The sequence below is a fragment of the Mytilus californianus genome, unplaced genomic scaffold, assembly GCF_021869535.1.
Source record: "Mytilus californianus isolate M0D057914Y unplaced genomic scaffold, xbMytCali1.0.p SCAF_8, whole genome shotgun sequence".
Taxonomy (NCBI): domain Eukaryota; kingdom Metazoa; phylum Mollusca; class Bivalvia; order Mytilida; family Mytilidae; genus Mytilus; species Mytilus californianus.
The window spans coordinates 76,441,050-76,513,138 of NW_026262734.1; the positions used below are offsets into that span (position 1 = coordinate 76,441,050).

The 72,089-nt window shown below is 32.9% G+C and overlaps 1 protein-coding gene across 1 annotated transcript; it reads left to right on the forward strand.

The window, feature by feature from the left end:
• Window positions 1–18,772: 18,772 nt before the first annotated feature.
• LOC127712633 (uncharacterized) lies at window positions 18,773–44,864 on the forward strand. Its single transcript, XM_052219194.1, has 4 exons — window positions 18,773–18,811; window positions 19,027–19,279; window positions 32,257–32,484; window positions 44,563–44,864. The coding sequence occupies exons 2-4, from the start codon at window positions 19,060–19,062 to the stop codon at window positions 44,787–44,789; spliced, it is 675 nt and encodes a 224-aa protein (XP_052075154.1). The 5' UTR covers window positions 18,773–18,811; window positions 19,027–19,059; the 3' UTR covers window positions 44,790–44,864.
• Window positions 44,865–72,089: the final 27,225 nt, after the last annotated feature.

Here is a 72,089-nt window from a genome sequence, read left to right on the forward strand (position 1 = left end):
AAGGATCCAGTGAAGTTCATCTGTTTGTTTTCTTGATTTCTTGATCAGATACGTAAGATTTTTCCTTTCAGGCAACATACATACGGTTTGTGTCTCTGATTGGCACATAACAAGGTGTTTAATAATCCTTCTTCTCATTTCTTTGGTTGCAGTGGCGGTCATTGCTATAAAAACTGTTTTGTCAGGAACAATGGAATGGAGGTGTGCAAGGTTTCCATATTCTGGTCTGAAATCATCACCCCTGAAAAAATATATACAAAAACCATAAATATTTGTTATGCAAAAATAGATACTCATAATACAATGTTCAACAGTGCTTAATCATGTTAACCAAATATGTCAGTAATGGACAGTATTAACTATGAAATAATGTTCGGTGGACATTATTTCATGGGGGACATTATTAAATCCTACACATTCCCCCTTATCATTCTTATTAAATTGTTTTATTGTTACATTGTACCAAAAAACAAATGATTAAAAGTATATGTTATATTTATACATACAACATAACATGTATCGTTTGAAATTTTTACAGACTGTGTGGTACAGGTTTTGCTCATTTGCAAAAGGCCATCCAGTCTCTTGTGGAGAGTTGTCTCATAGGCAATCATACATCTTCCACATATTATTTTTTAATGCATGATCTTAGTCAAGGCTTAGATCAGCTGACAATGTTGTATAGTATAGACACACTAATAGTATTATTTTAATCAATACCGTGATAACTTACCATTCTATGATGCAGCGAGCCTCATCAACAACAACAACAAAGAGGTTGTCGTGAAATATTTCAGTGGTAAAGCAACGTCTCCAAAACCCTGGTGTCAAGGCAGCTATTGGGGAAGAAAATACCAACTGATATATGTCCTATCGTATCATATCAGCAATGTTCTTGTCACTTTGGCATTCTCCAACTAAAGTTGTTGAAATTCCCATCTTATTGAGCTTCGAAACCTGATCTTTCATCAAAAACTGAAGCGGCGAAATAACAAGCACTGTACCAGGAGTATCTCTCACAAGTCCATGAATCTCTGGTAAATGGTAGTATATTTTGCTTTTCCCATATCCTGTTGGTAGGACAACGAATATATCTTTACCCTCCATGATGTATTTTACCGACTCAAGCTGTTTTTCTTTAAAATTAAAGGCATATTTCATCTCTATTGTTTTCAAAGCATTAACGACATCCATTTTGATTTCATAGATTTGCGCAGACTCATAATCTGATCGTCGCCGATTGGCTCTCTCTCACAGAGAGCCAGCGACGCGACCAATGATCATTAAGAGCTAGTTCAAGCCCTCGTGTGGAAGAAAATCGGACACGGAGAGGGATTGAATTATTCGAGTTAATTACTTTCAGGCTGGTGAAAAGGGATTTAATTACCTACGATTTTGCAGTAAAAGAGAAAAGGGAATGCTACCACAATCACTGAAGCTGAGTACAGCGAAGAGAAGTTGTCGGTACACTTGGACCTTTTCTAAACTGCTGTTAGAACGATACAATATGAACGAGAATGGTGAGAGATTCTTGGTCCTATAAAGAAAATACCGGAAATATATATTTATAATAACATTTTAGCTTTAAAATATATAATATAAGAAAAAGCGATATCTGGTTCATATGAAGCATTTGAATTCACTGTCTAGTTAACCCGGTAACGTTCACACTAGCATTTTTCTTTAATCGATCTAATTTGAATCGATCTAAATAAAACCAGTTAGCGTTCACATTATCTTTAATCATAACTATCTCTATCGGTCTAATCTGAACCAGTGCGTTCACACTACAATTAAAAATGCAATTGATCTGACCTTATTACTCGTAAAACTGTAAACATTGTGTATAAATAGAACTAATTTATCAAATTGATGTGTTGATACACTGATACAAACACTTGAAAAAAAAATTGAAAAGTTTTTGTTTCTCTAGAATCACAAGTTCGAATTTTGATACTGGTGTTACAACACGACGAAATACTAGCTGCGGTTCCTGAAAAGAAGAAATCAACTAAAAAAAGAAGACACAGATTTCGCAAATTTATGCTACGGCGAAGACAACATGTTTTCAGTTTGTTTTTACGTGCATGTACACAAAGGTCTGTTAACTGTAAAATATGGGTTAAACAACGAACCACATATTGATATAGTTGTGCTGCTATACATGCGCATACATTATTTTCGATTCAATCGAACTAGTTTAAACCGATCTCTGCGTTCACATTTAAAGTAAGATCGGTTCACTTTAGATCGATTCAAACTAAACTACCTCTTTTGGTGTTTTAGTTTAGACCGATTGAAGATCGATTCAACGCGTTCACATTTGCCTTTAAATCGATCTAAAGTGAACCGATCTAGTTTAAATCGATCTAAATGTCCTAGTGTGAACGGGGTCTTAGTCTATCTCGAGGAGTTGGCGTTCGAATTATACTGCGTATATGTAAATAATGTGAATTTCTGTACACTATATATCTAAAATATAAAGAAAGAAGATGTGGTGTGATTGCCAACGAACCAACTATTCACAAGAGACCAAATGACACAGAAATTAACAACTATATGTCACCGTACGGCCTTCAACAATGAGCAAAGCCCATACCGCAAACTGTTTAAATCGCGGCATGCGATTTGTAATGCTTATCGGTGATTCAATGTTATTTGTTTTATACCAAACACCTGCTTTTAACATGCATAGTATAATTGTTTTATTTGCTGATGCTGATATACATGTGCGTGTCACTTTTACCGTTCTTAAATAATGTGTAACTCTTTTAATTTTATAAAATTAATATTCATCTGTGAAATTGAAGTTGTTTTTGCATTTTTCATTTTGATATCGTTTTTGAAAAACATGTCTTTTGATGTCTAACATTTTATAAATCTTCAGCATAAACTGTGATCCATTATTATCTGTTTTTCAAAATAGTATTCATATATTATTGTTAAAATTGAAACATTCATACTTGTTTTTGTGCTTTATTACAAAAGTCTAGTATCTGAATTTGCAAAATACTTGTCTAAAATTAAAAAAAAATCAATGTGCATAACTTATTTCATCGACACAAAGTTGTCTCATGCCAATACAATATCTATATATTTTCCTCGGGCGCCTTTTCTTTTCCCCGGGCGCTTTTTTTTTTCTTCCCCGGACGATTTTTCTTTTCCCTAGGCGCTGTTTCTTCACCCGGGCGCTCCTGGGCGCTTTTTAGTAGGACCCGAAGGCCCACTAATTGCAATACAAACAAAAAATAACTTGATTACATTGTTTACACAAGTTCCCATTTCGCCGTTGTTTAATTCTTTTGTACCTGAAAATTTGTACTAAGGCGAAATGAGATTAATTTTATATAATGATTTTGACAGTTAAGGCGAAATGAGAATAAGCCATCGTCACACCGTCCATACATTTTTTGGGAGCAGGGTTTATAAATTAATTTTTTAATTTTAAATGTATTGAAAAAATGTTTTAGAAGTTAAATGGAAAAGAGTTGTTTTCTTGGAAATTTGGGAAAAAATTAATTCAACTTTCAGTTTCCATAAAAAAGGTCCCTTTTCCTGTATGTTACTGAAAGCATTTGTTTTCCACTAAAACAGAATAAAAAGTGTGCCAAAGAAAAAAATATCCAATCTTTTGCCTCCATGCATTTTCACCCCCACCCTCCTTCTGCACACTCAATAAAAGATAAATGGTTAGTGCCTTAAAATTTTGCTAATGAGGTGAGCTGAATGCTACATAAATATGATTTAATCTTACAAAATTTATGGTACAATATCTCAACAGATTAATATAGATAGACTTATTCGTTCAAATGGCTTATCGCCTATACAACTCCATACAATTTAGTCTACAGGATGGTGCCCTTCCGATTTAGTGCAAATACAACAGTATCCGCATTGCACTTCTTAACTTACCTTGTTTATCAAGTAATGATTCCGTTTATTTATATATATTAGACAACATCAAGGATAGTATTTTAACCGGTTGTTTTCTTTTCAGAGAAAATTCATCTTAACACCGATTTTGAAAATACACTTCTCATTCAAAATATAATAATTGTCTATTCATACGTAAAATTAATTTGGGTTTAAAAAAAAATTTACAAGTCTCAGTGAAAACATTTGTTCAGAATACAATTTCTCCTTATATCACTTTTGAAAATGAAGACAATCAAATTAAGATTTTTTTGATTACTTAAATTCGTAATTGACAATCGTTTTGTGGGATATGTATTCCGTTAATAAAAGTCTACGATATTGCATTCATATACTAAGTATCTTTGATTTTAAAAACAGACATTTTTCAATATGTTTTTCTCTGCAAAATACCATTTTACTTTTGAAAGGACTGACCACCAAATTAGCTTCACGAAGATATGAATAATATCAATATTCCAAGTAAAGATCATGACCTGATTCAGTGAAAAGATCACCGAGAATACGAAACTGTTACGAAATCTTGTTGTCCGTATTCATTGACAGCCGTTTTACGACAGTCATTGTCTAGCAGTGACATCACAAAGTACAACCTCAATTATTCCTAACGCGACAAAGGTTTTCAAAAATACAAATTTCTCTGTAAACTTTATACTGATTGTAAACTAAACGACCAATTTAAAAGGCCGAAAATATAATTTTCAATAGTGAAATACACGAGAGTACAGAAAAAGACAAACATTCAACGCTGGATTTATAACCCTGAGGAGGCACAATTTATTTTGTTTTAGTTCATCGGTTTCGTGTAAACATTATTTATTTGAAAACTCTTCAGAAAATTCATAAGGAGCAAGACAAAAGATTCTGCTGAAAAAAAGATCCATACAAGATGATCATATTTACATTGAACTCTTGGCCATTTTGAAAGAGCATTTCATGAATTGTCAGTTACTAGTAAATATTTTATCTATTTAACCACAATATATTACATGTCAATATTTATGAACAATTATAACTCGCTTAGTCAGTGGAGACGAGTCGACCAGTATCTTCGTCGATTGGGCTGCCAGGTACAACATGAACTGATCTGAATCCTAAAAATATGGTCATCCAACGGTATTTTTAATTCTTATATATGTAAAGAAAAAAATACTCGGGTGCTGTATGGATTTCATTACCTCCAGAACCTAAATTCGATAAAAATGTTTATTTTAATATGAGTTATCAAATTTTAAATTGCTAATAGCTTGAGCATGTTTTCCAGTAACTTTATCTTCATTTATAATATTTCATAGTTTTGTTATAATCATGAATAAAAGGAGGTGTGAGCAGTGGTGTAAGAATGGACTGGAAAGGGGGGGACATCTGAAAGTGACAAGCAAAAGAAAAAAGTTTTTATATAGTCCAAGTATAGGAGCTAGTCAATGTCCTCTTCCACTAAGTTTTCAATTTTTTTGTTGTCGCAAACAGTGGATGGGAGGGAGGAGCCGGACAGAAACAAGAAATGCATAACAGACATCTAGAGTTGTTCAGAGGAATGGTCCTGTTTTAACGTATTACTGGTAAATAATTAAGTCAGAAATTTTATTACCACAAATTACTTAAAACCTTTACTCAATTCTTCCAAAAATACAAAGATTTGGTTTGCAAGTTTGGCTGTAATTTTTACGGTGATGTTGTTTATATTTAGATATGATTCGGATAACTTCTTCAATCCTTTAAATAAACTTATTCTAAAAGGTTACCAATTCAAGACTGTAATTAAATCTTTGAATATTGTTATATTGGTATACATATTGGTTTTGTTATCAGTAAATTAAAACCAAACTAATAAATATTATTAGGACCACAAACATAACGCATGTTAAGGAATAGTATGCGATGATTTAATTATCATAGATTCTTCTTCAATAATCAACCATTAAACAGGCATGATTTTTATATATTATGTATTAAATGAAGAGTATGAACTTGTAAATATTATCAGCATGTCTTGTCCATTGTTATTTTTAATAACCTAGTATAAAGTAAAAGCAAACGACCTTACAATGCATAAATATTGGCATAAAAATTATCAATTACGTTCACCGCAACCCAAACTATATCATGTACATGAATTATACTAGTAAACATAATTTAACAATTATTTGGATAATGGATGTTTATATAAAAGATTAGCTCAGTTTTAGTCATAAGATAGGGTTTCCCCTTTTTGTACCTCTAGATCATGTTAGCCTCATTTTCAACTTAGTTTGGGATATACGTCATCTATTTTGCTGCTTTCAGGTCAATAGCAGTGCACTTATGTCGTCAGATATTTTCATTACGTTTTGATTGGATTTTCATATTCTAAATTTTTGATTGGATATTTATACTTATAAATTGGTATTTGTACATTATTCTGTGTGATCTAAGACTTTACGAATTCATGGTGTCCTGTTTCTTTAACATACTTTTTGCCCGGCACGACCTTGTGGAACCAAAATGGCTACAAGGAGGAAATCGGCAAGTCATGTACAAACAGAAACATTAAACGACCAAAATCCTTCTAATTGGACTGCGTCTCAACTAAAGGCTACCCTCGGTAAAATCGGGATTAAGATTACGGGACATTAATCAAACAGTAGTTTGAGAAGATTGTACTTGGACAATCAATCTAATGAAAATAGTTCCGCAGGGATTGATAATTCCGAGAAATCAGCTGAAAGGAATTCTGTTTTAGATGGAAGCTATTCTTTAATCGTAAGTGCTGCAACCGGATTTGATTCTATTGACATGAATAATTCTTATAGCGATGTTAATCCGCGGTTGAATATTCACTCAATTCCAACCGTTCAACAGGAGATCACTACGCCTTCTACCTCATCTGCGCACGCAACCATTCAGCTTCCTCCCACTGCTTCATGTGCGCACGCAACGACACAGAATGTAAACAATCAAAATGTAAACATTGAAAACCTCCTCATGAACACTATTCAACTTTGCCAACAGTCAATGCAACATGTGAATAAACAAGGTGATCAGATACAGCCACGTTTTACTTTATCAACAGCTTTTGGAAATGGTTCAACTTCACCCGGCATTGCGTCGTCATTTACTTCGACTATTCCTGTTATTCTGCAAATTCTTCAACTCCAGGAAAATTCGGATACCCAGCTTCCTCGTTTTCAGCTGTACACATGGTTTCCCCCGAATTAAGGAATGATATTATTGCAGGTAAAGATGTGAATCTTAATATGTTATTAATTCCAAACTATGAAAACACTACTTTTAGAAAGAATAAGGAATCAGATGTAAGACTCCAGAGAAATCTATTAATGGACGAATTTGTAATTGCCTTTGGGCGTTACAAACGTATTATGGGTACAGCTTTCCCTAAAAGAAACGAGGAGCTAGATTTATACCTGGCACACATTATTGAATCGGCAAACATCTGGCCAGACTGTTTTTATGAATATCACAAAATATTCTCAGCAAAATGTGCTGTTATGCTAATTCAGCCCAACATCAAAATAGATTGTTCAAAAGGGGACTCAGATTTACGTAATATGGTATATGCAGGTTTCTAAGATCAACACATGTAGGAAGTGTCACTCAACAACTCACTCCACCGTTATGTGTAGTGTACAGCAGCAAAATTTTCAGCCACAAAGAAATTCTACTTCATACAGAAACACACCTGATTCTCTTGGCCGTGATGTTATATTTGTAGATGGTTTACTTGTTTGCAACAATTTCAATGGGTTTAAAGGTTGCTCTAAACCTTATTGTAAATACGTACATGCTTGTAAAACTTGTAAAAGTAAAACTCATGGCAAAGTTGCTTGTCAAAAATACAAAGAAGGTCAGCAACACGATGATCAAAACTTAGTTAAAGCAAACAGTAAATTAGTTCCGAAAAAATGACTACCTTCTGATTATAGAGCTTCTTCACCTATAAATTGTGACCAGTTAGAATTTGAGCTAAGAAATCACCCTGACAAAAACTTTGTTAGCTTACTGTGTAATAGTGTAAGATATGGTTTTGATATGTTAGTTTCTGACATTATTATTTCTACATATGAATGTAAAAATGCTTTGTCAGTCAGGAAAGATCCAGATTCAGTAACTGCTCTAATTCAAGATGAATTGGTTAAAGGCTTCATTCAGGGACCTTTTTTACACCCCCCTTTTTCTGTTTATAGGGTTAGTCCAATCGGTATAGCGGTACATAAATATTCTTTTAAGAAAAGACTTATATTGGATCTTTCCTCGCCTCACAACAGCTGTGATCATGATAGTGTGAATGATTTGATAGACAAAGATTTATGTTCACTTAGTTACATTAAAGTTGATGATGCAATCAATGCAATTCAAGAATATGGTTTAAATAGTATCTGTTGTAAGGTAGATGTCTGCGATGCGTTCAAACAGTTGGCTATTTTACCTACCCAATGGCATTTATTTTGTTTTAAATGGGACAATTTTTATTATAATTATGTAAGACTTCCTTTTGGTTGTCGATCTAGTCCCAAATTATTTGATATGTTGTCAAAAAGTATATGTTGGATATAGCCAAAAATAATTATAACATCAATGTAATTTTTCACCTCTTAGATGATTTTTTAACAGTTGATAGGCCTACTGAGTGTGGAGAAAGAACAATGGCTTTACTTTCTTTAATTTTTAACAAACTGAGTATTCCTCTATCGAATAAAAAGACTGTTGGTCCTACTTGTGTGTTAGAATATTTAGGCATTGTATTAGACACTGTAAACATGCAAGCTAGATTGCCTCAAGACAAAGTGATAAGAATTACAGATTTTATAACTTTAATTTTAAGTAAAAAGTCCTGTACTAGGAAAGAACTTGAACAGTTGCTTGGACATTCAAATTTTGCAACTAGAGTTATTCTTCCAGGACGCTCTTTTGTTAGTTATTTGTACAAGTTAATGTCATCTGTCAAAGAGAGTTTTTATCATGTTCATTTAAACAAAGAGTGCAAAGCTGATTTATACATGTGGTTATCTTTTTAAAAAAATTGGAATGGCATCAATTTCTTTTGTGAAAAGACTTTAACTAAAGCAGCAGATATGATGCTTTATACAGATGCGTCCTCTTCGATAGGATTTGGTGGATATTACCAGCATAAATGGTTTTGTGACCGTTGGCCTGAAAATTTACCATGCAAATCTGACTTTGCTGCTTCTATGGCCTTTTTGGAACTTTATCCTATTGTTGTTGCAGCTGTTCTATGGGGTAAGGAGTGGTGTGGTAAAAGGATTCTTTTTTACTGTGACAATTTAGCAACAGTCCACATTATTGCTAAAGGTCGATCGAAAGAAACAAACATTATGAAATTAATGCGTAAACTTACAATGTGTGCTGCAACTTATAACTTTGCTGTCTATAGTGAACATTTACCAGGAAAATCTAATGTAATTGCTGATGCATTGTCTCGTTTTCAGATGAACAAGTTCAGACTTTTAGCACATTTAGCAGAAGTAACGGCCACTCCTTGCCCACAGCTTTCAGACATTCTCTGGACAGCTCAGTAGACACGTTATGGAAATATTCAGTAGCTGATAGTACAAGATCGCATTATACTACAGGTTTTGATCTATATAAGAAGTTCTCCTTATTGCAGGGATCATTCTGGACTTCAAATGAAATGCCGCCTGTTTCAGAAACTTTGTTAATGCAATTTGTTGCTTTTTGCGATGAACATAAAAGTTTAAAATATATCACAATTAAACTGTATTTATGTGGTATAAGATATTATTACCTGCAATATTCAGGATTTAGTCCTTTATAACAATATGGCATTATGTTTACAAACAATTTTAAATGGTTTTAAAAAGAAGCAGTAAGGTTGTGTTAAAAGGCCTAGATTGCCAATTACTATGTCTTTGTTGTACAAAATGGTTATGCTATTGAGAAGCAATTTTTTCAGTCATTTTAACAATATAATGTTAGAGGCAGCTTGTGTTGTAGCTTTTTTTGCTTTTTTGCGTTGTGGAGAGTTCACTATACTTAGCAATTTTGATTCGGAAACACATTTGTGTGTTGGTGATTTAGAAATTTTTGAAAATCACATTTTGTAACATTTGAAAAAATCTAAAACAGATCCTTTCAGACAGGGTGTTACTATACCCTTATACAAAAGTGGACATATTATTTGTCCTTGCTTTGCTGTTAAAAATTATTTGTCTCTTCGGAGAAAAATGTAAAGTATTACATCTGATGCTCTGTTTGTCTCTGATGATGGCAATCCTTTAAGTAGACAATTTTTCATCAAACATGTCAAAATTATTTTAGACAATTTAGGTCTTCAAAGCAAAAATTATAATGGATATTCTTTCAGAATTGGAGCAGCAACAACCGCACAGGAAGTAAGATTAGAAGACCACTTGATTAATCAATTTCCTTGTCTTAAACTGTTGTACTGGCAATAAAAGGAGAAATTAACTTGGGGCTACAGCTGCTATGCATCTGTATTTAGACTTTTCGATAAAATTGTATAATTTTATCATCAAATTTTATCTTATCCCCCAAGTTTTCTGTATATTAATTTTCATTTATATGTTAAAAGGGGGATAACTCTTAATGTTTATTATGTGTATGCAGCTGTTAGTCCCCAGTTTTTCCAATGTAATATTTCTATTTTCATATTATATATTAGTTTTAATAAATAGTTTAATTAGCACTGGATCTTTATTTAGTCTGAGGATACAATTATTCCACACTGAAAAACAACACATAGATACTTGGTCACTTATCACGATACTGGATATCAAAGGAGATGCAAGGTATACATCAGTGAGATAGTTTTGTCTTGGAAACATAAGACATTATTAAGGTCAAATACAGTCTTCAACAATAAAGTTATTTCGCTCTCTGTCAACTTTAAGGATGAATATAAATATATATTAGAATGTAAAAGAATGGAAAAACTTAAATTCTCATTAAAAAACAAACTTGATCTTACTCTAGGACCACAAACATAACGCATGTTAAGGAATAGTATACGATGATTTAATTATCATAGTTTCTTCTTCTTCAATAATCAACCATTAAACAGACATGATTTTTATATATTATGTATTAAATGAAGAGTATGAACTTTAAAATATTATCAGTATGTCTTGTCCATTGTTATTTTTAATAATCTAGTATAAAGTAAAAGCAAACGACCTTACAATGCATAAGTATTGGCATAAATATTATCAATTACGTTCACCGCAACCCAAACTATATCATGTACATGAATTATACTAGTAAACATAATTATAATATAATATTACATTAAAAACATGTATTATAAACTGACAAACATGTGAATATAGCTACATGTCTCAAAATAGTTTGATAAAGAATCACAAGTTAACACATCTAATGCTGATGATAAAAGGAAGTGACCACAACGCACTTACACGTGAACTCGTGCTGACCCCGCAAGATCATTGACCACTGATAAGAAAGATATAATCCAATCATGCACTGGTCATAAGCATATAAGTGAAATTTCTCTGCACGTGAAAACATGTTATCTAATTTCAACAATTTATCGTTTGGTTAAGTAGGACACTCTGACCATTTGACCAGATTAGAGACATCATAAATTTACAGTATAAATAGCTCACTCTTTATTTTAAGTCTTAGTAATAAACAATTAAAACAGAACTATCTTCTCTGCTGTCTTAAATTATTTTATTCAGCTTAATTTTCAATTAGCAAATAAAATTGGTTATACATATGCACGGTTTTACAATCTGTCGATACCTGTAATTTGGCATTGCACAAGTCATGTTGTCTCTGACTGTTAATGACGTCTTTGCACTAAATCCATTGGATGTTGGATATGTACTGATTGATATCTTAGTCTTAGATACACGATTTTTTTATTAGTTGTTATTTGGCTTTAAACTAGCTGTCAGTAACTGCGAGTACCCTCAGATCTGTACTGAGTGTCTTTTTTGTTGTTGGGATGTATAAATACCCTGCCAGGCGTCCGGTCTGTGTTTAGCTGCTTTGTATCGATCTAATGAGTTAAGCCCTTTTCAACTGATTTTTATAGTTTGTTCATATGTTGTGCTGCTACACCGCTGTCACAGGTTAGGGGAGGGTTGGGCCGCTGCAAAAATGTTCAGTTCCGCCACATTCTATATGTGCCTGTCCCAAGTTAGGAGCCTGTAGTTCATTGGTTGTCGTTGGTTCATGTATGTCATATTTGTTTTTCGTAAATTGGTTTGTTATAAATTAGGCCGTTAGTTTTTTCAATTAAATTGTTTCATATTTTTCATGTCAGAGCCTTTTATAGTTGACTGTACTGTTTGGGGTTTTCTCAGTGTTGAAGGCCGTACGATTGAATATAATTGAGGATAGGAATGCCCTTTACCGTAAGGCGTCAAACGGTAATTTTCGGCTACCGTTAGCGTCAAATTGGTTGAAATTTTATCGTGATTCGTCAAAATATCCTTATCGTGATTCGTCAAAGGTCTCAAATAACTATCCGTTACCGTATTTTTGGAATAAAACTAACGTGTTTCGTCAAAATCAGCCGATTTTTTTTATTAACGTCACAAAGAAAATGTACATTTTATCTCATGCACCAAAAATTACCATTTACGTCATTTGGAAAGATTTTTTTGCCGTTATTCGTCATGAAGGTATCCCTGTCCTATAGACATTTGTCCCCCATGCTAATTTTTCGGGAGGAAGAACTGGAATGATCCAGTTTTTCCCCTCGGAAAAAATAGGCATGATCCCACTTTTCCCCCTCAGCGTGATGGGGGAGACCAGGATCAGGCCTATTGTCACCCTAATACATGTAACACGAAAAGCTCATTTTCCCCCTTGTAGTAACGTCGGTGGCGTTAGTTGGGAATTTATTATCCATTAAAGAAAGGATGGTAACCTTCTTTTAAATAGTTTAGTTTAGCGTTACCAAACAATCATCGTGGACACAAACAGACCAGTGAACATATTGACAGACTGGTGGACCCATAGACAGACTAGTAGACACACACAAATGGTGGATGTGTAGACAGGCTGCATGTTGACATGTTAACAGAATGGTGGATCCATAGACTGACAGACTTGTAGACATGTCTACAGATTAGTGGACACATAGCTGGACCGGTGGGTGAATATGTTGACTGACTGGTGGACACGTAGATAGACTGGTGAACATGTCGACATATGGAATGACTGGTTGACACGTACAGACAGTTGAACATGAAGATAGACTTGAAGGCATGTCGACAGACTGGTGAGTATATACACGATCGGGTTGACATATGCACAGATTGAAGACAAACTAATAGACATTTAGACAGACGAGTGGCCGTGCAGAAAGTACTCAGATTTGTGGCAATGTTTCAAAATTACCCCGGGGGAAAAATGAGATCATGCCAGTTCCCCCCCCCCCCCCCCCCGGTCCTCGGGGGAGGGCGCATGGGGGAAAATGGCTATATAACACTCCCATTACGACCCTCATAATTGCTTACATCAACTTATTTGGAACTGTGGTGATCTGTGGTGGATAGTTATCTCATTGGCAATCATATCACATTTTCTTATTTTTATATTGTCAGACACATACAATTTATATAAAATTGATTTTTTACAGAAGTATTGTCAGTGGTTATTTTGGAGGTCATAGTGTACGTCAGCCCTTTTGATTTAAAACATTGAAATTTTGTTTATGAAACCTTCCCCAAAAAAATTGACTCGCGACTCTCGCCAGAAATTTTACAATAATATGATTTTAGATAATAACACCCTCTTTTCTCTGACCCTGGATCCACATTTGATTGTAAGGCTATTATATTTTCATATCAATATAATATATATATTCTAGATTTCGTTTTGATTCGCTCTATTTGTTTGAAGTTGTATGTGTAACCTACAAATACATGAAATAGGTGATCTGTATCCCAAAAGTTAAATTACTTTCTGCACAAAATGGATAAAACGAGAAAAAGCTGACAAAAAATCCTTAGATTCTTTTTTTAATTCAGTAATGAACATAGTGACGGCGTGCACAAAGTTGAAGGCAACTGTGAAAGGCGCATTTAAAAGTAGTTTTATACAACCGTGTTTAAAATATCTTTTAAATAGGAAGTTTTTTTTATGATAAAATGATGAATGCTAGCCATTAAAATCCATATTACTAATAAGGTATTCAAAATTAAATCTATAAAGTATGAAACGAACAAAGAGAAAACGGCAAAAATATGTGAAACTTGTAACATTAAATAAGCATAAAATAGAGTTTTTGACCTAAAATTTATACAAATTCAACATATTTTCCCGCATTTTGGTATAATAGAATTGTTCGGATTCGGACTACATGTATGACATCATACGAAATTCACCGCAAAAAAAAATAAAAAACGGCCATGGTGGATGAGTTTGGAATGTAGTTCGTTATGTGTAAGAAGTAGTAATTTGGAAGGATTAATATTCGAAAATGGAAGAATCGGTAAGAAAAAATACTTAATTGCTAATTTTTTATTTCAAAATAACTTTATGTTCCAAATGTGCATAACAAGAGGTTTAAGAAAATCTGCAAAATATGAATGATTCGATAGTCCAGGCTGAACACCTGAATTTTTTTATGACCAGCTATTATGCTACAATTTAAAGAAATGACGTTTTAACGGTATTTTCTGAATAGGGTCCACGACAAAGTTATTATTTCCATTACACTGCTCTACGCATATATTTATTTATATTTCCAGAATGTGCATATGCTGCACTTTGTCGTTTATGTTTAAAGCTATGTGATAAACTAAGTGTCCAGTGTTTTTGTTTCGCGTTTGTTTTCTGGGGAAAAATGCCGACGTCGTAAATGATTGAAGTAATTGGAAGACGTTACGTTTGTGGACTCAGCTTTATGCACGCCGTCAGTTGATTTTCGTATTAAACATTTTAAAGAACATTTTACTCCTAACAACAACCATAATAGCCCTACTTCTCGTATCAAACATAAGCTAAAAGAACTCGCCAAGGAATTTGTTTTTGTCCCGGCTGATAAGGCTGCCAATAATATCATTATTGTTTGACGTAAATTTTACATTGAGGTTCTGCAAAAGGAAATCACGAATTCACCATCATTCAAACTGACTCCATTTTCGAAAATGACATCTGTAACAAACATAAACTTTAAGCTACCTCTTTACAAGCAGAACCAACTACAATGAAAGTTCCAACTATGTACTGGCTTCCGAAGATGCATAAAACACCTTACTAATATAAATTATTTCGTCTTCAAGCCATTGTTCCACTACTTAACTGTCTATTCTACTTACTAGTACACTTGGTACAATCAAAAACCTGGTAATAAATTGTTCAAAATAAGGCCTTTGAAAATAGTGGCATTAATTTCTTTTGGAGTGTCAAATTAAAATTCGTTGGAAGTACTTGATAAATTGCATGCTTATATTAGTGATTTCGAATCTGTTCAAAGTTTTGATTTTTCTACCCTATATACCACTTTGCCTCATAATCTCATTAAAAAATCACACATTTAATTAAATGGGCATTTAAAAAGTCAGAATGCGAATATATATGTTCAAACTCTTTTAGGTCATTTTTTAGTAACAACAAACAAAAGAACTATGTCAATTGGACCTGCTTTGATGCGATAACTGTACTTGAATTTTTACTAGAAAACATTTTTGTTCTCTACGGAGATTCCGTATATCATTAAGTCATCGGAATTCCAATGGGGACTAACTGTGCACCACTTATTGCGGACCTGTTTCTGTATTTTTATGAGTTACAATTTATGACTAAAATAAGCAAAGACCCATTGAAAAAAACATCTGATACAAAAATTTAATAGCACTTTTAGATATTTGGTTGATATTTTGTCTCTCAATAATGACGACTTCAGTATGTACACTAAAGAGATTTATCCTGGTGAATTGACTTTAGATAAAGCTAATACTAACAATGAACACTGCCCTGTCCTGGATCTTTATATCTATATCTTTAACGGGAAGCTTAATACCAAAATTTACGATAAAACATATGATTTTTAATTTCCTATTGTTCCCTTGTCACCATCTTATAGTGTTTATATATCTCAACTTGTTCGATTCGCTCGTGTATGTAACAACGTATTTGATTTTAACGAAAGAAATATCTGTATTACTGAAAAATTAGTGCACCAGGGTTTTCGATATCACAAACTAGTCAAAACATTTACTAAATTTTATCATCGGTACAAGGACATCATTCGTAAATATAAATCAACATGCAGACATCTTATACGTTCAGGTATTTCACATCCAATCGTTTATGGTAATATTCTATACAAAGCACAAAAATGTCGTCATTCGCCTCAAAAGCTAACCAAACCTTTAAACAGACTTATTCATAAGGGATATAGTTACGATACTGTCGTCAGGTCATTAAAGATGGCATATTTTGGAATTAATATTGATTCACTCATAGGGTCTTTGCATCGGAAATAAACACATTTATGGTATGATACTAAACCCCTAATGGGAGGGATTGTGCTTGCTTTTCATATGATGAAGACATAATCTTTCAATCAGTTTAATTGAGGTCTGGAGCTGGCATGTCAGTAACTGCCAGTAGTCCTTTGTTAATTTATGTATCATTGTCATTTTGCTTAGTTTCTTCTGTTACCTATTCTGACATCGGACTCGGACTTCTTTAAAACTGAGTTTCACTATGCGTATTGCTGTGTGTTGTTTATTCTACACTGGCTAGAGGTATAGGGGGAGGGTTGAGATCTCACAAAACATGTTTAACCCCGCCGCATTTTTCGCCTGTCCCAAGTCAGGAGCCTCTGGCCTTTGTTAGTCTTGTATGTTTGTTTTTTTTTAATTTTAGTTCATTTATATGTTTCGGAGTTTAGTGTGACGTCCATTTTTACTGAACTAGTACACATTTTTGTTTAGGGACCAACTGAAGCCCGCCTCCGGTGCGTGATTTTCTCGCTGTGTTGAAGACCCATGGTGGCCTTGGGCTGTTTTCTGCTCTTTGATTTTCTCATCGTCAAAATTGTTGTTTAGCACACACGGTTGTCACATTTTTTATAGGTTCAATCTTTTACAATAAGTATTTGTAAAATCTTTCAATTGATAACACATTACAAACGTATTATTTTGAACGCATGTATGGTTGGATTTTAACAGACTATGAGTTGAAAAAAAAAATTGTTTGAATGTATTTGTCTATTTGATATTTGTCTTCTTTTGTTTATTGTTTTATTTTATCCTGATGTTATCATGTATAATTATTTTTTACAATTCAATTTGCTTCTATTTGTCTTTGTGCTACTTTGTCTGTAAGGACATTTGTTTAGAATAGCTGATGAGAGTTTTTATATAACTTCATTTGCATTCAGTAAAGTTGTAGTGAAAAAAGAAACACCGTAGAAATTTATCGAATTTCACAAGTTACATTGTAAGTCATTGAACACACCTTTTCAATAGTTGATACCGGTAAATTTTCAAAAGTTACTAATGTTTATTTTAATATAAATTTAAAAAAAAAAAATCCTGAACAAAATATAAACACGACATCATTTTTGTTATTAAATGAACATAAAGAATTTCATTATACATGTACCAAGCTATCAGATGCCCTCGCTTGCCAAAAGCTAACTTAAAAAAAATACAGAAGTTCTTCTTAAAGTGTAGGACTAAAGGGAAAGCAAGTCATCCTTTTTCGTTTTCTTTTTCGTTAGAATAACTTTTTGAATACAGATCAAGTAGTTTATCTAAAGATAAACATAAGTAGTATTAGAACAAAGTTGCAACATATTTGTTCGTCTTGTAAATACTTTCATCATATCTAAAGAGAACAGTAAATAAAAATAAACTATTGGCGACGAGTGTATATCTAGCACTCTTATTGGTTAACTCTGGTTGATATTTAATTATGGTTCTTCTTCCATTTTTCTGGTTGCAAAACCCAAAACCACGGAGTTGGAATAGAGTTGACGCCAGCCATCTTCCAAATCCCTCAATCTAGCATTATGACGTATTGTTTATTGTTACGTAACGTCAAAATACCGTTGGCCTTTGGGCCTATGTGCCGTGGCACTCAAAGTAGTGTTTTTGAATAGGCCGGATCTATAGGCCGTATGGCAGAGAAAAGGTTAACTAAAAGAGAATAATTAATCCAGTCAAATTCACAGCTGAATGCGCCATTGCTTTTTCAAAGAAACAAACTAAATGTTTATCGTCAGATCATATGTTTTCGTACGTCATTATGATATGAATTCGTACTATGCATGCTTTTTCAATGGAAAATGTGACGTCACAATGCATTCTAAATAGCACGAAAACCCATGATACGAGGATACATTTGGTTCAAATGCACGTTGACATCGATGTGTAAGACATAAAAAACTAGAGTCAATGTCAAAAAGTGTCTTTCCTTCGGAATTTATGTTCAAATAGGGTATCATAACTTGGGGTGACATAACGTTGGACTTAACATAGTTTTAAAACTTTTTAAGATACGTAATATTTTTTCTTCTTCTATAGATTATATATAATCTTAGTTTATCTGTGAAAACAGAAGAAAAAAAAATAGCAGACAATTTCGCGTAATCTTCAATGTATTTGTTTCATGACGACCAAGGACGACCAATTTGAGTTATATTTTCTTTCATAATAAAACACATGGTTAAGAGATAAAAAAAAAGACATCACATCATTTCTGACTCAAACGGCAAGTAAGAAACAGAAAAGAGAAAATTTTCCACATTGCTGCCAATTTCAATTTTCCGCGAAATTAACGCAACTTCAGAATGGCGGGCTTTAGTATCAGTCACATTGTTGTCTGTAGAAAATAGCAACAACGGTCGTTTCTAAGGGCTTGCTTTCCGACTGTCTAGGCTAACGATAAGGTAAGAAAGCAGACTTGTATGCTCTGTGGTATTTTATTTACTAGATAAATGGAATGGAAATGATAAATTAATATGGTCTCCTTGCTTTGAATTATCAAACAGGTATTGAAGTAAAGGTATATACTATATATCTAGGATCGTTCGAATCAGTTGCATAATACACAAACAGCTTTTTAATTGATATTATCCTATCCAGTGTTTCCTTTTTTTCACAGCTCAAATGGTTACTGTTGGCTGATTACGACAGTATGAAATTTGCTAAAATGCTATACTGTACTACTGTTTTGATGTTCGGATGTATTATGTTGTCGTCTGCTTGCAAACTTACCATTGCCGGTAATAAAGGGAAACTGGTCAGTAATCAAAGACTAGAACAGAGAATCCTGAAAGTCGAGAAAACGCTGACAGAAACAATTAAAAGTCAAGAGAAGATTCTCAAAAAAATTATGATGGCAAAGACAAAGACAGGTAAGGAAAAAATAGAATATGAATCACATGCCATTTTTATTTACTTTAAGAAATTGACTGGGAATTACATCTGTGAGACTTTGTATGTTTTCTCTACTATATGTCTTTTTCTTTTGGTTGTTGCGTGAACCCCTGAGGGTTCACGTATATATATATTGGTTGTGTTTGTAGTCTTTCGGAATATCGGAAGTCTCTACTCTCTTTTCGGAAAACATCTGTTTTTTTTTTCTATGGCCACCTGCGTATTATGTAATTGATCTAATTAATCCTATTCATTAGCGTTTCACCACAGGCACTTGTCTCTGAAAAAAAAAATTAATTCCTATATAAACCTTAATATATAACACAAGGTACTTAACTCGCATTTTTGAAAAATGACAATCGGTCGCAAACTTCATTATATTCTGATTCCAGTCGGTTATCTATCCCACTAAAGCTTGTTATGCCGTAATTCTACATTGATTTTCTTTTTGTTTATACTTATCGTCGTTGCAATAAAAAAAATCAGGTTTGATATAGTCCTCGATGTTTGGCAATTATTGTAAATTACTACCGGTATGTGGTTTGCGGAAATAGATTAGCAATGGTTTAAGTATTTATAATACCAGGAAGATAAATATCATTTTGTCATGTGTATTCTATCAAATTAGAGATCTGTTTGTCATTTTCTTTTTTCTTTTTTTGAAAATGTTTGAACTTTCCAGGGACAACCTTCTCCACAAAATATAGTTTAAATGGCAAGGTCAATTCTTTTGTTTTTGGTATGTGAAACCCCTCCTCTAAATAACTCATATCAAAAGTTAAAGTATCAGGTGCACAACTTCGTGTCCAATCTATAGAAGAATCATTGCAAGTTTCTGTGAATTCCGTCAATTCATTTTCAAGGAGTCCTTATTAGGCAATCTGTATTCATAATATTCAAGTAAGAGGGTCTAGTTGACAGAGGCCTAGAGCGTGTTTGGCGACAAAATTGGACGATATGTTATTGGCAAAAAAAAAAAAAAAAAGAAAAAAAAAAACCACACAAATAACCCAGCTTAGAACTAATTATTTTTCTCAAAATCAATATATGTATTCCATAATTGCAAATTAAAACAGCATTTTTTGAAATGACTCATTAGACTAATGACACGTTCGTACAACCGGCTGCAGATGATTAATAAAAGGATAATCTTAATACTTTTTGTAAAAGAAAATAAAGAATGGATACTGAACTTTTATTTTGTGTATCTTCTGTAGTGATATAAAAGTGATATAATAAAAAAAAATATTTTCTGTACTTGCAAACTCAGGTTTTTAAACCTGTCAGCTTATGTTGAACACATAGGTTTTAAGGCATTGCACAAGATGACTAAAACCACTAGACTCCTATCATTTTCCGGATAACATACGGATAAAAGTATTATTTTTCAATGATATCTATTGTTTCATAAATTTTTAGACTTAGATCATAAAAAAAAGAAAAAAAACTGTAATAAAACGCCAAGTCGCAACCCCCCTCTCCTCTCGGCCCCGAGGTAAAAGTCAATACGTAGACTGATTTGACAATCCCGCTGCGCTCTATCCGACGGTACTCATTTTTACTGCACAGGATAAGGATTGTGTTTACAATTTCAAAATGTCTCTTATAGGATCAAATCCAAAGGACTTTTGTATAAAGTTTGAAAGTCAGCAGCCAAGTTAACACATCAATAACTTCTTGATAAATGAGTTCAATCCTAATAATTCTCGACAATTTTTGCGTGAACCCCCTGTGAGGTTCACGCTTATATATTGGCGAGTTTTATAAGTGTCTATGGGCCACTCGATATCCTCGGAATCACGATTCTCGGAACGTGTCGAAAATTTTCCATCATTTATATAGGTAGTTATTTATGTCTTTGATACGGTCCCTCTATGGATAGGCTACAACGTGACATTGTATATTTCAACAATCCGACAAACGGTTCATTTGTAGATTTGAAAGTAAAACAATAAAGACTAGGTTGCATTCTATAAATCATTTATATGTTAGAACCTATTTGCCTTTTGACAAAACATATATGTTTTTAATAATGTGAATGAATATTAAATATCAAGTATAATGATAACGCAATTATATAATTCATGCTTTGAGACGATCCCTCTACGCGTTGTGTGTGTTGTATTTAATAAACCTGGGAATAGTTTATTGATATACAATGACCCAGAATAAACTGATTATTTCTGAACGTTTATCATTTGATATTTAGTATTTCAATCATAGCATGAGAAAATGTCGGAAAGAATGAAGAAATTAAGAAAACGATATTTCTGTTAAAAGTATTTATCTAAGGTCGGAAACACAGTGGTCGGAAAGCAGAAAGATAATCAAACAAAAGGATTTTTCTGTAAAAAAATATCTAATTTCATTAAAAGATACTACCAGAATAAGAGAATATACATTTTTAAGGTAAAACTGAGACTGAATTTATTCCTAATAATTATAGAATATAATTAAAATTGTAATGTATACGTGCATTATGTCTCACAGGTTTGATCAGTCATTACATTTATGAAAATTATATGTAACGTATGAGCACCAATGAGGAGGGATGCATACCCAAAGTTAGCTAAATATCTAAATTTTCAACGGTCGTTAATGAAAAAAATCCTTGCATCTCACACAAAACGTAATTAATATTTTACAATAATCATAACAAAATGTAATTACTATCATAATGTTAATTTTTTTTTTAATTTTATTAGTTCAACCTTATAGCATCTAAATATCTGTACTATGGTACGGTTTGGAAGATTGTATTCATTGTGTTGGTCAGCTATCCTACACGTCTTGATTCATGCACATTATACATCACCCTGTTCACACGCACACTATCGGTTTGCGTTCACAAAAATTCCGGATAAAATGCCAATGAATCCGGATTCAAAACACTTGAGGTATGTAGTTTGACATCCGAATTCAACTATTAGATTAATATATGTGATGACGCAAATGCGTATTCTTATCCAGGGTATCAGTGCGTATGCTTTCTATTTACTATTTCTTGCGCAAAAATACCACGTTCATGCATAAATATTAATTTCACTCGAGAATGCGAATTTTCGCTTTTCTTATCTAAATTCAGGACACGGCAATAAGAGCTTGCCATGTGACTTTCAAGTACGGTCTTCATTGCTTATGGTATTCTGACCTCTAGCTGTTTCTCTTTTGTTTTCTTTTTTGAGTCACTGTCCTTTTATAAACTTTGACATTTTCGAAATGCCAAGGATTTTCTACCAAAGGAATAGATTACTTAACTTCGTACTTCATTTGGCCTTTTTAACTATTTTTATTCGAGCGTCACTGATGATTCTTTGTAGACTTAACTCGCGTCTGGCGTACAACATGTTAATCCTAGTTTTTTTTTTTCATATCTACATGTCTTTTTATATAAATTGGTTCTTTGGAGAGTATGATCAGGTATTCATAAAACTTCTGAAAATAAGATATTCTTTAAAAACATGTATCCCTGTAAAATATTTGGATTGTAAAATCAGGAAATCTTTAAAATTTAAGATGTTTTATGAGACCAAAATAAGTCTCTTATATAAGAGGTCCAAATGAAGCTGCGACTCTTTTCACAAACAATCTTACGATTAAAATTGATCGTAAGTTATACTGAAATGTGTATGACCTACGAGTATTTTTACTCTTAAGATTTTTTGTGAAAAGAGTCGCAGGTGTGTTACTCTCAAGAAAAATATACGAAACCTTCTTATAAGTTGCATGCCACAGGATTTCACTTCACATGGAAAATGGACTTTAAATTTATCTGTACAACATCTACTATGAGTACAGACAACTTCAATAACGAGTTGAGAATATGGAGGCATCCATGCAGGAAACAAAATATAAAGATGTGATAGATAAAATAAATGCATCCAGGTTATAAAGCAAACTGAGTGCTTAAATTTATATTGCGATTGGTTTGTGCAATTTGCATTATACATCCGGTTTGTAGAAACTGGGATTTGCAATAGGATTATAAAAAAATGACGTACAATCCTAAGTAATAAATGAAATATTTGAGCTTTAAAATGTATATTCAAATAGTAGCAGTATATACACTTTTCTATTCACACCTATCCAACATTGCTTTCAACTGACTTGTGCAAGTATGTACACACTATTAAATATTTTTAATAAAGATAGTTTAACTTCATCATTATCTCCTTCTATTCACAGTCAATTATTTCAATTCAAAAGCAAACAAAAATTCAGCAACAATCTTTTGGTGACCAGTCAGCGGTCTTAGGTTCACGTATTGCTTTTCTTTTTTTAAAGAAAGCAACTTGTTTTTATTTTTGTGCCAAATGTACAGCAGCCGGTTGTACGAACGTGTCATTAGTCTAATGAGTCATTAAGTCTTCATTAGCCTAATGCATCATAAAGGTTTGATGAGGACTTAATGACCCATTAGGCTAATGCCACGTTCGTACAACCGGCTGCAGAAGTAAATGGTGTCAGGTTAAAATTTGTAATTAAGGTTATTTACCATGAAGTTTGGTCACATCAACGTAAAGGTTAGACAATACTTGGTCATGTTTTATGAAGATTTAAAGCCATGTACTATGAAAATTAGAAGGGAAAAAACTGACTTTTCATTGGACGAGAAGGGATGAGTATGTTCTAATTGAAACTTAGAACACATGGTAACTATGGTGTGATCTTTTCAAATTATTAACAAGATTTCTGTTTTGCCTCCAATTTAACGGTTCACAGAACATAGAAATGTGATAGTGCGAAATTAATTCTCAGGTGATGGTTTTTGGTTAAGTAGTTTACCTTAGCGCAAACTAAGTTGTAGTCACATTAAGTTGAATCTTATTGCACATGTTTATTGTGAGGCACACTTCTCAAATTAATGCCAAATGATAAGATTACACAGTTCACTGACCATAAACACATTGAGACATGAGCGCGGCATGGTGTCCTGTTGACACATATTCTTGTTTTCTTTCTTAGAACCTTTGGATTCCTTTAATATGTAACATGCATGAACATATCAACGTGAAATCGACCAAATGTTTACACAGGTTGAATAAGAGGCAAACAAAAACTCTGTAATGACCCAATCACGTTTAAGTCTTATTTAAACATTTGAACATTAGCTAGAATTGTTCAGTGAAAAAATCACTCCCAGTTTTTGGTGGTGTTCGTGTTGCTCAGTCTTTATTTTTCTATGTTGTGTTTTATGTACTGTTGTTTGTCTGTTTATTTTCGACTAATGGTTTTGAATGTCCCTTTAGCCTTTGGTATCTTTAGCCTTTGGTATCTTTAGCCTTTGGTATCTTTAGCCTTTGGTATCTTTCGCCTCTTTTTTAACTACATGTACCAATTGTGTCAAGTTACATTATTAATACACCTAAGACAGGAAACACTGATTTTCAAAGTTACATAACTCTATCTTTAGGCGAACACTTTTTAAGGTATCAGAATTAACACCTTAGTCGTGAATGAGAGAGAGCGAAATCATTTGGTTGTTAGGCAACTTACACATTACTAGGTAGTTGCTAAGCAATAATCTGTTGTCAAGCTATCACTTCGACTAATTAAGTTATATGTATAGAAATGCTTTGTAGTAAACCGTGCAAAATCAGCTTTATAAAAAAAAATCGGTGTCACGTGTGGAGCAGGATCTCCCTTTTTGAGTACCCGATATCACCTCAGATTTAGGGTGGGATTCGTTTTGCTCAGTCTTTAGTTTTTTATCTTGAGTTTTATAGACTGTTGTTTGTTGTTTGTTCTTTGGTCTTTTTTCATTTGTTGCCACACCAGTGTAATTTTATTTTCGACTTATGAGATTGAATATAACATTTTGGTATCTTCCGCCTCTCGAACTTTTATATGAAAATACATTTTTAAGGTAAATTAACTGTAAACCGCCATCTTGGATCGTAAAATAGCAGTTCACAATAGGTCTAGTTCTTTGATTAATTCTGCAAATTTTGAGACAGATTGGCAATTAATTGGTAATACTGTATTGAAATTAAAAAAAAATAAGTGATTTATTGCATTAATCAGACTGATTTATCAAATACAAAATATTTGTGGTTGTTCGAATCAAATTATCAACTTAGCCTTTTAAGGGGAGATAACTCAAATAGTTTTTTTTATAAAGGAATGATAGATAAATTTTCAATTTTTACTAGTAGCAAGAAAACAAGGTCGGTAAGAGAATTTTTTCTTCTCATTTTCTTAAAGCATATTTTAAAACCTATCTTCTCATATTTTATCTTATAGGTTTCTTTTTATTCACAAAAAAATGTTTTTCATTAACAATCTATGCAAATATTGGCAATTTTGCATGACTTGTAGCTTTAAAAATAGCATGGTGATCATTCTTTTAATTACATTTGAAAAATCTACATTCTAGCAAAGTATAAGAAAATTCTATCTGGAGAAATATATACCAATGATTCACCTTAAAATATATCTAAATTGCGATGGTTGCTAAGCAAAATATTCTTTCATAGTTTAGTTCCTGTGTTTCCATGGAAACACCAAAATAAAGAATGTTTGAATTGCACATCTGCACTAGGTACTGATTAATGAAAGATCATTCTCAGTGATACTAAAACACCTTTTGAAATTATTGTTAATTCAAAATTAACTTGTTGTTGTTATGAAAAACTCTGGTTGATATAAAGGGATATTTAGATACAAAATTCAATAATTCTAAAATGCAAAAATGGTTGCTAAATATATAAATATAGGACTTAATTTGAGTTATATGAAAGTATTTGCACGTTTTCAATTTTTTATATAATATTGAATTAAAAAAAATCCTTTTGTTTGGTTACTAGGCAACATTGTGGTTGCAAGGTTGCTATTTGGAACTCCTTAAAGTGGAAGGTTCACCCGTAATATATGTTGAAGTGTTTGGTAACACATTTAAAGGGAAATCACACTATTGTTTATACGCATCGATCACGGCGCCGCTATAGTGTCGTGACCGTATTATGACGTCGCCGTTTCGAGTCCGTCGTAAAGGTTGCCAATTTCTAAAATGGCGGCCCGCTCAAAGGGACGTTCACTAAAGCAAGAGAAAGCAAATGACGTTTTGATTTAAGTGCAAAAAATTAAAATGCTACTCGAAACGGACAAAATGTATGGCAAAAAAATAGCCGAAAGTGGTCTTGATATGGTCTTGAATTACCTTACGATTGGGTTTAATTCAAATGAGTTACTCTCTTTAAATAAAGATATTATTATTATTGAGTTAGTATTTACATACAATACCATTTATACAATTATTTTTCTTAAAGGTTTATTAATTTCACCGAAAAATATTGTTAGATATGAGAAACATCAACATTTTTTGTTGATCTGGTCTTTATAATTTGTAGCGAAATCCGTCAGCTCAACTTTTTTTTGTAGAAAACTTTTTTTATTTACTGTAAAGTTTATATTTAAATATATTAATATATTTATTGATATCGCAGATTTCTTAGTTTCACGAAGAAAAAAAATATTTAAAAACAAAAGAGATATTTATAACACTTTTTGTCGATCATTTCAGTATAATCAAAGCGTTCATCGGCGAATGTGAAATCCGTCCGGTCAACTATTTTTTTTAGAAAAAAATTTTCACATAAGATAACTATTAATCTCGCAGATTTCTTAGTTGTATGAAAACATATTGTAAAACAAAAGAGATATTACTAGTAACACTTTTTGTCGATCTCTTTTTAATATTGTAAAGCGTACATCAGTGAGTGTGAAATCCGTCCGGTCAACTTTTTTTTGTTAGATTTTCATAAAATAAAGTCTAATATTTCTAAGGTCTTCAAATATTAAAATAATCTATCAAATAACAAAAAAGTTCTGACTATTTATATCTCATCCGGTCAATACGGGCAATTGTCCTGTCATTAGAAATATCGAAAGTTATTTAAGAATAACGCCAGTTAAACATCACTGTAAAAGAAGCATACACAATTTTACATCGGTTGCTGGCTGTCGAAATCAAAGAAAATTTAGCACCGTATTATATAGTACATAATACTCAATCTTCCTTTAATACTTTGTACAGGCTTACATAATTTGGGCACAAAAAAAAAAAATCATATTTTGTAGTATTTCTTCAAACTGTCAATTATAGCGAACTGTACGACCAGCAAGTTAAAAAATAAGGCCGCTAGACGTCAGAGCAATCTGGGTATATCAAACACTATGCCTAGTTATTTTTGTACTATTGATGACCGTACTGCCTACAACAACAACAAAAAATCCACATTGTATATTTGGCTTTACAAGACTCCAACAAGAGAAATATTTAACACACACACATGTATTTATGTAGAGTAACATGTCTTTCAGAGTGCTAATCTGTAACCATCACATTAAGGTCCGTCTTGTGAAAGAGCATTCATCTCATATAGAAAAATATTTTGTGCTGATATTCATGTAATATTTGCCACTGAAAGTTTTGCAAAAATCAAGAAACGAAAACAAAAACAAAACAAAAACTAGTAGTTCAGATGTAGGTTCGTGTTCAGATCAGTCAATGTGATCACTTGCATGGCAACACACAGTGATATAGGGAGATTGTCAGATTCCGATCATGACTGTAAAGGACGACCATTTGTTTAATACAAAGGTAGCTGATTTACTCTTGATATCTTGGTTCTTTAAAAAAAAATGGCCAACATGATATAGCAGAGTGCTGAAAGTGGCACACACAATCAATCGGTTATTTTCAAATTACCTATCATTAATCAGTTTTGGCAAAAAAAGTATATAGGCTATACCATACTGAAACATAAATGTGATAAAAGAATATACAATTCAAGAAAGAGAGGTGCACCACCAGAAAATAGAAACTGCAATCTTTCTTTTAATTTCATCGGATCTCAGATCTCAAAATTTTAACTCTTACCAGAATTTATTCTATATTACAGTATAACTCGGAAGTTTCTAAGTGGAACTCGAGCTTTAAATAGAACTTACTCGAATTAACATTCGAACAAAAAATAAAACTGGAACTTTAATTCTAAATTTAGCTGGAACTCGAACTCTTATTCTACATCAAAGGTTATCCACACTCTCATTTGTCATCTGATAAAAAAATTCGTAAGGGTTCCACGGAACCCAGTGTCTCCCCTACTTTTGCTGTTAATCGCAGGCTCAACAAAAAAGAGGAAAAAGATCAATAAAAATATTCCTCTCGATACTATCTTTTGATTGTAAGAAGCTTCTGTCCAAGTTTGGTATAAATCTAGGATAGTTTATGGATCTAATAAATGTTTTAAAAACTTTAACTGCATACTGTATGTAATGTTAACTGCAAGAAAAACTAAAATTGAGAATGGAAATGGGGAATGTGTCAAAGAGACAACAACCCGACCACAGAACAGACAACAGCAGAAGGCCACCAACAGGTCTTCAATGCAGCGAGAAATTCCCGCACCCGGAGGCGTCCTTCAGCTGGCCCCTAAACAAATATATATACTAGTTCAGTGATAATGAACGTCATACTAAACTCCAAATTGTACACAAGAAACTAAAATTAAAAATAATACAAGACTAACAAAGGCTAGAGGCTCCTGACTTGGGACAGGCGCAAAATGCGGCGGGGTTAAACATGTTTATGAGATCTCAACCCTCCCCCTATACCTCTAGCCAATGTAGAAAAGTAAACGCATAACAATACGCACATTAAAATTCAGTTCAAGAGAAGTCCGAGTCTGATGTCAGAAGATGTAACCAAAGAAAATAAACAAAATGACAATAATACATAAATAACAACAGACTACTAGCAGTTAACTGACATGCCAGCTCCAGACTTCAATTAAACTGATTGAAAGATTATGTCTTCATCATATGAATATCAGGCACAATCCTTCCCGTTAGGGGTTTAGTATCATACCATCATAACATATATGAGAAGAACATAACCCGTGTCATGCCAACAACTGGTTTTTAAATAAATGTGTTTAGTGCAGATGCAAAGACCTTATAAGTGAATCAATATCAACGCCAAAATATGCAATCTTTAATGACCTGACAACAGTATCGTAACTATATCCCTTCTTAATAAGTCTATTTAAAGGTTTTGTTAGTTAAGTCCATTTATAAGTAAAATACGGATAAACAGGTACAAAATTTTGACAAAATTTCCTTCGAGATACAAGCTTTCGATCATAAACAAGCTTCTGTCCAAGTTTGGTACATATCCAGGATAGTTTAAGAAAGTTATTGAAATCTTAAAAAACTTTAACCACAGAGTGAATGTATTGTTTCCTGGCAGAAAAACTAAGTCAATTTATAAGTAAAATAAGGAAAAAATAGATTTTTTTTTTACAAAATTTACTTCTGGATACTATCTTATCATCATAAACAAGCTTCTGACCAAGTTTGGTACAAATCCATGATAGTTTACAGGAATTTTTTTTTTACAAAATTTACTTCTGGATACTATCTTATGATCATAAACAAGCTTCTGTCCAAGTTTGTTAGAAATCCAGGATAGTTTAAGAAAGTTATTAAAACTTCAAAAACTTTAACCACAGAGTGAATATTTGTGGACGCCGCCGCCGCCGCCGACGACGGAATGTAGGATCGCTATGTCTCGCTTTTTCGACTAAAGCTCGAGTTAGATAAAATATATCGACATGTCCACAGAAACACGGATAGATGTAGCAGAACAAGAAAAAAAACTCGATCCGTTTATTGCAAATTAAAAGATTTTTTTAAATACATATCAACTGGGAACATTATATGTTACTGATTTCAATATGGCGATGTGTATTTTATTGTCAATTAACTCTAAATTATCAGATGCATTGTATTTCTCATAACATACCAACGTTGAGCGATTAATCGAACGGTAATAAAATATACGTAATACATACAGTTTCTTAATACACAGGCGATGAACATTGAACATATTATGTACAATGAACATGAAACGATGTATGAAAAATGGGTGTAGGATGATAGAACTCAGAAAAAAATTTGGTTTCCACAGTTCGAATAAATTATGAAGCGTTGTGTAATTACGGAACCAATTTTAAATTCATACCGAAAATAGGTTTCTTCTAACGTGCTGAGTTTGTGGCATTTTTAACACGGCATTTCAGGTTTTATCTTCCCGGTGCGAATGGACAAGCTAGTGAAATTATGGTAACGAAATTATTCTGCCTACAGTCTAAAAGGAACGTGTTACTTTTCAGCCCGGATACCCTCAGTCTTCCGAGGTAGAAGATTCTTTATCTGGAAGCCGAAAATTATTTCTATAATACGGCATGAGGCAAACATTCGTTTTTCCATACAACAAATCGCGGCAATTAAAAAAATGAGATGACTCCAACTTTGACAATTACTTTATAATAAACTGTTATTGTATCTATGTTTAACGATTCGATAGATTGATAAAGATATCAATGACTAATCAAAATACCTTAAAAAATGTTCAAAAATGATATTATATTTTGTAGTGAAAAGGTTTAATTCAACCCAAGCGTTGCAAGAAATGCTGTTATGCCAGCAACGTCGTTCTATAACGTTAAAAGGTTATAGTTCCCGCCAAAATTCAATAATAAAGATTATTTCCGTTTTAGCGGATTTAAAACATCGGTGACCCCCCCTTTTTATTTATGCTTTTAAAGTCTTCCCTGAAGCTGCAACTTATGCAGAAGTTTGAAGGGAAAAACATTAGTAGATTTTTTTTATTTCAAGAAAAATTTATTATAAATAGCAATTAAAAATGGCGGGAAATATTCAAAGGCCTTCAAAAATAAGGAAACCGAGACAAATAAATGTTCATAAGGTACAAGTTACATTTGACTGTTTTTGTTATTCCAGTTAAACATGGTTTTTCAATAAGTTTGTCTTTTTTTTAACAATTTAGAGCGGTATTTCTATATTTCGTTATAACGCGATTCTTTAAGTTTTGATGACGTCATATCTCGTAAACAACATCGGTGACCCCAATTTTTTTTTCGCCCAAAATATCTTAATAAGTATGATCTGTCTACATGCAAAATTTCAATGAAATATTATTAGTAGTATAAATAGTGTGATTTCCCTTTAAGTCGATTCACAGGCCTTTTCCAAGAGCCAATGCATCTAACTTTGCTATTTAGTGAATTCTATGAAACCCGTTGCTAAGCAACCAGAAGGGCCCAAAAAGGACACTTATCATACCTTGCCTTTTACAAAAGGACAAGCTAAATATGAAAAGGTTAGATTTGTTTGTACAAGTATAAAGTTGAGATTTCAAACTGTTTCACTCCAAAAGCTTGATTGGAGTTGCCTGTGGTATAGATGAATTGAGAGGAAACGTATCTTGAATATGATAGCCAATGATCAAACCATATAAACCAGTTTGGATGGTTTTCAAAAACAGTTTTAGTTTGGGATTATCAAATAAGAATACAGCTTAGAATTTTGAACTATTTTGAAACTGGCTGCAAAAACAAGTAATCATGATTACTTTCATTAAATTTCTTTACACTTACATTTCGACTTTAGGCAGAAAACTAACTCCTATTTAGCATGTTGTAATGTTATCTTTCGGGAGAGAGAGGGGTAGATATAGAGAAATGATTCCTTTAACAAGAATATTTTGCCCCGCATTGAACAGCAGTAACATTTACAATCCATGTCAGTTTCCATACAACTAAAATGAGATGAAACCAAGAATCTTTTATTTAACAATTATCTGATCTTTCATGCCAAAGAGGCATTTAGGTTCACGATTGCATTTCTTTTTTAAAGCAAGCAACTTGTTTGTATTGTCGGGTTGTTTCCTTATTGACGTATTTCCTTCTTCTCCAAATAGAAATAAAGTTTGATTTTGATTAAGAATTACCACATCGGTTATAAATTGCTTTTCAAAACGTATAACTTTGCACACCAACTTTTCTTTTCTGAACAATTTTGTCACGACGAACTGTATATTTATAAATATAACGGGGCAGTTCAACGACTTTTTATTCTTTTTTCTTAGATCCGCTTCCACTTGATATGTGTTTGGAAGATGTGTCTATGAGGAAAATGACAGGTCAAAGTTCAAGTCAAAACTATAGAAAATACCCTCCCCGCAATGGTGTTGACGGCAATCTCTCTTCAATGTTTCATACGCGTTTGGAAAAGAATCCATATTGGTGGGTAGACCTCGGATCTTCCTTCTCAGTTCATCATGTTGAAATTTGGAACAGAGGAGGAAGGTCGTACGGTAAGTAAATGAATCTCTGATGTTTGCAAAAATGTACAAAATCGGGAATAAAAATACTGGAAATCAAGGTACCGGTATTTATTAGAATAATATTTAATGGTCATGTTATCTGAATATCAATCTGATTAAAATTCAGATCTATCGAATTGGCTTACGAGCATAACAAAATCAGAGATATTTTAATTAGATTGTCTGAATATCGAATTGATAATGACTGGTTTATTTGTTACATGCACATTGCAAATGATAGCGGATTGTTGAACAGGGTTATACATCTTTTAGAATATAGCAAAGTACTCTCGACCAATGAAATTGTAGAATTGGATGCCTCTTAATTGTGAAGAATGAATGTAAATCATTTTCTTAGTAAGGGATTATCCTATTATTTGGGTCTATTTACAGTTCAAAACAAAGAGGTTCTATAAATGAGTTACAACTGCCCTGAAGCACATTTATCAGATTGAAAGGATTTATCACACAGTGATTGAATGAAACTGACTAAAAGTTGAATTGTGAAACAAACAAAAATCTCAAAATAAGTGGAAGTTTACTGGTGCAGTAAAATTGGTACCGTGAATTTTATTATGAAAATATTAATAACTTCAAATAACTATAAAATTAAACAATACCAAAGCAATGCAAAAAAAAAGAAAAAAAATCTTTCAGATAAAAAATAACCTAAATCTTTAGCTTTCCAAAACTTTGATAATTTGGTCCGGCTTTTTACATCAAATACTGTTTCATTAAGTCATGGAAATGCTCAAAAATAATGCCCTTAAAAGAGTTTTTAATATGTTCAAAACTAAATTCCTGTTTTTTTTATCGGAATACATGTATTGGAAATAACTATTCTCCCCAACCGCTGATCAAGTAATCAAAGTTTTGGAAAGCTAAAGATTTTGGTTATTTTTTATCTGAAAGATTTTTTTCCTTTTTTTTTTGCATTGCTTTGGTATTGTTTAATTTTATAGTAATTTGAAGTTATTAATATTTTCATAATAACATTCACGGTACCAATTTTACTGCACCAGTGAACTTCAACTTATTTTGAGATTTTTGTTTGTTTCACAATTCAACTTTTAGTCAGTTTCAATCACTCTGTGATAAATTCTTTCAATCTGATAAATGTGCTTCAGGGCAGTTGTAACTCATTTATAGAAACTCTTTGTTTTGAACTGTAAATAGACCCAAATAATAGGATAATCCCTTACTAAGAACATGATTTACATTCATTCTTCACAATTAAGAGGCATCCAATTCTACAATTTCATTGGTCGAGAGTACTTTGCTATATTCTAACATATACATATGGAGCCCCAAACTTCCTTTAATGAAGAAAAAACTGTTCGGAATTTTTTACAGAAGTTTTTGGGACAACGGGTTAGATGAACTTTTAAAACAAACGAGGATGGCAAATCGTCTAAATGTAAACATGATAAAAAAGGTGTTTTTTACTAAAATGAGAAACGAAATCGAAAAGAAACAAAACGAAACGAAACGAAACGAAATATATGACGTTTGATAAATTTACTTAAAAAGGTCTAAAACGTAAATGGAAGGGTAACCTACATTCTCCAAGTAGGTAATGACTCGTGGACCAAATGTATACGACATTCTCTAATAAGGTTATGACTCTCAGACAAACTGTATACGACATTCTCCAAGAAGATAATGACTCGCGGACAAACTGTATACGACATTCTCCAAGAAGGTTATGACTCGCGGACAAACTGTATACGACATTCTCCAAGAAGGTTATAAGTCGCGGACAAACTGTATACGACATTCTCCAAGAAGGTAACGAATCGCGGACAAACTTTATACGACATTCTCCAAGAAGGTAATAAATCGTGGACAAACTGTATATAGTATAGGTCACTCACACTTATCAATTCAGTCTGAACTTAAAAACAAACTAAGATTATAAAAAATCCTAGGACATACACACTAAAGAACAAAACTCTTTATCTAAATATTTCTTCATAACTAAACCTTTTCTTTCACTTGCATTAAAAAGCACAATCGTAAGAATAAATTGCAGATATTTAGTGAAATTATATAATTTCTGGAATGAAAGATTAATTCAATTCAATTCAAATGTTTATTGCCATATAAACTTTAAACAATAAGTTTGTGACAAATACAAATACAAAACAAATATAGAATTTAACTGAAATTCACATATCATTTGGCAATCGCCAATGGCAGTCAGCAGGGTTTAAGAACATCCGTTGTTCGACCTGTTAGTCAAATGCGTTTTTTTTAAATATACTTTTTCACTTTTTTGGTCTTTTGGAAAATGTTGTTTGTGCTGCATTTAGACCCCTCTACCAAGAAATTTGTTTTGCATGCACACGTATAAAAATTGCGGTTTTTATATATATATAAGTCTAAAATGAAAACAACGTCCAAACCTATGATTGCGTTGGATAAAAACCGCAATTTTTGACTAACAGGTCGAACAACGGATGTTATTAAACCCTGTTGATTGCCAAATAAATGGATCACAAGATGTAACAAAATGGATCTTTATTATTAATTTAATACCATACAGAAAACAATAAACTTACGGATAAGATAGTATACCGCAAACATGAGGTGCAAACATTTGTACACCATATCCGGATTTCGACAATTAATGTCTCTTCAGTGATGTTAGGAATCGAAACGGTATTTGGAAGACCATATAATTTACCTCAATTTAGGATAGACTCTTGCATTTTGAAGAGTCGAAATAGGATGAACGGATTATATAAAACCGAAGGCAAATATAATACAAGCCCAAACGAAAAAATATAAATAAGTCTAAATTGAAAACAAGAAACCAAGAAATTTGTTTTGCATGCACACGTATAAAAATTGCGGTTTTTATCCAACGCAATCATAGGTTTGAACGTTGTTTTCAATTTAGACTTATTGATATTTTTTCGTTTGGGCTTGTATTATATTTGCCTTCGGGTTTATATGATCTGTTCATCATATTTCGACTCTTCAAAATTCAAGAGTCTATCCTAAATTGAGGTAAATTATATGGCCTTCCAAATACCGTTTCGATTCCTAACATCACTGAAGAGACATTAATTGTCGAAATCCGGATATGGTGTATAAATTTTTGCACCTGTTTTGTCTATATAAACACAATCATTTAATAAAAATAAATAGTCTAGAGTCCCCTGTCCTCAGTTCTAATGACTCTGATGTGGGACCCGAATTTATTTACTTGTGATGGTATTGATGGATTGAGTATAAAAAACACCTTTTCTTCATCAGACAAATCTTTAACAGAAAATTTTAATTCCAAATAATCAAAAAAGTTGTTTCTCACTTCCCTTTTTAATTCACAATATAATTAAAAATGTTTTCATCTTCTAATATGTTACCCTAAATGGGTAATCTCTGCTCTCTATGAATATTAGAATGTATTCCTTTTTCTATATTTTTAATTATGGACAATAATTCTTAGTTTTGTTATTAATTTTCTATATATAAAGTTTGGTGTCCTTAAATTAGTCTTCAAAAAATAAATTTGGTCTAAGGTTCTTCTATGAAAAAGTTGATTTCATCAATTTTTTGCATCTTATTATGAATCAAAATTTCAAAGTAGTTTTTATAGCTTATTTTTATATAACCTTTGAATGGAATACATGTATTTATTTTCAGGTCTGAACTAGGATTTTGTTAAAATAAAAATTTTTTTGCTAGAGGTGTTTACCCTCTTTAAATCAAAGTACTGAAGTACTGAACATCGGATGACCACAAGTTCTTGAGGATGGTCAAAAGCACTTGTCTCAGAAAAAAAACAACATATCTCTTTACCTGAAACTGAGGTTAATGTACAGAGATATATTTTTTTCTGAGACAAGTTCGTGCGTGGATGATGAATAAATGACAGGAAATTCATCTTCACCGTAATAACTACATGTATTATATTGAAGTGATACAAATCAGTATACACTGATTTGTTGTTAAATATTATATTAAAATAACAGTTACATACATATATGATTTGCATCCATTTGTATATCATTCTATTCTACTATTCTAATAATAGTGCAATGCAAGTGCATGGTGGACACTTTTCTGTAAAAATTCGATTTTTCTAAGATTTGATACGAGTAGGCATTCATATTTTCCCGCAAAAACAATTACAGAGTTACCGGTCCTTCAAAACGTTCTTTGAGATATTCTTCCGCATGCTTTAACACAATTTTTCGGTACGTGTGCATTGATATTATCAATGATTTTTTACTTATATATATATATATCTAACTACAAAACATTTTCATATTATTAATTTATGTTGTAAACAAAAATATTTTTATCAGTATTCATTGAAGAGATGTATTTATATCAAACGATAAGGAATGTTATTTTGCATTCGTTTATGTGCGCATATTTATCATGTTTATAGATCGGTTACAAACCCAAAACTAATTTACATAATGGAAATCTAGGCGATAGCAATACATTGGGATGACCTCAAGGTCATCGCGATGTAATAAAGAATATATTATTATTATTATTATATTATTATTCAATTCTTAAGTATTACTGTTATATTTAAATTTAGTATATTTTTTACATAGGTAAAACCAGGAGTATACTCCTTCCGTGTCTAAATTTTTGCTAAGCATGTAAGCTTCTTTTGAAAGAGGATTTAGCTTACAACATTCAAATCTCTTTAAGGAATTACTGTAATATTTTTTCTGTCTATGAAGAAATAACATCAAAAATGTGGTGCACACTGAATAACCCGCGTAGCGGGTTATTTTAAAGTGTGCACCACATTTTTTATGTTATTTCGAATAGACAGAAAAAATATTACAGTCATTTCTTATAATTTATTTTTTAATTCCATTTTAAACCGGAGTAAATCATGAAAAAACGTTGATGACGTCAAGGTCACATGACAAAATTATGTCTATGAGCTGATAAACAAAACAACGTCAGCCAATCGGAAGACGCGTTACATCCAAAATTAAATTATTTAAATATAATAACGTTTGTGTTTTTAAAATATTAAATTCTATAGGAAGTTTCCCCAATTCGGCTTTCAGTTGCAAGATTATACCTTTCTTGTTCCAAGTAAAAGTTTACAAAATTCACAATGTAATTATTCAGTGGGACTTTTCAGCAAAACTTAAAATGTCTACTTCTTTTTACTAGTTCTCTAGTGCTTTATGAGATAGGTTGTCATTACATTTAAGTCTAAAAATGAATATTCTGATACATTATCAATGTTAGTGTTTTTAAAACTTACAGCTATGGTGGTTCTAGTTTAGAACATCCTAACAAATATCATGGATTTTGTCTATTTAATATTTAAGGAATGACTGTAATATTTTTTCTGTCTATGAAGAAATAACATCAAAAATGTGGTGCACACTGAATAACCCGCGTAGCGGGTTATTTTAAAGTGTGCACCACATTTTTTATGTTATTTCGAATAGGCAGAAAAAATATTACAGTCATTTCTTATAATTTAATTCTAAATTCCATTTTAAACCTGAGTAAACCATGAAAAAACGTTGGTGACGTCACGGTCACATGACAAAATTATGTTTATGAGCTGATAAACAAAACAACGTCAGCCAATCAGAAGACGCGTTACATCCAAAATTAAATTATTTAAGGATGTACAATTCTGAGGAGCCAAAAATTTCTAGAACTTTTTTTCTTAACCTGATTTTTGGGATTATATGACTGTAAGAAAGTAATTGATGAAGAAAAAATAATATGGTGATGCACTTCTTTTTTTGCTAAGGCCATTTGAAAGTACCCCATTTTTAATGATTTAACCATTTTTTCATCAGTTTTTAACCATTTTTGCGCTATTATCATGAAAAAAATCGCAGATTCACAATTAAACTTTTTTTCATACTTTCACTAAAGATAAAGTGGACCCATCTGAATAAATTTAACCTAAAAAACCTATAGGTTGGTGTTAATATTAGAAAGTTTTATTAAATTTTGGTGCTTTTTCTTGTAAAATTGACCATGTTGTCAATTTTGTAAATTTCGGGTCTTTTTCATTTTTTTAAAACTAAAATAGATATAAGAAGGTGTGGTATGAGTGCCAATGAGACAACTGCATATTATTTCAACTTCTTTGTTATAAATGATTGAAAAATACACATCTAAGAATTTTGAAAAGAAAAAAATTTATATGGGATGTACATATTTTTCGTAAAATCATTTCTTTGTACCCCTGACCCGTTTCCTCAACATTTTGGCTGATGTCACACGGGCCGGATTGGTTATAAAATTTGAAAGTTTGATTACTCAAAAACTACTTATTGTAAGTACACAATTTTTTCACAACGTTTACTTTGATAATAACATTTTTATATATTCATTGATATTTTCCACTTGTGTCTCATGTTTTGGAAATAATTCCCGAACAAGATTTCAACGAGACTGAAACATCAGAAGAATACATCCTTAATTCTATCTTCCATTTATCACATTATATGGCTATATTGTTGAGACCATTCTGAAGTCCTGTTTTAGTTTATGATAATATTTATAAGTCATCTGCAAAAAGCAGGCAACTTGATTTTGAGTCTATGATTCGTAGAGGATAACATAAATCTTTTTCAAAGACCTCTGTAATATCTATCATTTATGAAAATATTAAATAAAGTAGAACTCAGTGAATCACCTTGCTTTACCCCTCTTGTAATATTAAACACTTCAGTTGCTATGGTTTTGTATTTAAGTGAAGACCCAGTGTCATCAAATTGATGTTTTCGATAAAACTTTTAAAAAGTTTCTTTCCTACCCTCATATTATAAAGTTTGAACAAAAGAGCATCTATCCATTACCGCTGTCAAAATGCAACCATGGTTGAGCATGGTTGTTGATAATGAGGAAACAAGCATGGTAAACCATGGTCAGCCATTTAACATTTTTGTCAATCCATGGTCAACCATCTTCATTAGACCATGGTCAACCGTGGCAAGTGCACATTGACAGGGGTACAGAGTCAAATGCCTTTCTTAAATCTACAAAACAAGCATAACATTTCTTTTTGTTTATATGTAAATACTTATTTATTAGAGATTTTAATATGAAAATGCTATCTGCAGTTCTGTGGTTCTTCCTCAAATCAAATTGACTGTTACTTAATTGGTCATCTATAATTTTAGTAAGCCTATAATCATTTACAGTTGAATTAAATATGTTTGCAAGACAATTAATCAAGGAGACTCGTCTGTAGTTATTGGGACCAGTTTAATCACCAGATTTATGCAATGGGACTAAAATGATTCTCTCCATGTTTTAGGGTATTTTCCTGTTTGCAGGATAAGATTGAATATTTTTACATAATTTTCAATCATAAATGGGTTCGAATATTTTATAACTTCAATTATCATTCTATCTCGGCCAGCAACTTTCCCTAATTTTATTCCTTTTATAACATTTTGTTTTAGTTCTAAGACACTGAATGGTTTATCTGTTTCTAGATTTTCTATATTGTTATTCTATATTTTCAAGTTTGTTTTCGATTTCCCTTTGGAAGGTAGCATTAATTGTTGGATTTCCTTGATCCAAAAAAGTATTTTATCAATTTGTCTTCTTCTTTTAATATTTCTGTTTCGTTTGTTCTTTTCTTTATAAATGATTTTAATTTGTTCCAATATTCTTCTGGACTTTACCATTATTTTCCAATAGAAAAGCAAATATTTTTTGTTGATATTGTATGTTCTTAAGCTATACCATCTTTTTAAGATTTTAACATAGTAGGAAAATTTATTGTTTTAAATGGTTATTATTTGGGTTATTTTTTATTCTTTATTTTATTTCCAATGGAATTAATCTTTTTTTTCTTTCATAAATTGCATTATCTGACTTCTTTTCTTTTTCTTATTTTGTTACTTCGAAAAATTGTCTTACACCCTATTATCTCATTTTTTTTTAAGTTGTAATCTCTGTCCTGCCTTTTTATTTTTCACTCTATTCGGTCCTGCCTTTTTTTTTTTATTAGTTTATCCTGACTTTTTTTAAATAAATTGTCATCCTGCCTATTTTTTTTGCCAAGTTGGTCATCCTGCCTTTTTTTTTACTCAAAACTCCTGTCCTGCCTTTTTTTCAAAATTCATCCTAGCCCCCATAAAAATCAAATGGTAGCTCCCTTATCATTGGATAGGGCATGTTTTTTCTTCATCAAGTTCTTTGATTGTTCTGTCCATTTGTAAGTATTAATACTTTTCCATTTATTGTTACCTAATTTAAACTCAGTGTTCTCATAATTTGAACATTTTTAAAATAAACCAATCTTAGCATGATCTGAGAGATATGTTATGTCATTTGTCTTGAAATAGTTAATTGAACTGAGGATAGAAGACTCTCACTTACTAAAGAAGTACTTAGAATTAAACAATGAGAAAAACAAATATAATATACACCAACAAACGAAAATCACTGAATTACAGGCTACTGACTTGGGACAGGCACATACAGAACGTGGCGGGTTTTAACATATTTTCTGGCGCCAAACATTCACCCTAACCTCCGGGCCAGTGGTTTAACAATACAAAATCAGAACAAACTACAGAACAAACTATCAAAAAATGTCGAAACTCACCTGATCGATACAAAGCACAAAAAACCCTAACAAAAACACAAACGACACAAAATTATGTATTTTCTTTCTCTTTTTCCTTGAAAAAGTTGTATTAGCTTTCACTTTTTTGTTTGCCTGGCTACGCCACTGGCAATATGTCCGCTTGCAGATTTTATATTACACCTATTGACTGTAATATAAGAGGTCGGTTTGGTGCGTTGCATTACCTGGTTCGACTTAACACTCTCAAGCGATAGTGCCGGTTTGTTCATAACTCCCGATGGCATTATTATTATTGGATAGAGAATTAATTACCAAGCTCTTTGCTTATTCTGTCCATTTGAAAGTATCAATACTTTTCCATTTACTAGTATTGTTATCTAATTTAAACTCAGTGTTCTCATTAATTGAACATTCTAAAAATAATTATCAATCTTAGCATGGTCTGAGAGATATGTAAAATCATTTGTCTTGAAATATTGAACTGATAACAGGAGACTCTCACTCACTACAGCATAACCAACAGTGCTAAAACTATTTTTAGACATATGAGTATAATAACCTAGACGGCGTGCATAAAGCTGAGTCCACAAACGTAACGTCTTCAAATTACTTCATTTACGACGTCGGCATTTTTCCCAAGAAAACAAACGCGTAACAAAAACACTGGACACTTAAGGATGTTCGCTCCTCTTGTTTTTGAATTTTTGCCACATATTCGGAATCCTCTGGTTTTATCCATGTAGTGTCATTAAAAAATTTTCCCCGCTAACCCCTACTTTTCTTTTAATAATTTTATTACTTATAGTTTAAAAAGCCATATTTGAAAATCCTATAAAATCCTTGTTATTTTTTCATAATTTTTGAAAGAAAAAGGGTGCCAATGTTAAATGTAAGAAAAGTCTAGAGAGAATTATTTCCCGCCAAATTTTCAATGGCTTATATCTCTAAAACAAGCACACGGACCCTACATTTTTTTCTGCTTTTTCGGTTCCTTCATTTATATACTATCAATTTATAATAGTCTTTTAAAAAGCTTGTTATTTTGAAACAGAGAAGCGAACATCCTTAATTTATCACATAGCTTTAAACATAAACGTTCAACATATTTCTTTTTTTTTAACAACAAAGTGCAGCATAGGAACATTCTGGAAATATAAATAAATATATGCTAAGAGCAGTGTAATGGAAATAATAAGCGACTATGTCGTGGACCTTATTCAGAAAATAGCGTTGAAACGTCATTTCTTTAAATTGTAACATAATAGCTGGATATTAAAAAAATTCAGGTGTTCAGGCTGGACTATCGAATCATTCATATTTTGCAGATTTTTTTAAACCTCTTGTTATGCACATTTGGAACATCGAGTTATTTTGAAATAAAAAAATAGCAATTTATGCCTCGTTCACAAGTACATTTAATTCGAATTGAATTCGAATCGAATGCGAATCGAATTCGCTAATCGCGTTCACACACTCTTCTTTTTTAATTCGAATTGATTCGAATTGGATAAATCGCATTATCCAATACGCATAAGAAATGCGTTTTTGTTAATACGAATTAAAAGTTAACGTTGTTAGGACAGTAAAGCGAATTTGACGCGCATTGCAATTCGAATTAAAATTTACGTTTGGACGTTAAACGTTTCGAATGCGAATTAAACTAATTCGAATTAGTTAATGCGAATCGAATTCGAATCACGTGTGAACGCAGCATAAATATTTTTTCTTACCGATTCTTCCATTTTCGAATATTAACCATTCCAAATTACTACTAATACACATAACGAACTACATTCCAAACTCATCCACCATGGCCGTTTTTGAATTTTTTTGCGGTGAATTTCGTATGACGTCATAGTCCGAATCCGAAAAATTCTAGTATACGAAAATGCGGGAAAATATGTTGAATTTGTATAAATTTTAGGTCAAAAACTCTATTTTATGCTTATTTAATTTTACAAGTTTCACATATTTTTGCCGTTTTCTCTATGTTCGTTTCATACTTTATAGATTTAATATTGATAACCTTATTAGTAATAGTAATGTGGATTTTAATGGCTAGCATTCATCATTTTATCATAAAAAAAACTTCCTATTTAAAAGATATTTTAAACACGGTTGTATAAAACTACTTTTAAAAGCGCCTGTTACAGTTGCCTTCAACTTTGTGCACGCCGTCCTAACGAGTCTCCTAATAATCTTCCATTTACTATACGTAGCCCTGAGGACAAGCAGGGATTCAAAAGATTTTTACCATGTATATTCAAAACTTTATATTGGTTAATTCGTTTGTTTTCTATACCAATGCCATAGTCTGAAGGAAGCAAATCCGAACTATCAAAATAATTTATCTGTAAAGAATAATTATTGATATAGTCTTGTAGTTCTCCTGTTCTGGAGTTTAAATCTCCTATAACCAATATATTACCTCTACTAGATAGTGTGCTGAACTCATGATCAAGCATAAGTCATTTTCAAAATGATTCTAGATGAAAATGGAGGAATATAAGAAGCACATGTATAAATGTCCTTTGATAATCCAAAACAAATAATATAAAATGTTATACAGATTGCATTAAGCTGGAACTGCTTACTCTTCCGAAGGCACAGGCGTTCATCCCTATATTTATTTGAGGGGTTCAAGAGTGCTATTATTTTTGCTCTATTTTGTGTGTGCCATATTTCATCAAATTTTATTTGTTCCATATCCATGTAGCTTTGCGACCTTGTCTAGAATTTACTTGTACTTAAACTATATCGATAATTTAGCGCTCGGTCAGGTTTCAGAGATAATTAATGAATTTGGTTGTGTCTTAGCTTGGGCTAGACAGGAAAACTTACTCTATCATCTGTTTCATGACGCCTAATCACACAGAATTTTGACTCATCAAATGGCTAGTTTGCGACAAGAGTAACATGATGAGTCACTAATGGATGAGTTAGGAACTGCTGATCCCTAAGGAACGTATATTCCGTCTCTGGTTTTTGTGGGGTTCAGAAGCTCAATCCTTATTTTTCTGACTGTTGTATATTTATTTTTTTTATTTCTCCAGCGTTTACCGAAAGGTTATAGTTTTCATTTTTATACTTTTTTGTAACTTTTAGTTATTTTAGCGCAAAATTACCTGTTCTTACCAACCAACCCGTCTTTTCTATGTCAATCGAAAGGATCACCCCTTTCTTTCTTCATTTGTCTGACCACTGGTGTGTCGAACTATATTTTCGTTTTTTAAAGTTTTTTGGTATAGAATCTTGCAAAGTAGCCATATTTAACAAACGTAGGTGAATTTTGGGCCTTTCTTCGTTTCTGGCAAGAACAAACTGCTACTTTAATCCGCATGAAATTGAAAGATAGTGATACATGTCAAACATGTCAAAAATCTGTCTTGCATGTATTGTTGGAATGCCAGGCATATAGTGATATTCTGAACATTTTTTTCTGAATTGCACGAATTCCTTCTCAATGCAGGAACTGGTCACAGTGTGAAACACTTTCATTTTCATTTTAGGTAATAGACTCCGTGAATTGGATGTTATGGTTGGTCCAACTTTAAGTAAAATGAAGTCATGCGCTTATCACAAAGGCCGGATTGCTGCTGGGAAGCACCTTATTCTGAAGTGCAGTAAAACTACAAAAGGACGGTATGTCAAGCTGGGCTTAAGAGTCAAGGATATATTAAGCCTAATGGAAGTCAAAGTGTTTGCGTATGGCACGACTTGTTTGAATAAAACTTAAACATTTATTATCTGATATCAAGTATTATGACACTTTTCTTGGTGCTACCATTATCTTATTAAAGATTAAATCTGCTATTTTTTTGTTTTTGATTATATCAGAGAATGCATATATCATTAGAACAACGGAACTTTTGCCTGGCCATGGTAATTTGCATGCATACAAGGAGATGTGTGTTTGAATATAGAAAAAAAAATCATTAACTGCTTTGCTTGAAAGAAATTAAGACAAAAGACTAGCTATAGAGACTTTTAATAATAAAAAAAACAACACTATTTGTGTGTGACTTCATCATCAAATATAATTACGTTGATAGAATGATTGTATACATATTTAAAAATTCGGTTATAAAATTGGGATCACGTATACATGTTTTATTTAAATCTTATTTCTGCGTGTTTGTATTTGAAATAAAATGCTCCGCAGGGCGCAGCTTGATACGACCGCAGAGGTCGAACCCTGAACATTTGGGCAAGTATGGACACAACATTCAAGCTTGATACAGCTCTGAATTTGGACTGTGATTAAATATGTGACACAGCATAGCTTTCTGACACAGAATGAATGTGGTCTAAGAACTGAAAAATTTTAAATTGGACATTCACCTATTATGGTCCAATATCCAAAATCTAAATACATGGTTAGATTCAGCATATCAAAGAACCCCAAGAATTCATTTTTTGATGAAATCAAACAAAGTTTAATTTTGGACCCTTTTGACCTCAATGTGGACAAAGTTGATAATGGGGCCCAAAAATCAAAAATCTAAATACATGGTTAGATTCAGCATATCAAAGAACCCCAAGAATTCATTTTTTGATGAAATCAAACAAAGTTTAATTTTGGACCCTTTTGACCTCAATGTGGACAAAGTTGATAATGGGGCCCAAAAATCAAAAATCTAAATACATGGTTAGATTCAGCATATCAAAGAACCCCATATATTCAAGTTTTGTTGAAATCAAACAAAGTTTAATTTTGGACCCCGATTTGGACCAACTTGAAAACTGGGCCCATAATAAAAAATCTAAATACATGTTTAGATTCAGCATATCAAAGAACCCTAAGAATTCAATTTTTGTTAAAATCAAACTAAGTTTAATTTTGGACCCTTTGGACCTTAATGTAGACCAATTTGAAAACGGAACCAAAAATTAAGAATCTAAATACACGGTTAGATTTGGCATATCAAAGAACCCCAATAATTCAATTTTTGATGAAATCAAACAAAGTTTAATTTTGGACCCTTTGGACCTCAATGTGGACCAATTTAAAAACGGGCCCAAAATCCAAAAACTTAATACATGGTTAGAATCAGCATATTAAAGAACCCCAAGAATTCAAGAATAAAACCCCATTGAAATTGGTCAAGAAATAAGCAATTTATACGAAGTATCTTCTTTTGCACAATACTGTGCATTGCCAATTGAATATTTCTTGCTATTGCGCAATACTGTGCAATTGACAATTTCTTGCTATAGTACAATATTGTGCTATTGGATATTTCTTGCTATTGCGCAATACTGTGCAATTGAAGATTTCTTGCTATTGCGCAATACTGTGCAATTGAAGATTTCTTGCTATTGTGCAATACTATGCAATTGAAAATTTCTTGCTATTGCACAATACTTATTATATAATAATTTACACATCCTGTTTGGTGTGTATCTCCTACCATATCATTATTAATTGCTTTTAAATATAAAACAGAAATAACCAACTTAAAATGGAAAATTTTAAAAGAAAAAAAAAAGGAAAAAAAGAAAAAAAAAAGGAACCCCCCCCCCAAAATTTTTGGAACCCCCTTATGATTCATCACCCCAAAACTCAATCCCAGTCTTCCCTTTGTGGTATGGTACCTTGCAGTACAATTTCAGAGAGATCCATACACTTGAACACAAGTTATTGTCTGGAAACTAGAAAAATGCTTATTTTTGGCCCCTTATTCCTAAACATTTTGGGCAATTACCCCCAAACTCAATTCCAGCTTTTCCTTTGTGATATGGAACCTTGTAGTACAATTTCAGAAAGATCGATACACTAACACACAAGTTATTATCATGAAACTAGAAAAATGCTTGTTTTTTGCCCCTTTTTTTGCCCCTAATTCCTAATATTTTGAGGCAATTACCCCCAAAATCAATCCAAGCATTCCCTGTGTGATATGGATCCTTGTGGTACAATTTCAGAGAGATCCATACACTTGAACACAAGTTATTGTCTGGAAACTAGAAAAATGCTTATTTTTGGCCCCTTTTTGGCCCCTTATTCCTAAACGTTTTGGGCAATTACCCCCAAACTCAATTCCAGCTTTCCCTTTGTGATATGGATCCTTGTAGTACAATTTCAGAAAGATCCATACACTTACACACAAGTTATTGTCATGAAACTAGAAAAATGCTTGTTTTTTGCCCCTTTTTTGGCCCATAATTCCTAAAATTTTGAGGCAATTACCCCCAAAATCAATCCCAGCATTCCCTGTGTGATATGGAACCTTGTGGTACAATGTCAGAGAGATCCATACACTAACACAGAAGTTATGTCTGGAAGTTACAAAAATGCTTATTTTTGGCCCCTTTTTGGCCCCTAATTCCTTAACTGTTGGTACCATAACCCCCAAAATCAATCCCAACCTTCCTTTTGTGGTATTGAACCTTATGGTAAAATTTCATAGAGATCCATTCACTTAAACTAAAGCTAGAGTGCGAAAACCAATGTGTCTTCGGACGACGCCGGACGACGCCAGACGACGACGACAACGACGACGACGACGACGCCAACGTCATACAAATATACGACCGCAAACATTTTTTGCGGTCGTATAAAAAGTAAATATAATTTTCTGCATCTTTTCATCCTCACAATGTCCGTCGCTATTTAAGGTATTGCGTACAATACCCATTCTATTTGTCAGGTTCACACACGTGCACGTGACACAACTCTGCAATTTTATTTTAAAATTTCCTGTCTCGATCGCTTTCCCTTTTCTTTAACTACACGACAAAGCATGATATAATGTTTGCTGGAATTTCAGTATCAAAGGAAATAATTTCTTGTACCATTATTTTTTAAATATCACCACGTACGACTCCCAAAAAATAAGAAAACTGCATCTGTATATTATCTTGAGAATTGTTATGGCTGTAATAAGGTCAAAAGAAGAACCCGCATATGAATTTCAGCAAAATAAATATAACTCCCGTAGCACAGATCATTCCCAGTGTTCTGCCTTAGCATTATGTATATTGTAATGCTTTAGCATTGTATAGTGTAATTCTAAAGCTTTGTGTATAGTGATATGCTATAAATGTACTGATGTAATGCTATAAATGTACGGATGTAATGCCATAAGAATGTACCAAGGGCGATCTTATGAGAATATACATCCAATATGATGCTAAAAAAAATGTACCTAGTGTAATGCGAGGAGACTGTTCATAATGTAATGCTATACGAGTTTACCTTGTGTATAGTGGCAAACAAATTGTGCCTGTATATAATGCAAATAATTTTTTTAATATAATATAAAAATAAGGAGATGTGGTATGATTGCAAATGAGACAACTATGTGCCACAGTTTAAAGTAAATTGGGTGGTTTTTTAGCTCACCTGGCCCGAAGGGCCAAGTGAGCTTTTCTCATCACTTGGCGTCCGTCGTCCGGCGTCGTCCGTCGTCGTCCGTCGTCGGCGTAAACTTTTTACATTTTGAACTTCTTCTAGAGAACCACTGAATGGAATGAAACCAAACATGGCATGAACGTTCCTTATGAGGTGCTGACCAAGTGTTGTTACTTTGTAGCGGATCCATCATCCAAGATGGCCGCCAGCGGGGGACTTAGTTTAACATAGGACCCTACGGGAAATACATACAAATGTCTTCTTTTAGAGAACCACTGAATGGAATGAAACCAAACATGGCATGAATGTTCCTTATGAGGTGCTGACCAAGTGTTGTTACTTTGTAGCGCATCTATTATCCAAGATGGCCGCCAGCGGGGGACTTAGTTTAACATAGGACCCTATGGGAAATACATACAAATGTCTTCTTTTAGAGAACCACTGAATGGAATGAAACCAAACATGGTATGAATGTTCCTTATGAGGTGCTGACCGAGTGTTGTTACTTTGAAGCTGATCCATAATCCAAGATGGCCGCCAGTGGGGGACTTAGTTTAACATGGGACCCTATGGAAATACATACAAATGTCTTCTTTAAGAGATCCACTGAATGGAATAAAACCAAACATGGTATGAATGTTCCTTATGAGGTGCTGACCGAGTGTTGTTACTTTGAAGCCGATCCATAATCCAAGATGGCCGCCAGCGGGGGACTTTGTTTAACATGGGACCCTATGGGAAATACATACAAATGTCTTCTTTTAGAGAACCACTGAATGCAATGAAACCAAACATGGCATGAATGTTCCTTATGAGGTGCTGACCAAGTGTTGTTACTATGAAGCCGATCCATAATCTAAGATGGCCGCCAGCGGAGGACTTAGTTTAACATAGGACCCTATGGGAAATACATACAAATGTCTTCTTTTAGAGAACCATTGAATGGAATGAAACCAAACATGGCATGCATGTTTCTTTTGAGGTGCTGACCAAGTGTTGTTACTTTGAAGCTGATCCTTCATCCATGATGGCTGCCAGATGGGGACAATGTTTAACAAAGGACCCTATGGACAATACATACAAATGTCTTCTTTTAGAGAACCACATACTGAATGGATTGAAACCAAACATGGCATGAATGTTCCTTATGAGGTGCTGACTAAGTTTTGTTACTTTGAAGCTGATCCTTCATCCATGATGGCCGCCAATGGGGGGACTTCCTTTAACATAAGAACCTATGGGAAATACATACAAATGCTTCTTCTAGAGGTGCACTGAATGGAATGAAACCAAAACATGGTATAAATGTTTCTTATGAGGTGCTGATTAAGTGTTGCTACTTTGTTGCCGATTTACTGTTCAAGATGGCCACCAGGATTTTTTATTAAATTACAGGACCAATATTAAACCAAATTTGGCCTCACTCATTATTAGGGTATCTGTTATGATTTTAATCTATTTTTACATGATTTCCAAAACCAAAGTAGAATCAGGTGAGCGACACAGGCTCTTGAGAGCCTCTAGTTTTCTGAGCGTGCGTTCTGGTCATGTTGCAAAAATACTTTTTTGTTTTAAAAATATTTTCGGTACAAGCATGAAAATACGGTGTTTGTGTTAATAAAATTTGCTGTTACAAAATTATAAAATTATTTAAAATTAAGGAATGTATCTCCCTCATGCAAAGCTCTGATTCCTTGCCCGGCTTTGGCTATACTTTTTTGTCCTTTTTGGTTTATAGCTCTTCATCCTTTTAATAAGCTTTGGAATTTCAAATATTTTGGCCTCGAGCATCACTGAAGAGACATTGATTGTCGAAATGCGCATCTGGTGCAGAAAAATTGGTACCGTTTATGTTATTACCAAGTATCATTCAGTATACAACAAAATACATAAAACTTGAAATTTAAAGATTGAACTATCAACAAATTAAGTGTCGTAAAGTATATCTAAAATTTTGGGGGATTTTTTCAAGAAAATAAGGCCCGTGAACCCTATTGTTTTTTTTTTTATATTTCAGAAGTATTAATGAAAAGCAATTATCTTATACGTTCTGGCCTTGCGGTCATAAACATAAATCAGTATGCAGACATCTTATACGTTCCGGTATTTCACATCCAATCTTTTATATTTTAATATTCTTTACAAAGCACAAAAATGTCGGCATTCACCTCAAAAGCTAACCAAACCGTTAAACAGACTTATTCAGAAGGGATATAGTTACGATACTGTTGTCAGGTCATTAAAGATGTCATATTTTGGTAACTCTTTCTCCCGAGACCGGCAATGTAATTATTCTTTTTATTATTGATTTACTCATAGGGTCTTTGCATTGGAAATAAACACATTTATTCTAAAACTAGTTGTTGGCATGATACGGGTTATGGTCTTCTCATATATTTTATGACGGTAGGATACTAAACCCCTTACGAAAGGGATTGTGCTTGATTTTCATATGATGAAGACATAATCTTTCAATCAATTTAATTGAGGTCTGGAACTGGCATATCAGTAACTGCTAGTAGTCCTTTGTTAATTTATGTATCAATGTCATTTTGCTTAGTTTCTTTTGTTATCTTTTCTGACATCGGACTCGGACTTCTTTTAAACTGAGTTTTATTGTACGTATTGCTGTGTGGTTGTATTTTTCTACATTGGGTAGAGGTATAGGGGGAGGGTAAAGATCTCACGAAACATGTTTAATCCCGCCGCATTTTTGCGCCTGTCCCAATTTAAGAGCCTCTGGCCATTGTTAGTCTTGTGTGATTTTTAATTTTAGTTCATTTCAGATATGTTTTGGAGTTTAGTATATGACGTCCATTTTCACTGAACTAATACACATTTACTATACAAATCTATCCCAAATTTCATTAATTTCAATGTATTATTACGAAAAAACAAGGTCCGTCATCCCCAGTTTATATATTGAAATTTGAAATTACACTGACCGAGAAGTCTTTTACAGAAGTTTACGGATAATATATTGTCGAACCTTTAGACACCCCAGCTACCTTACTGAATGAAGTGGATGTAAGCAATTATCATAGGCAACCATAAGGCCTTCAACAATGAGAAAAATCCATACCGTATAGATGGTTATAAAAGGCCCCGACATTGTAACATTATTTTCTTCACCCCTCCCCCTTCTTTCCCTACCTTATACTCTTAAACTCTATATAGTCCAGTCAATCTGTGCCAAAACTAGCCCGACCGAGATCTAATTGCAACAGAAAGTTTTTGGTGTTTGTTCTATAGTTTTAGGTGTCCTTATTCACATATTAAAAATCGCCATAAATCCAGGAAACCATTTGATGATTTTTTGGGGAGAAAATGTGGATTTTGAAGAAAAATCATGAAATTCCAGCACAATATCTGTTGCTTCTCCTAACAAAGTGATATCCTTCACAAAATTTCGAATACATATCGGGATATTCTGTTTCTAATGTTTGCATTTGCTGAAGATAACAATAGGCTGACTTCAAATATAAGTTGTGTCCGGTTGCAGCAAAAAAAGGTAGCATTTCCTGTATGGCGTGCAAATGTAAAAGCCAATCACCGGTTCTCTCTGCTTTAATGAACAGTTTCATAATGTTAATCACGTCCATATACTGAATCCAGAGTTTTGCAGTTGGATACTTCGACAATCTATCAAACTCGTTTCTGATCGATTGATAAATAGATATAAGAAGATGTGGTATGAGTGCCAATGCGACAACTCCCCATCCAAGTCAAAATTTATAAAAGTAAACCATTATAGGTCAAAGTACGGTCTTCAACACGGAGCTTTGGCTCACACCGAACAGCAAGCTATAAAGGGCCACAAAAATAACTAGCGTAAAACCATTCAAACGGGAAAACCAACGGTCTAATCTATATAAAAAAACGAGAAACGAGAAACACTTATGAACCACATCAACAAACGACAACTCCTGAACAAGTCTTCTACATTTTCGTCGTTCTAGACGTTTTCAAATGATGTTTTGTTTTCTAGAATCTCCTTGAATGTCTGTAGTGCAGATTCAAACTTTGCACTGAGGATGCTTTATTTTGCTCTGTGCTAGTGCCAAATACTTCATTTACATTTTCTTCTGTAGTTCCTCCAATTTCAAGTAAGGAAACTTCAATCATTTTCGATAACAGCAGAATGTACAAAGCACAATCGATTATATATGTTATGCCCTCGAACAGCTCTCGATACAGACTTTCCTGACATCATATGCTCTATTGTGTTTGATGCATAGATATTTTCTAGTAACTCATAGAGCCCAGACGACTGCATAGTGTGGCCAATACACCCAAGAAAACTCACATGCATGTGAAAACCACCAAGGCGTAGAACAACAGATTTAGATGGCTCGATGTGTAATATCATTAAGGCTTTCCAGTAGAGAGGTTGATCGAAAGTAATTGAAGGTGTAACTCGAAGGCGATTGGCTTCTTTGCAAATGAACGATAATGTGGAGAAAATACATGAGAGGTCGCTTGGGTTTAAGTCATTCATGGGTAAAAAGTGTATCGATGATTCTCCGGGATATGGTCCTTCTTGAACTGTCTGCATAAATCCTGACCAGCTTACACGTGGTGAATGAAGAGGCCATGATATCTTCAATAATGTCTCTAAGGTTTTCGTTCGGTCATTGTTATTCATGCATCTAAGTTCCTTCAAATTAAAAGGGTGCATTTCAGCTGGTAATTTGTGAAATTTTATTTCAATTTTGCCGGATTTTATAATTTGTTCTGGTGTTGAATCTATTCTCGGAACGGGTTCTTTGAAAGTAATACTTGGTGTAACAGTAGCAATGATTCCCATGCCGTGAAATGTGTCATTACCGTCTAAAGTCTCTAAATTATGATCCACATTGTCGGCCGAAAACGTAATCGTATGATCACCAACATCGTTTGGTACAGTGGAGATCAATTCTTACTTCTCATCAAATCTGTCAGAATCTGTCAGGAGAACTGTTCTAGGACAGTATGTAGAACTGTCATCCTGACACCTTTTAGACAGTTCTAGCTTGAACAGTTCTAACCTAGAACTGATTTGGTCAGTTCTACCTAGAACTGATTTAGACAGTTCTACCTAGAACTGATCCTGACAGTTCTACCCTAGAACATTTTTAGACAGTTCTACCTAGAACTGACCAAATCTTTGGTCAGTTCTACGACTAGAACAGTTCTACGATTAGAACTGATTTGGTCAGTTCTACGGCTAGAATTGATTTAGTCAGTTCTATCCATAGAACAGTTTTAAGAACTCTTTGTCTTAAATATAAATAAGTCAAAAGAATATAATATATATTAAAAAATTCTCATCACAGCACAGTTTTAACATTTCTCGAAAATGTCCATAACCGTTTCCTCGGTCGCTTTTATAGCGGAAATTTTGTTACGATGGATGTCGATGGAGGAGAGTGGCAAAACAAATAATTTTATGAAATATTTGTACTTACAGCTAAAGAAAATACCAAACTTCATTATTTAGAGTTTATAATGAACTACTGGCGATATTCTGACGGAAAAGGGGTGACACGTTTTTTGTGGATGGAACATGCTTTTTAACAGTAAGCTTGTTACCGTTTTGATCGAGGTCACAGTTTATTTACATTCGTCATAATTATTTTATTTTTTAACCCTTTCTTGTGTAGAGTTAGTTATTTTATCAGGTCTGAGATTACTATAACAATAATATACTATGTGTTATAGTAATCTCTGACCCATCCCACCCAAACTATCTGTGAGGGGGTAATGTGGGGAAGAGGGATGTTTTATCAGAGTTTACGAAATGTTAAATTAGCTGATTACAGTTCACAGGAAATACAACAAAACTGTTCACAAAAAACAATAGTTTAACACCACCTTCATCACTGTTTACGAAAAACGACGATTTAAAACCTTCATCACGGAAAACGTTGATAAAATATAAAGACTTATATCACAGGCACTTGTTTCCTATCCATTGGAAGGTAGCTCCTACTATCAGAGTTGGTGTTTCTTGGTTGTATGGTCTGTTGTTTGACTGTTATGGTTGGACTTAACCAACAGCACACCTAACGGACTTAGGGGGATGAGTAAGGGCCTGAAAACAGTTATAACACACACAGTGAAGTAGGTTTTAGAACTTGAATCATCAAAAGCGCATGAGAAAGTCATATATAATTAATAACAATATAATAGTATATAATGCAAATAATAGAAACATATAATTCATATAATTTTACAATATAACTGATCAATTAATTTCTTTAGTAAACAAACTTTACGTTAATGCATGAGCATATGCATTTTAACTGACGAACACGTATGCTTTTAATATTTCTTATAAATAAAAGCTTATTTAGCATTCAAATATATGAGCAAGATGCGGACTAAATCATAAATGTATGAGCATAATGCAAGACCTAATATTTGAACCTAACGGAGCATAAAGCATGTGCTGAACAGCATAAAGTATTGAATACATAATATCTTAACAATGGACATGAATAAACATGTTGAATTCTTTTATCTTTCGAATTATAATCATGGTAGAGCATATATTGCGCTAGTAAAAACTTAAACTATATAAAAACCTATTAACCCAAAAATAATCAATTCCGACGATGAGCATTCAAATTTGGTTGAGAAATATTCGAAATCGAGACAAACTTAGCATTACGAAACTAATCGTTAATATTCCAATGATATAAATATTAAACAATTTAATATGAAATGGGGAAACTAGCTTTTAAAATATATATGCTTGCTTTGTATCAAAAATTCATGACTCGTAATAATATAGGGCTAAACAACAAGAATAGTTTACGATAAATAATTACTTATTAAATTAGCCTACACATGTGGAAATTACGCATAAAGCGTTTATTAAAATAATTGACATCTTACCCTTGCAGAACTGACCTTAATTCTTATTAAGTATGAACAAGCGATAAGTTAAAATTATCATTTCCAACATGCGAGCGTAAAACTAAATTCTATAATGCGTTTAAAAATACCCTTCAGTACAGAAAGTTTGTGAAGAATAAACCAACCTTTTTTTTTGAACATATATACATCTATTTACACTGATCGAGAAACAACAATTTGATCTCAACATCTTTACTTGCAGAACTCATAGATATTTAACTTCAACTTTACTAAATGAAATGGACACGAAACTTTACGAAGTTTCATGATTCAATTGAATAAAATAATGAAAGAAACATATTAACTTTGAATAATTAAAATACTTGACTCACATGAAAACAGTTATAACAAACACAGTGAAGTAGGTTTTAGAACTTGTATCTTCAAAAACGCATGAGAAAGTGCCACTTTTGAGACCGAAATTCACTTGTTCGATTTTGCGTTACTGTTTCAGGTTCGACCAATCAGATTCGTTAAACACCCGAGCAACTTAGTTACCCTGATAATTTGGGGTAAAAAGGGGCGTGGAAAGATCTTTGCTGGACAGGACAAAGAACCCTAATTGACCAGGTTACCTAGACATATGTTGTTTACACAACAACTTGTTTGTGTTTAAAGGACAATAGACTTAGTAAAAAACATGTCTAATTGTGTCCACTAAGCTTGTCGCTAAACATCTTAAATTGATAAAAATAATGCCTAACAAAGAGAAAATCTAAAGTGACAAATGCCAAAGTAAATATCTGTTAAATTTGAACTTTTTATCTGAAATATATCGAGAATATAAAAATGATTTCCTTCAACAATAATGAACGAATATAAAACAAAAATACTTTTAATCAACACTGCAGCTTCGAAATGGACTTTAAAAAAATAAAATATCTTAAACTTATTCCTTTTTGCTGAAAAACTAAATTTTCACAAAAATATAAAATGAGGTCTAAAATGACTCCATGACAACTCCCCTCTACTTCAGCTGATTTCGTCCCGAAATCTTGAACTAAATTTTTTTCTGGAAAAATAGTAATAATACATTTTAGAAATCAATAAACATATGTAAGTAAAAACAAAAAAAAAACAACAAATCACACAATATATACAAAATATAAAAACAATATATAATCAAATTAGTCCTGAGTAATAAGGTCATATAAAAATTATTGTCCATAGCATCACCTATACAAGAATTACTTTGAGTTGTTTTTGAACGCAACTTGTTCAAAACTTCTAAGAAAATAAATAAACACGCATATCGTGGTTTTAGAAAACCATTTTTTTTAAAGTGTAATAAACATGAATACAAAACAAATAGTTCTAGAATTGAACTTTGTTAAACTATGTACCAAAGCTGGCTGGGTTTAATACAGTAGCAAAACGTTGATGCGTAACTAGAACATACATGTACGCATTAAAAGATTGCATTAAAATTTTGTTAAGTCTTCTTCGAGTGAAATATCCTATGCTGACAAAATCTGGAATCTGTACAGTTTTCATAGTTGATCTATTGGTTATGACAAATGAAGAACATAGAAAAAATAATTTACAATGAGGTAAAGCTTAAAATGTAATGTTTTCCACTGGAGGTGTTGAAAAATCGTAGTATGATGGACACAATGATAAGTTTATTATGGGTATCGTAACACAATCACCACCGGAAGTTATTTCTAAGTAAACCCGAGTGCATTTAGAATTTCTTTGACGATACAGGAAGTAAACAAGTACTGATAAAAACACAAGTACTAAACAACTTAGTATAACAGAAGCATGTAGCCATGTAAATTCTGATGTTATAAACTTTTCAATAACTGAAATATCATTTGGTGCAGGTGTTTCAGTAATTTTATGGTAAATAAATGATGGGATGCTGTCTGATTTTGATTTCATAACTTTTTGCAGTACTAAAATGGCAGTTGCCATTCGACGAAATTTCAAAAACATGAATATAAAAAATAGAAATGTAACTGATGCTATTCCTAGAGCTACAAAAATCAAAATGGCGTTTAAATCAGGCCACTCCGATTGTAATTTAATTTGACCATATAAAAGTGGTTCTGTTAACGATTTAAATATTAAGGAATCATTTCTTGCTGTAGCAGACATTTTCTTTAAACTTAAATGTACTTCGTGGTCTGCAGCTAAAATATTAGACATATTATGAGAATAAAATTTAAAATCTGGTATTGTCATACTGATTTGATTTGAAAATAAAGAATCTCCTAAGATAGTTCTTAACTTATTTTCATTGAAAAATTCTTGTAAAACTGCTAAATTAATTGGATGAAACACTGACAATTCTGAGGTTTTGTTGTAACAATTGACCAGTCTGGGAGGTAGATATAAAGATACTGTAGACAGTGAACACTTGCACGGTAAATGAATAACACAGAACTTGCAACCAGGTAAAATGGTTTGTTTACCTGGGCAATTAAGTGCAAGTGAATCACTTTGATACACCAATACTGACGTGGAAGTCAATTCAAGACCAATTCAATGATATCATGGGTCAAATGGTTTTTCAAAAAACGGAAATCACAGAATTGTGAAACCTGGTTGATGTCGTTATTGAACAATCCAATAGTGCACTGTGGAACATGCGTTGGTATGAGTGCCTTGTTAAAATTACACGTGATTATTGATTCATGCTTGCAGTTACTTAGTTCGTTAGCTGAGATATGTAAATAATAGTCATGCTGGTGGGTTATAGCAAAGAAATCAGGTAGATCTAGTAACTTAGTTGCATGCTTGAGAGAATTATTTACAGGAACAGGAAGTGACAATATCTTGTAAAGACGAAGAGGGTGAGTGAGTGAAGATATAGGAAAACGAAGGGTAATGAAAAGTTTAGAGTGGTTACGCATAAACATGAAATTTGAATTAGAATAGTAATAGGATGGGTGAGGTTGTGTTAAGTAGAATCCAGAGTATGAATTTGTTAAGATAGTTTGGATTTTGTGCAGAGCTTGTGTTAAAGTATGTTTTGGCAATAAGAACGGTGAGATCCGCCCTTCGACCAAACTTTGGACTGCTGCCTGAAACTGGTCCACTTTTTTTCTGAGCATGTTGCCTTTGTTAGTGAGCTCTGTTAGTAATGTGGTCGTGTTAAGGAAAAAACTTTGGGTGTTCTGTGACAAAGATGTTGTTACTGGAATGTTTGATACAGTGCAACAGGTTCTGTTGCTGAAACTGGCGAAGATGCCGAAACGAAAGACAGTGACCGACGACTGGTCCCCTGCCTATTAAACATAAACCCACTGGCGGAACTAACTCACAGACTGGTAGAGCGAATACAAACGATGACTTTCAGTATGGATTTTTATTTTCACTTTAATGAACGGATGGTGTCAGTTCAAAAGGCTGACTCCGACTGAAGACTTAACTTCAGTCGACACATTATAAAGATAGACAATGTTTACAGTTTGCCAAAGAATTAAGATTACATAATAATAAAGTTGACAAATTTTACGAACATACAATTAACACTTAAACGTAACAATAGACCGTAATTGAAAAACGGATTAATTTCATTGTTATCATACTACATACATGTCCTGAACAAGAACTGATAAAATAGATATTGATAAAATTATCTCTGAACGCTTTAAACATTAACGGATTAAAAAAATGATGGAAATGAAATAGTTGTGAAGCATAAATTAACATAGTCTCTTGTAAAGTTTTTCATACAATTTTAGATTAAAAAGTGACACACATGAATGATATTTAAGAATGCAAATCAAAACACATTGTCTGTTATATTTAGAATGAAATTGTCTGAAAAGATTAAACATAAACTATAAATAATATAAGAAACAAGTCCATATTGTCCGAAATAAGAAATACATAATTTGATTCGACTTTTTCCCCGATCACAGATTTCTCCCTCCTCGAATGAAACGCGTCCTCGCGTTTCGCAAGTATTAAAAAGTTGAGAATTATCTATAAAAAGTTCTTTGGTTTTTGAAATGTCTATTTCCGGCACACTGACTTGCATTTTGATGATTCATATGGTGAGTCCTACAAATCCTTATTTGATTTGCCATATCGGCAGATTGATCTGTTAGAATTTTAGAGTTGTTCCGAAGTTCATGGTTTTGAGTAGTTATCTTTCCGATTTCAAAAGTTTGACATTCACATTTGAGAATTAAGAAATTGTTCTGGTCTGATAATGTTTTCATGCATGCAGAATTGTCTTTATTCTCTTTCTCTAGTTTGCTGATTTTGTCTAAACATTGTTTTAACTGCTCTGACGAATCTGGTTGGTTCTGACTGTCCATTACTTTGCAGGTAAGAGTCCTGATATCCTCTTGTGCACGTTTTAAAATGTTTGCTGTTGCCGAAATCACTGATTTATTTTTCTGTAATTGAGTATATGCTTGTTTCAGTTCGACTTTCAATGGTGCTTCCTGGTCGAAAAAGTTCACAACAGCTGAATTTCGTAAATTGCTGAATGGCAATTCTCTAAGACTGTTCTTGGTTGTATAGTATTGTATAAGACGCTGATTGTCTCTCTGTTGTTTTTTTGTTGATTTCTTTTGTACACTAGACACTTTTGAATTTGTTGATTTAGTTGATCGATTTTTACCGAATAGACTTGATCTAACTGTAAAACACTGTCTTGCGAAATGTCCGAATTTGTCGCACGAGAAACATCTTTTCTTTTGTTGTAAGCTAGACACATTTCAAAACGATGATGTGCGAGTCCACATTTACCACAAGCTGGATATTGATGTGTGAAATGTCTCCACATACTCCATTGCGGTCTGAGATTAAAATCCATCACTGAAAACATAGAACTTGATATGTTGATGGGGAATAACTCTGGTCGCTTGACTGCTGAGGTACGCGGTACCGTGTGTTGTACTAAAAAGACAACACGCCTCTGGATTACCTCCGCCAAATGTGACAACGATGTTGTTACTGGAATGTTTGATACAGTGCAACAGGTTCCGTTGCTGAAACTGGCGAAGATGCCGAAACGAAAGACAGTGACCGACGACTGGTCCCCTGCCTATTAAACATAAACCCACTGGCGGAACTAACTCACAGACTGGTAGAGCGAATACAAACGATGACTTTCAGTATGGATTTTTATTTTCACTTTAATGAACGGATGGTGTCAGATCAAAAGGCTGACTCCGACTGAAGACTTAACTTCAGTCGACACATTATAAAGATAGACAATGTTTACAGTTTACCAAAGAATTAAGATTACATAATAATAAAGTTGACAAATTTTACGAACATACAATTAACACTTAAACGTAACAATAGACCGTAATTGAAAAACGGATTAATTTCATTGTTATCATACATGTCCTGAACAAGAACTGATAAAATAGATATTGATAAAATTATCTCTGTACGCTTTAAACATTAACGGATTAAAAAAATGATGGAAATGAAATAGTTGTGAAGCATAAATTAACATAGTCTCTTGTAAAGTTTTTCATACAATTTTAGATTAAAAAGTGACACACATGAATGGTATTTAAGAATGCAAATCAAAACACATTGTCTGTTATATTTAGAATGAAATTGTCTGAAAAGATTAAACATAAACTGTAAATAATATAAGAAACAAGTCCATATTGTCCGAAATAAGAAATACATAATTTGATTCGACTTTTTCCCCGATCACAGATTATCACAGTTCTCTAATGACATCTGAAATTTGTTTGCAATGACAAGAATTTCTACTGAGTTTTTTTGCATTCCATCTATCAGATTGGTTGTTCTTTTGTCAACCAGTGACATAAATGAAGACAAGTGGTCTCCATGTTGCTCTAAAGCCCTAGCCATTAATCTTGTTCTTTTATTTATTTCATTTATATGGCTAGCCAGTAAATTTACATCTCCCATGGTTGCAGTACCAAATAAACCTTTAGCTAATGAGACTATAAATGGTAAAAATGAGCGTGCATTGCGCTTTTTTAATAATATATCATTTTGGGGAATTAATGTTTTAATATTCCTAATTGACTCTATTAAATGAACTTTTATAGTGTCCTGTAAATGGTGAACAAAACTGATAATAGAATTGAAATAATTACATTGAGTAGAGTTTTCACTACAAAAACTAATGTTTGGTAAACTGAAATGTTCAGGTAATGACACCTTGAATGTGTGTAACCATGAATACATTTTGGCTTCTTCTTTACAAATCACACCATAATTAATTCTTTGTATTATGTCTGTTTCTTTGGTTGTCATGGCACCCACTGATACACCACAAAAAATTACCATCATAAGAGTGTATACCAAAACTTGCTGACCAAGCCCAAAATTGCCTACAAAATATCGAAAAATCTTTTTTTTTAAGAAAGTAAAAAAAATACAGATGTGATGAAAGTCATTTGAATGCATGTCGCGATCATACATTTCTAGCACTAAATACAGCAGACAAGCTGTTGAGGATTGACTTTTACACATCAGAATTTCCCAAATAATGAAAACAAAATATAACTATGGTCAGCACTGTTTTATTATGTTACACAAATATGAAGTTTGTTAAACCTTGTGGATTATTTTGTCATTGCATGTGTGTACAGGTATATGGTGCGACTCCTATTCTATATTTGGCTGTGATTTGATCAAAATAAATGAGTGCATACTTAAAATATGGGCACGTGTTCAAAAGTATTTAGTTTGATGCTTATGGGTCCTAACTGGAAACATTTAAAATTTATGATTCTTAAGGAAAAACTAAAGATTGTCATCTTTAACCTTTAAACGTAGCAGCAAATTTTGATTTATTTACTGTTAATATATTTAACTACACATAAAGGTACTCAGATTCTTCTTTTCATAATTGACTGACGTTTTTGTCCTCTTTGTGTATATTTTAGATTTATTTCATGTAATAAATCTTGGTCGAAACTTGAGTTAGGTTCCCAAGTTCGAGTTCCATCTTGCCATTCGACTCTCATAAATGTTTGACCATTTCGAAAAACTCCTCTTTTTATTTGTTGAAAACCAAATTTCTCATTTCTATTTTGGTTACTATGATTATCTACTTCAGGTGGGTCATTGTTTGGTTCAATAGCTATTTGTTCAGTATCTTCATTTTCAACTTGATTTCTAACCTGTTCATTTTCCACTTCATTGTCAATTTGAGGTGGTTTTTTGATTTAAACCTTCATCATTTTCAATTTGATCTTGGGGATTGATATATCTTTGACGGTGAATATTTGGGTCATAATAACGCCTCATATTTATTGCATTAATCAAAGATTTGTGTACAGTATTATTTTCAATGTGTTTAATCTTGTACGTATAGTTTGGACCAAGTTCATTGATGCGATAAGGGCCGTTTGCTTTGTCGTGCAAAGAAAAATTTGGAATGTTGAATTTAAGGTCATGCCTTTCCTTATCTTTTGCTTTTTGTTGCTGGTCTCTTTCGTTAGCAATTGAATGAGCAATTTTTAAATTTGCCAAAAATCCTGCTATATAGTCTTTGAGATCACGACTTAAATTGTCTTTAGGTTCTAAAGCTACATCAAAAGGAAGTCGCATTTCTTCCCCAAACATCATGTAAAAGGGAGAGTATCCTGTTGTGTTACAGGATGGTGATTTTCTGTAAGCCATCATTACAAAAGGGATAAGAGAAGGCCAATTCGATTGGTCCTTATTGCAAAACGTTCTGAGACAAGCTGCTAAAGTACTATTTTGGCGTTCTACTGTACCGTTAGTATTTGCGTGATAGGAACTTGAGTGGTGTTGTTTAACTTGAAACATTTCGCAAATTGCCTTTATGATCTTAGCCATAAACGACTGAGCTTGGTCACGAAATAAAATCTTTGGGCTTCCAAACCTGGAGAAAACTTCAGAACAAAGAATATTTGCAACTTCCTTAGCAGTTTGGGTTTTCATGGGGAAACCTTCAGTCCATCGAGTAAAAGAATCGACTACTAAGAGGATATGTTCACAGCCATCTTTAGTTTTAGACAAAGGCCCAAGAATATCAATGTGCCAACGATGAAATCTACCAACATGTGGCATTGGTGACAAAGGTGGATTGTTTGGATTGTAATTCCTTTTAGCACGTTGACACCTATCACAAGTTTTGATGTATTGTAACACGTCTGAATGCATTTTTGGCCAGTAATATTTTTCCAATAAAGAAGAATAAACTTTGTCTTGACCTAAGTGTCCTCCGCCTAAAAGAGAATCATGGTAACTATGTAAAGCCTCTTCCCTTAAACAAGTAGGTAAAGCAATTTGTTTTATATGTCTAAGCTCATTAGGTAATCTTCTACACCTTCTTTGATACAAATGGTACAAAATACCATTAGAAATGGAATAAAATTTACTTTCAGCAACTATAGCACGATGTAACTTTTCATCTTGTGGAAGAGTGTTGTTTTGTAAATATGTGATAAATTTGAACTTTTTATCTGAAATATATCGAGAATATAAAAATGATTTCCTTCAACAATAATGAACGAATATAAAACAAAAATACTTTTAATCAACACACTGCAGCTTCGAAATGGACTTTAAATAAATAAAATATCTTAAACTTATTCCTTTTTGCTGAAAACTAAATTTTCACAAAAATATAAAATGAGGTCTAAAATGACTCCATGACACTACTATACATTGATACTCGACCTTTCCGTGGATAGTGAACAAGTGCCTGTGACTTATAAAGAATATATACATGATATACGTCCCTGTCAAATTGAATATCGAAAACAAGTCACGAAAAATGCACTACTCACAAGTAATTGATAATACATTCATGAAAAAATAAATCACTGAATGCAAAATTCCATGATTACGAAGGACAAAAATAACCCATTTGCCCCCTCATCTGTCAGACTCTGAGGACTGTTAACTTTGACAGGAGGAATATTGCGTGTGGCTTTACCAACTGAATGGTGACCAGTGAGATGCCCTAACTGCAGTGACGTCATTTAGAATTGTTCTACAATCCTGACAGGTTTGGTCAGTTCTACGGCTAGAACAGTTTTAGACAGTTCTGCTGACAGTTCTACGGTTAGAACTGATTTAGTCAGTTCTGCTGACAGTTCTACGGTTAGAACTGATTTGGTCAGTTCTGCTGACAGTTCTACGACTAGAACTGATTTGGACAGTTCTACCTAGAACAGTTTTAGACAATTCTACCCTAGAACTGATCCTGACAGTTCTACCTAGAACTGATTTGGTCAGTTCTATCTAGAACTGATTCTGAAAGTTCTACTTAGAACAGTTCTAGGGTAGAACTGTTCTAGGTAGAACTGTTCTATGACAGATTATTCTAACAGTTCTAATGAGAGGTTAGAAGTGATCTCCACTGTAGGTATGTTTCTTGGGAGACTGCCGCGCTGGATTCAAAATTCAAAATTTCGCCGTACGAAGAGCAGAAGCGAAGTACATGAAGTACATCGATCAAGTATTTTGACGCAAAATGGTGGTGCAGTTGTATTCCTAAACCGACCTGTAGGGGTGTCATAATTACTCTAGGTCTGGCGGCTTGCATTAAAGCTTGTCCCACTGAACAAATCTTTATATCAGATGTCGTATTCTTCAACAACGTCGTCAAAAATGTTCTTAAGGATGTTCGCTACTGTTTCAAAATAACAAGCTTTTTTAAAGACTGTTATAAATTGATAGTATATGAATAAATAAACTAAAAAAGCAGAAAAAAATGAAGGGTCCGTGTGCTTGTTTTCGAGATATAAGCCATTGAAAATTTGGCGGGATATCATTCTCTCTAGATTTTTCATACATTAAACATTGGCACCTTTTTTCTTTCAAAAACGATGAAAAAATAACAAGGATTTTATAATATTTTCAAAGATGACAATTTAAACTATATGTAATCAAATTATGGAAAGAAAAGTAGGGGTTAGTGGGGGAAATTTTTTAATGACACTACATGGATAAAACCAGAGGATTCCGAATATCTGGCAAAAATTTTAAAACAAGGAGCGAACATCCTTAAGGATGCCGGTAGAAACTCTTGATTTGCAGTGATTGAAGACAACATCATTGCATTGGATCGGGGTACACTTCCTTGTTTGTTGGAATGCTTTTAATCATTCAATATAAGTTTTGCTGCCGCTTCAATCAACCTATTCTGTTTGACTTGTATGTTATCGTCTTTCGGTTGGTTATAAAATTCATGAAGTATATCTGATGCTGTCACTTTAAAAGTTACAACATCTGGTTTCCCGTTAATTTCTGCTGTAATAAAAGTAAAATCTAAATTTAGAACCATGGTTGAAACTGAAACTATACATGTATGATAAAAATAGAACATTTTTTTTTTTCTTTATCAAATTCCAGTTTAGAAGGGATAGCGAAATTTGTATTCTTTTGTTGTGCTTTTGTGTATCATTCAGAAGTAGTGAATACAATTTTAAAGTAAAAATTTTCTTCTCAAGTCTCAATTGAAGATTACGATTTCCCCAAAAATTGCGGACGGAATAGAAGACACCTGTCTATTTTCTGCACCGAGAACTGAGATTTGGATGACATAGATTTTACTTTTTCTGAGATAAATGTTATAGTGCTCAATTCTTAGTTTCTGTGTTATGTTTTGTGGACGGAATCTGATGTTTTTTTTGTTTTGCTGTTGGCTATGCATGTTATAAATGTTGCACTATAGTGGTCGATTACCCCTTAGTATCTTTTATACTTTTCACATAAATATAAATCATCCTAAAAATTTTAATTGCTTATAAAACGGGACATGGCAACGTCTTTCTAGTTCAACACACACATGCAATATAATTATTCGTTACCTACAATTTTACGCTACACTGTGAATTTCATTCAAAACTATGGTTTTTCAAAAAGTATTGTGGGGTCAGTTCTGGTTTGATTTTAACGAGTTTGATACGACTAAAAGCAGAATTGTCACTGGTTTATTTGTTTATTTGGTTATAATTTTGTTGTTTAGGCGTTTTTACTTTCTGTTGAAATAAACACGAGTCGTACTGTGTAGGCCTACCTGCTCCTGCGTGTCTAACACAAACACAGTGGTAAATAGAGTCAGACTAACTCACAAAAGGATACTCAGATTTCTGATTGGAGTCATTCTGATAATTTCTTTGAAGTTTTGAGATAGCACAGGAATACTTGTTTGGATTCATGATAGACCGCACGAAGTCATTTCTCTTTCATGTGCCCATTTTTCCTTTCTTGGAGTAGGGGAGATAACTCGCGTAACTAACGAAGCATACTTCGCCTAGGTTGTTTTGACTGGAAAGATCGGTGACGCCTATCGAAATGGTAAGAAAACCCCAGGGAAAAACAGGCATTGATCGTAAAGTTTGAAAACCGCACTGATCGTTTTAAATTCCTGGCAAGTAGGAAAGAACTTAAACAAACTGATTTTAAAGACGTATATGTTAACGAAGATTTGACGCCGTTGCGTTTTAAACTCTTTGAACTGGTACGAAAAAATGAGGACGTGAAAAATACGCATACACGTGATGGTAAAATTCATTGCTTTACTAAGAATAATGGTGATAGAGTGGTGATCGCATCCCCGGACGACCTTTTCAAACTAGGAATCGTGGACGTGGATTATAAAAAGTTGGGGCTTACTGAGCTATAGGAGCGCGTGAGAGGGAAATGTCCAGACCCCGAGTCAGTGTCTGATGTCAGTGTTGATAATTCAGTGATTCAAGAGGAAGTGCTTGAAAGTGAAAATGTCTTGCAATTTAAAAATATCAAAATTGTATCCCTTAATGTGTGTGATCTTGTCTCTAAATTGAAAAATCCTAATTATATTGAATTTATGTCTTTATATGATATAATATGTCTTACTGAAACTAAAATTGATCAATATGATGATTTTGAGGTTAATGGGGTTAAGCTACTACCCTCTGTTATAAGGCAAAATTGTACATCTAAATCAGGTGGTATTTGTGTTTATGTAAAAGAATATATATACAATAATGTCCATATTAGGGACCCATTTACTTGTTCTAGTCATTGTGTATTATGGTTCACCATTGATGATAAGTTATTGTTTCAAAAAACTTTATTTGGGGTTGTTTATATCCCGCCTGATGGTAGTTTATATAGTAGTGTTGACATGTTCAATGAAATTGAAAATGTTATAAATGAATCAGATTTACGTGTTTGTTTACTTGGTGATTTCAATGCACATTGTAGTAACTGTAATGAATATGTTGACATTGATAATAATATTCTTGACTTTTGTAATGTGCCAAATATTGAGCAAAGTCTTGTTAATAATTTACATATACTAGACGAATGTGGAATCCCTGTTGTAAGACAATCACAAGATAAGCATAAGGTTGATGAATATGGTAAAAAATTATTAGAACTTTGTAGAAGTTTAGAACTGTTTTTTTGTTAATGGTAGAGTGGGTAATGACAGGGACATTGGGCTTACGACTTGTAATAATTCTGTTATTGATTATGCCATTGTATCGCCAAATTTATTTAGATCCATTGTTGATTTCAATTTATTGATATTTGATCCAATTCTTAGTGATATTCATAAACCTATTTGTTTGTATTTCTGTACAAATTTAACTTGTGTTGCTGATGTAGATATGAATAACTCTAATGTTTATGACAATGATATGGACAATACACATGACTCTAATATTGTAATCACCTTGCATGGTGAATCAGAGTCTATTGTAAAACCAATATGGGCCAGAGACAGAGCACCAGTTTTCACAGAGAACCTAGACGATGCCAGTATAGATGAACTTTTGAATAGATTAGAGGATATTGATCCTCAAAATACTGATAATGTAACTGTCAATAATGTTGTAGATGATTGTATTAGTATTATAAGGAATGCGGCAGAACAAGCCAATATGTTTGTTAAAATCAATGATAAAAATGTAAAAAAAAATGTAACTCTCAATCTGTACATCGTAAGAAGTATTTCAATAGTGACTGTTATGTAAAACGTAAAAATTATCGCAGGTCTAAGAAGTATTATTATAGAGTACGTTCAACAATTAATTATGATGATTTGGTATGTAAAAGTAGAGAGTATAAGAAAATTCTGAAAACTCAATTTAACGAGTTTCAGAAGGCATTCATCAGTAAATTGCGTGGTCTGCGTACCACTGATCCTAAGTTTTATTTGTCATTGTTAAATAAGGGTTGTGAGAAAGGTAAAATGTATCTCAGAAGGTTGCTCTTGATTTATTTTATAACATTTTAAGAATTTAAATAATGTAGAAAATGAGATTGATGTTGTATTACCAGAGAATATTAGCGAGTACAATACTGTAATTAATCAGTCTATTTGTGAACAGGAAGTTGTAAATGCAATTAAGTCTGTGAAAAATAACAAAGCATGTATTGATGAAACATGCGGCTTGTAAACTTATGCCTGTATTTTTGAAAATATTTAATATTGTATTTGATAGTGGTATTATACCAGACTCATGGTCAAAGGGTTTTATCTGCCCTATTTTTAAAAAGAAAGGTGATCCTGCAAATGCTGACAACTATGGAGGTATTACAATATTGATTTGTTATGGAAAATTGTGTACGTGTATTTTAAATAATAGATTGTTCAATTATTTGGAAAGTTTAGGATTATTATGTGAAGAACAGGCAGGGTTCAGAAAGGGATATGGCACTGTTTATCATATCTTTAATTTGAAATGTCTCATCGATTTGTATTTATTTAGAAGGAAAAAATTGTATTGCGCCTTTGTTGATTTTCGTAAGGCTTTTGACTCTGTAAACAGAATATTATTATGGCAAAAATTGTTACGCAATGGTATAGATGGTAAATTACTGATTGTATTACAAAACTTGTATAAAAATGCAAAATCTTGTGTAAGAGATGGATCTAATTGTTCAGATTTTTTTGCATCTAATATTGGTGTGAGGCAGGGTGAAAACCTGTTGCCTCTATTATTTTCTATTTTTCTTAATGATTTGACTGAGTTTATGTCACATGCTTATAGTGGTCTGAATGATGTTTGTAATATGTCTCATTTACTGTTTGACAATGATGATATTGAAGTGTATTTCAAATTGTATCTGTTGTTATATGCGGCCGACACAGTCATTTTTGCAGAATCCGCAGCTGAGTTACAATCAGCATTGAATGCAATGTATTTATACTGTGAAACATGGAATCTTAAAGTTAATACTGCAAAAACCAATGTTGTTATATTTTCTTAAAGTCGACAGGCTGAAAATGTTCATTTCACATATAATAATGACCCTTTGTCTGTTATCTCAGATGGTGCCATTAAAACAAAATACATATATGGTTTGACGATATCTGGCCACAGCTTTTATTCATAATATAGATTCATATGATATATATATATATATAGATAGATAGATGTATATGTATACATGTATGTAGATAGATATATGGTTGGTTACCCGAAGATAATATGGCAACCTTGCAGATAGATAGATAGATATATATGAAAATGTAAAGATGCACCGTGGGATACACTGGTGCTTTAAATTTAGAAAACACTGTGGGATATACAAGTGTAGTCTGTATTATCCAAAAACCTAAAATTTCATAGTTAACATTAAGATTCTATGCGGCGAATTCTGCCACATTGACGGAGGAAAACAGAGACTCTGTCAACCACCAACAACTGTTCAAAAACATATTTACCTACACAGATAAAAATACTAACCAAAACTACACCAAACCATAAGATAGTTGATTGTATTTGTATATCATAAAATATAGTATATTATAGTATATCATCAAATAAATATTCAAGATGTTTAACAATTCATTTCATAAGCATGTTGGTTAAGGGTGACAAGTGAGAACCATCAAGTTGAAAAATTTCTGATCTGATCGAAAATCATGATATTGTAAGTAGCAACCCTGACAGCTAATTATAAAGGCAATAATATAGTTGTATATTCTAGATCTATAACAACACAAGTCCATGCTTTGCAATAACCTGGTCAAATTTGAGACCATACTACTTAAGAATTGATGAACCGCATAATCCATCTGATCATGTTCTTCATCTCATTGTGCAAAAATCCAACTCTAGAACTACCTGTGTCATTACCTGCTACATGTTTTATTAGGAAATATGGTGGATCCTCATAGTTTCATTGTTCTGAGTTAACTTTTAACATGCTTGACAATCATGCCACCACAAAGATTCATTTCAATGCCTAGACCTAAGTCAACCCCATCTGGAGGATGTCGGTCTGCTACAAAAACATACTTACTATTGAGGATTCTACTATCCAAACATTATAGCTATATAGGATCTCCTACAATTCTTGTACGGCAATTAGCTACATGGAAGTATATGTACATATGTAATACCAATACAATTTAAAGCATAATTAATCGAGAAAAATAATAATTCTTCTGTAACCCCTGTATTAAGTTGTCAGCATTGGATCTCCGACCCTTTAATAATCCTCAAAAACAATTGAAAAGACAGCTTCATACAAACTGCATTCATACCAAGTATATATAGATAGATAGATGTATATGTATATGTAGATAGATATATGGTTGTTTACCCGAAGATAACATGGAAACATTGCAGACAGATAGATAGATATATATGAAAATGTAAAGATGCACCGTGGGATACACTGGTGCTTTAAATTTAGAAAACACTGTGGGATACACAAGTGTAGTCTGTATTATCCAAAAACCTAAAATTGCATAGTTAACATTAAGATTCTATGCGGCGAATTCTGCCACATTGACGGAGGAAAACAGAGACTCTGTCAACCACCAACAACTGTTCAAAAACATATTTACCTACACAGATAAAAATACTAACCAAAACTACACCAAACCATAAGATAGTTGATTGTATTTGTATATCATAAAATATAGTATATTATAGTATATCATCAAATAAACATTCAAGATGTTTAACAATTCATTTCATAAGCATGTTGGTTAAGGGTGACAAGTGAGAACCATCAAGTTGAAAAATTTCTGATCTGATCGAAAATCATGATATTGTAAGTAGCAACCCTGACAGCTAATTATAAAGGCAATAATATAGTTGTATATTCTAGATCTATAGCAACACAAGTCCATGCTTTGCAATAACCTGGTCAAATTTGAGCCCATACTACTTAAGAATTGATGAACCGCATAATCCATCTGATCATGTTATTCATCTCATTGTGCAAAAATCCAACTCTAGAACTACCTGTGTCATTACCTGCTACATGTTTTATTAGGAAATATGGTGGATCCTCATAGTTTCATTGTTCTGAGTTAACTTTTAACATGCTTGACAATCATGCCACCACAAAGATTCATTTCAATGCCTAGACCTAAGTCAACCCCATCTGGAGGATGTCGGTCTGCTACAAAAACATACTTACTATTGAGGATTCTACTATCCAAACATTATAGCTATATAGGATCTCCTACAATTCTTGTACGGCAATTAGCTACATGGAAGTATATGTACATATGTAATACCAATACAATTTAAAGCATAATTAATCGAGAAAAATAATAATTCTTCTGTAACCCCTGTATTAAGTTGTCAGCATTGGATCTCCGACCCTTTAATAATCCTCAAAAACAATTGAAAAGACAGCTTCATACAAACTGCATTCATACCAAGTATATATAGATAGATAGATGTATATGTATATGTAGATAGATATATGGTTGTTTACCCGAAGATAATATGGCAACATTGCAGACAGATAGATAGATATATATGAAAATGTAAAGATGCACCGTGGGATACACTGGTGCTTTAAATTTAGAAAACACTGTGGGATACACAAGTGTAGTCTGTATTATACAAAAACCTAAAATTTCATAGTTAACATTAAGATTCT

Coding starts and splice junctions, on each gene's coding strand:
- LOC127712633 (XM_052219194.1), top strand. CDS start 19,060: ATGAAATTTGCTAAAATGCTATACTGTACTACTGTTTTGATGTTCGGA. Junction 19,280..32,256: donor GATGGCAAAGACAAAGACAG/GTAAGGAAAAAA, acceptor CTTTTTTCTTAG/ATCCGCTTCCACTTGATATG. Junction 32,485..44,562: donor CAGAGGAGGAAGGTCGTACG/GTAAGTAAATGA, acceptor TTTTCATTTTAG/GTAATAGACTCCGTGAATTG.